This window comes from Akebia trifoliata, chromosome 8 (genome assembly GCF_017979445.1).
Source record: "Akebia trifoliata isolate Shusen 1 chromosome 8, ASM1797944v1, whole genome shotgun sequence".
Classification (NCBI taxonomy): Eukaryota; Viridiplantae; Streptophyta; class Magnoliopsida; order Ranunculales; family Lardizabalaceae; genus Akebia; species Akebia trifoliata.
Window position 1 is genome coordinate 1917667 of NC_141382.1, and position 72089 is coordinate 1989755.

A 72089-nucleotide genomic window follows, 5' to 3' on the forward strand; every position below is an offset into this window, starting at 1 on the left:
AATAGAAGAAAGGATACACCAGGAAAAAGGTGGTCGAGTTGACCAACCCGAAAGAAGAAAAAAAAAAAAAAGGAACAAAAGAAGAAACAGATCCACCAAACTACAAACCCCATCCTCAAAGAAAATCCCCCTAAACAGCTTAAAAGTTTTGCCCCAATAAAACAAAAAAGGAAAGACTAATATGACGATATCCAAAATCAAAAGCTCTACCCCTTTGAAAATTCTTCAATTACGCTCCTTCCAAATTTTGCCCAACAAATGGCTAAGGGGGTGATGCTCCACAACTTAGCCTCACTGAAAGAGTAGCCCCAATGCAGCCAAGATTTGAATAAAGATCTTACAGAATGAGGAACGCATCCCAAGACTCCAAAAAGAGAGAGAAAGTGATCCCAAATCTGTTTTGGGACCCAACAGTGAAGGAGAACATGACTAGTTGATTCACCATCTTCTTTGCAAAGACAATAGAAATTTGGTGCCAACAATCCTCTTCTGATTAACTGATCCACAGTAAGAAGTCTCTCCAAAGCCGCCACCCAGATAACAAAAGAGATTTTGGATGGAACTTTGGGCCCCCAAATAACCGAAGCAAGAAAGGCTTCCTCGTGTAAATGACATCTACAAAGACCAAACTGAGAAGGAGATGTCCTTTGATCCCACCCAAAGTCTTATATCCTCAGAAGCAGAACTAGGAAGAAACTTGTTCCATTTGCTTATTCAGGAGAAGAAACTCTTTCTATAGCCACATAACTTTACTGATCAAGTACACATCCACATTGTTGTGAAGGGTGGTACTTGGAGAAGAGTATGCTTCGCTCAGCAATAAAGGATATACGACAATACCTTCTATGTGAAAGTCTTTAAAGAGCGAGGAAGGCCCAAATCGGACAGAGACAATGAAAGCAAAACAATGAACTCACTCTCAATAACTCAAGACCTGGCTTTGGACAGAGTGGAATGAAGACACAAAATTCATTTAGCCAACCAGAACTCTTTTATTTATATAGATAGATAGATAGATAGATAGATAAATGGAAGAAAAAGCTACAACAAAGGGCGCAGTGGTGGTGGGGGTTCGAGATGAACAAACCCCAAAAAAAGCAAAACAGAAAAGTATACACTAAGGTCCGGTTAAACTACAAACAATGTCCCACTGGACTGGGAAATCCTCAAAAAACACCCCTTTGAACTCCTTGGAGTTCTTAATCCAAAATAATAATAGCCCGAGGACCGACAAGATGAGATCTTGGGAGGACTGAACTTTTCCTTCAACCGACCCCAAATCTTTGGGATAAGGCTTTGTTGTTATTGTTTTGCATTGCTGTGACGGATAGTCTGGAGATGAGAACGTCTTCTCAGCAATAAAGAATATATGACCAATTTCCCTACACTCTTGGATGATTCCTAGTACTTCCACAAAAAACTGTGCTAGCCAGCTAAACGGTAGACATATCCAGAATTCAAAATGATTTGACACAGATGAGCAATCCTAGTAGGAGCCAATCTGATGCATTGCTAGATGAGCATCAATGTCCAAGTTAATAAACCATAAAGGGTCCCAGGCCAACCAATGAAAATATGAAAGTTGGTCCCTCCCGCCTACAAAGGTTTAAAATATCCTATCAAGGCAATATTTCAGTTGGGAGAAAAACCTTTTGATGGCCTCAGACCAAAACATTTCTGAAAAAAATGTTTGGGGTCAATGTTTCATACCAGTTTTGGCCAAAACCAGGTTTTGAACCATCAAGTTGCTCCATTAATATCCGATCCCTAAAAGCAGGTCAACCCATGGCAGTGAGCTGTGGAAAAAAACGGACCAGAGGATTAGTTCAGAGTAAACTATTCAACCAGAACACAACTTCTTGACATTTAGCATAAATTATGCTAAGAATAAAAAACAATCTCCAATGACTCCGTAATAGTTGAACTTGCAACTTTTAACTCTTTGAGCCAAAACACTGCCCTTTAATTCCTATTAAATGCAAATCCCCGGCGTAGCCAACTCTTTTTACCTTTGGCTTACGCGTTGACTCCAAATACAAGATTTAGCTTTGTTATCTTTATTGATACCACTCTAGAGACAAGATCCTCCTCACTATTATAATTTTTACAAGATCAGTTACACCATATTCATAATCATTCAAACCAAACCTGGCTAGGACCTACAAAATGATGCAATTTTCGCCATGAATACTACAAGCAATAATAGCAGCAAAAAGAGACAAAAAAAACAATCAATACTAGCATGGTTCACCGTTAAGGGCTATATGTCCTCAGTGGGCGACTTTCACTATGTAAATTGAGCATTGTACAAGGGGATAACATTTGAAAACTTCTTAGTCCCCCGATTCCATCTTCGCTGAATATACGAAGGACCAAAAAACCCGAAGCTCCTCTTTGTGATGATAATGCCAAAATATCAAGTCAGCTCATTTTTCTTTATGTTGATCGTTACAGGCCTCTTGAATCTTCTCTTTTCCTATTTTATTTTTATTTGAATTTGTTGTTTGCTTCAAAACACTTCACTCAACTCATGAGCCTCTAATTGATCACCTCCATTTACCCTGAGATAACCACCAACAATAGGCGATAATCACAATATCACATACCCATAATCCGATTCCAATAGCTTATTAAACTTGGACCACTCTACCTTTGGATGCCTATACACTGCCTTGGGATGCTAATGACTCCTTTCTAACCCCTATTCATGGGAGAACCTCGTCCCTGGGTCCTCCCACTAGAATAAGGTTCTAGTTTGTAATAAGCATGAAAGCTGTGGGTTGGCAAGCCATTCAACAGCCAATCACACCCCCAACTCACGTTTATCTTATCTCGTGTTCCAAGAGTCTTACTAAGACTTTGATGCTTCATAATTTGAGATATCTCAATACAATCCTGCTTGATTCGAATTCACAAACATGTTTTACGAAGACTCGAACATATCTTCTAAAGCCGCAAATACCACATCGAACCCAATATGGCACCACCAATGGTACACGATACCAAAACCGTCCAATATGACACGGTCATGAAGGGCATAGCATAGGGAATACACTAATTATTCAATCTTACCGACCCTAAATATGAGGCATCATGAATCAAAACATTCTCATCGATGCTTTGCCTCCACATTGATCATAGTCCCATCTCTGAACCTTCTCTCCTCCTCCCTTCACAATAATGACCACCTGTACAATAGCACCTAACACCCTCATAGCTTTCTTGGTGTTTATCTTCTGCAAAGACCTTATCGACATAATACAGCTCCAAAAATAATCATTGCTAAACCAAAACGAACTATCATCACTAAACATTGATGTCAAATATGACCAATCCAAGATGAATAGATGCAACATAAAACCTTCATCAAGATGATATCCATCATTCAAGTAGAAAATATCCTAATCAACAAAACAAAACCTCTTCGTCTCCTTCAATTATGAAAATTAAGATAAACTAAAACAGAAAACGCCCTAGAATCAGGGAACAAGCTTGAAACCTTGAGATGCATTAGATAAAATAAACATCAATACAACAAATAAAACTTAATCATTCACAGATGGAACGTAAAACCTTCATCTAGATGTCATTCATCGTTCAAGCAGTAAAGATCCAAATCAATAAAATTAAGATGAACTAAAACAAAGAAAAAGAAAAAAAAAACAAAAAAAAAAAAACACTTAGAATCTACCACCTAGAATCACAGAAGAAGCTTGAAAGCAGTCCAAGGTGAATAATAACAAATAAAACTGAATTGATCGCAGACAGAACACATAACCTTCATGGAGATGACAACCATCATTCAGGCAGCAAAGATTCAAAACAACAAAACAAAATCTCTTTTCTTCTTAAACTAAAAACACAAAAAACCATAGAACCTACTATCTAGAATCACACAGGACAAGCTAGAAATCTTAAGAAGCTTCACATAAACTAAAAAAAATCGATGTGAAGAATGCAACAAATAAAACCGAATTGATCGCAGATGCAACATAAAACCTTCATCGAAAAGACAATTCAAGCAACAAAGATCCAAATCAATAAAACAAAATCGCTTCTTCTTAAACTAAAACATCAAAAATCCTAGAATCACATCAAAACAGGCTAGAAACCTTGAGAGAAGATTTACAGTGAGAAATCCGTGGTTTACGATCACCAATTAATAGGATCAAAGATTTGATTTCTTGAAAATCAAGCTCCGCCACCAGATTTGTAGCGGTACAGCTTACCGAAGACGTGAAGAGCGGTGACGAAGCCGATGAAGCAGAGACTCATAACGAGGACGACTGTGGGAGTGATCTTCAAGCCAGGCGCGTCGTCCGTGTAGAACCTCAACATGTTGCTTCCGTTCGATCCACCACCGAAGCTTCCGGATCCAGCCCCGCTTCCACCAGCGACTCTACGACGCCGCATCCCAGCCGTCGCAGCAGCCGAGCCGCGCGGAGCCGTCCCGACTGTGCCAGGACGAGATGTTACGGACGATGAAGCTTGAGATTGAGATGATCCTCTCACCATTTTCGGTTGTTGATTGAAGAACGCAGGATCGATCTGATAAACCAACACTGTATACAGAGCAACAAACGGAGAGAGAGAAAGAGAGAGAGATGGTATTAAAAGTCCACCACGGAGACCGAGTTATAGCGTCTCGGGCCACATGGACTGTTTAACGGATTAGGATTATTATTGAGAAATTATATCTCCACGCCAACTTTTACTTTCAACATACCAAACATAGAGTGTTTAACGGATTAGGATTATTATTGAGAAATTATATCTCCACGCCAACTTTTACTTACAACACACCAATCCTTTTGAAGTTAAAAAGTTCTTTACATCTAAATTGGTGGTGTGTTATAAGTAAAATTCGATTTGTTAATTACAGCTCTCTTAGTAATTATATACATTTAATTTGAAATAATTATATATTTTTATAAATTAAATTGAAGTGGATTAAAAAATGTTTAGTCATAAAATCATTTTTTAATTAGATTAAATTGTATATTATTCTATGAAAAAATATTCGATTGATTCAACAAAATTTTATTTACTAGTCTGTTATTTTCAAAATGGGTCCCATTCGCCACCCTTAGTTTTACCGCACACTTTAACAAACGCGTTTTGTCTTACATGGGTTAGAAGTTTCGGAATGAGCTGATTTTTGGTGAGGATGATCTCTATGGTGAGGAGATCATCCTCACCAAAAATCAGCTCATTCCAAAACTTCTAACCCCATCAAAATTGATTTATAAAAAATGGACGGTCCACGATTTTTCAACGTGTAAACATGGGGCTAAATATTTCGGAATGGGCTGATTTTTGGGGAGGATGATCTTCTAATCATAGAGATCATCCTCACCAAAAATCAGCTCATTCCAAAACTTCTAACCCATATAGGACAAAAAACGTTTGTTAAAATGTGTGGTAAAACTTAGGGTGCTGAACATTTCCCTTTCAAAATATCAAACAAGTCATATTCAATCTTTAAAGAACTCAATGTGAAGGATGATTGACAGTGAATATCACTCATTCAAGAATGATAATGAAATGATTTGGATGAATCATCTTAGTCTCGAACAATATTTAAAATTATGATGTGGTGTTGTTTATTAGATATAAAAATCATAGTGAGACCAACACTAATGTTATTGGAATGTCTAATGATTTTCTAACTCGATTATTTTCACTCACTTTAACGTAGTAAGGGGACAAAACTGTAGATCGATTTCATGTGTATCCCGAAAAAATTAGAAGAAATCGATCAATGATTATGTGCCCATGCCATGTCAGACCGAGTGAAAATACTCGAGTAAGAAAATCACCATTCTATTGGAATGGTTGGATAAGCATAATATTGGATATGTATATTCTTTATATTTATTCATATAAGATTTAATTTAAATATTTATTATTTAAAAAAATTCTGATTAAATATCTTCTAATCCACTGTATGTTTTAAAAAGAATAAAGATATATTTATAATTATTTATGGACATATAAAGATGGCTGCTATTGCCACACCAATTTTTACTGATGCCGTGCCAATTCTTAGGTAAATAATCAAAGAATTGTACACGGTCGGTGTGGTGTTAGTAAAAGTCGGTGTGACAATAAATGGTTGATTGTGAAACGAGATGGCTCGGATGAGTAAACTAGGTAGGGTGACACAAGACAAAATACCGAGTTTTAAAACCATTCGATTGTTCCGATATAACCGGCGCTTATGACGGAATCTGACACAATTTCGACCTCATGAACATAATGAACTAGGGACCAAATACCCTTAACATGATGACCTCATTATTATATTATATAAACTAATTTAAACATACGCCTCTCAGGTTTTGATAAATATTTGAAAAACCCCTGTATTTTAAAATGATGGCTTCAAAAAAAAAATTACTAAATAAAATTACCAGACTACCCTCATCTTCAATCTTTTGTCCAAATCCCTTCCCCAACTATTTTCCAAAAGTCATTTGTTTTCAACTAGGGTTGCCAATGGATTTGGTTTGGATTAGTATTGATCTTATAAGAGATTTATTGTGCTCAGACCTTTTTCAAATATATCGTTTTAAGCTAATCTGATCTTATTTTAAGAATCAGTACTTTTTAATTGATTCTAATCCAATTTAATTTGATAAAAGGTATCTCTATATATATAAGGTTGGGATTCGTTGACTCGCGAAGAATGACTCATGGAAAAACACATAATTCCAATCATGTAAACATAAAATCCAATGGTTGAGAGACTTGTCTTATCGAGATATGTGTAAATACATATCGTTGGATTTTGTGTTTACACGATTGAGCTCATGTGTTTTATCATAAGTCATTAGAAACTGGCCCAAATAGATATATACTACATATCTAAATAACATACAATATAAATACACATCATATTTATTTTTTTAACATTATTGGGGTCAAGTCAAGGCGGAGCTAATAAGGAGTTGGTGGGGACAATTGCCCCCACAGAACTTTGGGACACCCCTATATTTTCAACTAATTACATGCCCCATTTGTCCTCGACTCCCTCACCTCTCTCCCCATTTGCCCCCACATCCTCACCTCCCTCCAATTCTCACCCCTTTCAATTTTTTGTTGATGACATTGCCTTTTGATTGGGCATTCTCATATATTAATTGGAAATGACCTAAATATCCTTTTCTTCAATTTCTAACTAAAAATTTCTGATTTCTTTTTTTTTCTTAAAACCATTTATCTTCAAGTTCTTCAACTATGGAACTAACTATAATTTGCACCCACTACAAGAAAATCCTGGCTCCACCTCTACGTCAAGTCCTTTAAAATTAGGGGATGGTTGACAAAAAATTGATCTAGCATCATCAAATCGAGTCCTTATAAAATCCTCAATCCATATCCAAATTTATCAAAATCAAAATGGATCGATTTTAAGATTTGCAAGAGAATCAAGTGACAGTTTCTTACCAAAATCCAAGGTTAAAGGAGTGTTTCAAGAAATCCCGTGGTAATTTTTAAATTGTAGATAAGGGTATTTTGGTCATCCTTTACTAGTTTGTCCCAGTACACCAATCATGGAATATATCTTAAATTTATAAGACAGGGGTATCTCAAATATTTACCAAAATTCCTGGGTGCATGTTTAAATTATCCTTTTATTTAAGGCATATTAAATCTTATAAAAGTAATCGGATGGGTTGAAGGCAAGTTGTGTGTGGAATGTTGAAAACTTCATTTACATGTTTGAAATTAGGCCAACTACTTCATTTATGAGTGGTACCTACGCTTCTTACTTTATCTATTAATTATTTTTCAATAAATTTAGAGAGTTACTATTACCATACCAATTCTTATGTAAATCACCAAAGAATTACACACAATTGGTGTGGCATTACTAACCCTCTTAATATAAGTTGAGATATTGCCATATATATTTTTTGATTATCAAACACAAATTAAGGGCTTGTATCAAGCTGCCAAAATTGATGCGTAATTTTATAAAACTTTAGTCTATTATTTCTTTAATATAGTTGTCGATCTTATTGGCTTGGATCAAGGATTTGGGTTCAAATAAGGACCCGATTCAATAAGAATATGATTGGTAATTTATTGGATCAACTTTCGATCGAATATCTCCATGTCAATAGGGATCCAATGAGATACTTCATTCAAAATATATAAATGATGTATCTTTATATTTTACATTTTAAATGGATATATAATGTACATTATATTTTATATGTAATTTTAGTAAATCAAATAGAGTGATTGGATTAGGGCTGATCCGAAAATATTAAATTTTTGGATCAGGTTGAATCTGGAACAATGCACAACATATTATAACGGGTCCAAAATCGGATCTGAACCAGATCCTTTGACAGCCCTAATAATCAAGATATTTTATCATTTTTATGTGTTGGCAATATAAAGGATGCTTGAAAGCATCATCGTCGTGAGTTCGTGACCTTTAATATATATATATATATATATATATATATATATATATATATATATATATATATATATATATATATATATATATGAATTTATAAATTTTAGGTTCGTATCGAGAGAAAAAAAAAAAAGAGGACTCGGATTCAATTAGTATTAATTGACAAGCCCAGTAGAAAGTTCCACCCAACCTTTGAACCATGTTATGTTGGTCCTTGAGTCTAACTTGATATTGCTGCCATTCTTTCATAATATTAAGAGTGATTACATACTAAGAAAATTTAGAAATAAAACAAAAAAGTTTGATAATATGGTTAGTGATGAACAAGTTTTAAAATTTTGATTTAGAAGAATATTTCCTCAATGAAAATATTGAAACGGAACATATATAAACATTTCGTCAATGTTTCAGGTTATAAAATAATTTGCACAACTATTATTGATAAAAATATCACGCTTTCATGTTCACAGACGTATATAAATCTGACCTACGGGGAAGGGGGGGTGGTAAAAAAATCTCTTAAAATCCTACCTTATTCTTAATGTATGAATGTTGAGAATATTAGGATTAAAGATAAGAATAATGATTTTTTGATGACCCCTCTTATATGCACATCACAAAATTATAGAACATTTACTTTGGGATACATAAAATCATAAATATTTTCTTGTGTATCCCGCAACAAATGATCTAGGATTATGTGATGGGGGCATATGTCAGAGGGTGGGCGTCAAATTATCACGATTGTAAAGATGGTCAAAATATTACCAATAATATTGGATATGACAGTTTTTTTGGGGAGAAAAATCAAAGATTTTTCAATAGATAATTAAGACATTTTTATCATTTTTATTAGTATCTCAGAGAATATTAAGGTTAAGGGGGATATTGATATCAGTTTGAAACAAAGAGGTGTACTTAAATACTCACTAAAAAAAATTGAGGGAAACCATTATATGATTCTCTAGAAATAATTATTATTTTTAACTAGTCCTCTCTTTATTAATTTATTTTATTTTAATTAGATTTTAGTCTACATGGACATCTCTCGGATTGGAATCATTCAACAACACTACATATTGGCCGATACATTTCAAAATGGTGTGATATTTTAAGCCAGGGTGGTGAAACCAAAGCAAGCCAATGAATGAAAAGTCAAAAAAAAAAAAAAAAAAAATGTTTAGACTCAAATGGACTAAGATTGGGTCAAGGCATGAATGATAGATTTTAGAGTCCGGTGGCATATTCAATCGACTCTTTGACGCGATAAGTTTAGGAATAGTAAATCTATACGTCTCAGGATACATGATTGCACTTCCTTATTTAGAAAAAATGTTTTTCAAGAGAATCATGTCTCCCGAGACTTACAGATCTACGATTCTCAAAATTGTCCACGTCAAGAAGTCGATTGAGTATGCCACCTGGCAATCATATTATCGAGATTCTTCTTGGATATATAATATTTACAAGGGTTAATGTAATAAATTGGTCGGGATACACTTTTTTATGAGGAAGTCCAATCATGTTTTCGGAGGCGTTCAGATCTACAGTACCGAATTTGTCTCGTCATGGAGTCATTTGAGTATGCCACCTGGCGAGTCATTATCACGACTCATCCAAGAAGCTGTCCGTCCTATTGAAAGAATTGTCAAATGGGCGAAGTTGGACAGGGCCACATATGATAGTTTTTTAATAGGCCCAAAACTTAAAACAGATCTGGCCCATTTACTACCTGGATTAGCCCTTAGTATTATAAACCCAATCTGACCCACCGTTAATCTATTCCGATTGCATTCGGGCCAATTTGCAAGTTTGATCGAACCCATCTAGAGAGAGAAAGATGAGTTGGGTCTCTTGACAAGCATGAACCATAAATTCAAGCCCGGCACTAACTAAATGGGCCTAAAGAATCCAAACTATTTCGAGCCTGGCCCAACTATCCAGGTAACCACCTGAATATATCATTGATCAAACAATCCCAACCGTCCATTGCAACTGTCACTACCGCAGCAAAATCATGTGGGACTTATAATCTCTTTGAGGGGTGTTTGGATAGAACGTTAAGTCTAGCCTGCGAGATCTTACTACAGGCCGTTTAACTTACCTGGGGAGAGCAACACTAGCCCGGTGAGAACCCAAGTCAGACCTGTTAAGGTCCTGGTTCGGCATATTTGTGGATCTGTTACATATATAGATTGGGCTAGGCCTAACATAGGCCCAATTGACTTATACCCATAGCTTAAAAAAACAAGTATCTGGCAAAAGGACCTTGTGTGATTTGAACTGATTTTTTATTTTAACAAATAAATGAATAATGTTGCACTGGGAATAAGGCATGTGTTGGGCTCAAAGTGGATCTCAAAGCCCAATTGATAAATTTGAGGTCCAACTCAAAATCTATTGGCAATGAGTGGAGAGGCCCATGAGCTTCTAAGAGAGAGAGACACAACAATGAGTGTATGTGGGAATAAATTTAACACCCCCTTACACCTGTGGGCTGGACTGAGCCAAAGCACAAGGAGATATGAATTGGGTGACGTGGAGGAGAGAAAGGCTTGAAGTATGTTAAGATATGAATTGAATGACGTGGAGGAGAGGAGAGAAAGGCTTGAAGTATGTTAAGATATGAATTGAATGACGTGGAGGAGAGAAAGGCTTGAAGCACATCGAGATATGAACTAGGTGACATAGAGGAGAGAAAGGCTCGAAGCATGTTAAGATATGAATTGAGTGATGTGGAGGAGAGAAAAGCTTGATGCACGTCGAGAAAGGCTTGATGTATGTTGAGATATGAATTGAGTGATGTGGAGAAGAGAAAAGTTTGAAGCACGTCAAGATAAGTCTGGGGGGTCCAACTCAAAATCAATTGGCAATGAATGGAGAGGCTTAGAAACTTATTAGGAGAGAACCTCTAAATTGGATGTTTAAACTAATTGACCTAAATATTAACGAACATAAATATTTTATTAGAAAGAATATAATGATCTCAAGTATTTTGTTTTTAAAAAAAATGGGGAGAAGAAAAATCTTCTGAAAATGTGGGTATGAAAAATCTCAAAAAAATCGTAGATTCTCGACCATGAAAGAAACCCCACAAACACAATAGATCCAACCCTCGACGTAATTGGTTGACCAAAAGTATCATGGAAACTTTCATGGGAAAAGAAGCATTTCATAGAAAGATTTCGCACGCGATTGTGATGTATAAACGTTTTATTTTTGGACTAAATATCAAAACAAAAAGCATATAATAAATTTACATTTTCAGGAAAAATGATCGACATTTCCACCTAAACAACCTAGCAATTTTTTACGCCCAAATATTAGCTCACACGTATGGTTCTATTCTTATAAAAAAGACTGCTACGTGCGAAGGCACGTGCTACTGTGAAAGGAAACTTTTGACCATTCAAATTGGGCACATGCACATCGCTTTCGTGGTTCTCCAATTGTCGTTGGATATCGTCATTTAACGTTTTTATTGGATTTCTTTATAGTACAACGGCGTTGGACACGCGGAGTCTAGCGCTCAACACTCATTTCCTATAGATCAGTGGCTGAAGTTCTAGGAAATACTCCTCTGTCTTAAATGTTCATTCGACACTGTAATTTTCCGTGGAAGCATGGAAAGTACCGCTAAAGCTGCCCGTGAAAGTCGTGCCACGTCAGCCCTAATTTATGCGGTCGTTTGATTGAAAAAGATGTTTTGGAGTGAGAGTATCGGGTGCCGTTTTGGACATCGTACGTGTCTCCCGCACGTGTTAAAGATAACGTGGAGCCACTGTCTGGGTAGACTCTACTAGGGTCGAAGAATATTGAAACGAAAGAGGTGTTTGAATTTACGTAAAAGCCCTTATTTTATAATAAATTTACCCCTTGCAAGGAAAAAATCTTCAAATGACCAAAAGAGGACCTTTTATTTGGTGTAATACCGAAAATACCATTGATTGCTACCCAACGCAGCAAACAATTTTGTATAAAATGATGCAACACTCAAAAAGGGTAGATCAGAACCGTTGAGAAGTGAACTTTTCAATAATCACATCAACTTTGATATTTTCAGACCTACAAAACCGTAGATGCTTTTCATCGAGATACAAATGAAAGGCATCTATGGTTATGTGTACACCATCGTATCAGTGATGTGAGAATCAATCTACATTCCAATGTTACTCCCGCACGGCTCTTTATTTTAACATACCATACATCATCATAAAATATATATATTTTAAAACACCAACTTTTAATTATTATGCACCCAAAGAACTCTCTCTCTCTTGTTAGAGGTTGGTGGTCTAAAACACGATATCTATACTTAATATGTTTTCGTTTCTATCATAATATGTCAACTTTTAATTAATATATACCGAAGGATTACTTTCAAATAAATATTTGTTAAATTGTCAATCACAAATAATGGGAAACACGATAAATAGAATAGAAAATATATGACCTCAACTTGGATCTAGCCTTCTTTGTGTATGAGAAATGGAATGGGATGGAACACTGGATCAAAAACCTTAGGGCGTCTCCCTTTCTGTCATGATCTCTCCCCCACTCTTCTAAATTGAAGAAGAAAAAAGATGTGGAAGACGGGCATGACTGTGGAACAAGTAATGATTGCTTCTATGTAATACTATTGTTAGTATGTGTTATTATATAAAAAAATTGGTGTGTCACTATAAATTTTCTTTCATACAAACATAGGGGAAAAAAATTCTCTCTCTGTCTCTCTCCGTATTTAAATAATAATTTTATTTCACTTATAAAGAGAAGGCAATTAGAATAGCCTACATTGGGACTTGGGAGGTACCTCAAGAAAATAAACTATCTGATTTTGAGGGATAGACTGGGTGGATGATAGTGGTTAATATTGAGGGATGGGGTAGTAGTCAACTGGTAGGAGGTGATTGGAAGGGAGAGGGTGATCCTTCAAATGCACATTTGTGAGCAATTTTATCATTTTATATAAAATAAATGCATGTTGTCCACTTGAAAGAAGGATTTTGTAAACAACAATGCTACAACAATGGGAAGAGGTTTTGGATGTTAAAGTGAGGCTTTTGGGGTGGTGTAGAGGCATAACCCCTCCACTTTTCGAGAATATTTTAAATATAACGAATGTTTTCAAGTTGCCCTTTGAAATCTATATACAATTATAGAAAATGACTTAAATGCCTTCATCTTTGACATTTAGTTAAGGACCCAATTTTTCTTCTCGAAACCTAAAATCTTCAACTCCTTCGGTAAAAAAAAATTACCATCATCTTCAACATTAAGATTTTATCTACTTCAACCTTCAAACCTCAACTCAAGATAGGATTTTTGGGGAAGTGTAAAATAATTTAATTTCAAGTAGAAAAATCTAGGTTTTCTACCAAGGGTTAAGGGAGGCCAAAAATCAAAAAATCATAACGAACAAACCTAGGCTTAATCTCAATCTTTGCCATTTTGACATTTTGTACATGGTTTGTGATTATAAACTCATAATTAAAGATCATCCTAAAAGTTAGATTAGTATGCTAGTATCATTTTTTTCTTGGCCTATTGGCTTGATATTGTTGGATTATTTATTATATAAACTTGGTTGCAACTTGCCTTGAATTCAAATATTTGAATTGTGACTTGTCACCATTTGGGAAGTCTAGGTCTTTTACTCTAACATTTAGTAGATAATTTTTTTTTTTTTCTATCTAAAGACATTAGAAGACCCTACTTCAAAGCTTGAGCTACTTTGTATTTTTCTATATTATATTTTGAACAAATACATACAAAATATATTTAATACATTCAACATTGATATATGATTGTTACTCATAACAATTGCTACAACTTAAATATTACAGATTCAAAACTCCAAGTGTGGGCGTGTAGCGAAATAATAAAAATATTTAGGAGTCTGAGGTTGATCCACATGGATTAAAGTGTAACTAAAACTATGGATTATGGAATCTGAAAGGAAATAAAAATAATAAATTTATAAATCGAAAATTTCAATATTGGAAACTAAATTTAACCAGGTTAAAAAAATAAACTGAAATTAAATTTGGGAAAAACAATTAAAGATTCAAAATTCACCATAAATCATAAAATATATTTTTTTATTGATTTTTACCACTCGGTTAAATTAGAATAAATATTAGATTTAATCGAAAAATCTAAAATTGAAATTATAATTTTTTAACCAATTTTTACGCTTAAATTTACTATGAGAAATTCTAAGCATCTAATGTAATAGAATACACATCGGATCAATGAATTTTGTAAGTAAATTATTTAGATAAAAAAATCCAATAGAATAATAAAATAATAAATTCAATAATATTAAAATATTAATTTATCAATAAAAAATTAAATACAATATGTGGCTTCCCTTCTTACCTTAACAAAGCTTTTTGTCGATCATCTTAAAATATAATATATATATTTTATTAACTAAAATAAATAAGAATTTTTTTTTTTTTTAAGTTAAGAAGATGTGAGTATAACCCAATTTTTTTCTCACTTTGAGTTATTCTTCGGTTCTTCACCTTTCATTATTGATTATTGATTTCTTTGATAGATCTGGAAAAAATTGAAGAGTTTTGAAAGAAATTAATGAAAAATATTTTTGCATTATGATCGCAAAAGATAAATATTTACCAAGAAATTTTGAAGATAATGATTGGAGATTATAATGATTTTTTGATGTGAATAGATTAAATAGGAAAAATAAATAAAAATATAGAGAATAGGAGATTGGGTGAGAATATGGTACGCATGGGATATGAGAGAAAGTTAAATATGAACGAATAGAGAACTTGTAGAAAGACAAAATGAGAGAAAATAGAGGAGAGAAATTGGATGGGTTTTGAGTTGATACATAGCATATTAGGGAGAAATCTTTTATATATTTTTTTCTTCTTTCTTTGGCTCTTGTCCTTCTCGACAATTATTCTTTCACCCCTTTGACCATTATTTCATCCAAAAATCCATCTTTAACTTATTATCTTCACTTAAAACCTTTTAAACCTATAACCCTAAAATTAGTCAATTAATCATTTAATAATAAAATTATAACCATAAACTAAGGGAACCGCTCGTCATTATATACAATTATCAACAAGCTTGACCTTTCATAGGTATCTTGAGATTTTAGGAAGACAAATATAACTTAAAAATCATGAATTGTGGTGTTACGTCACAATGTTACACATTGTGACGTCTTCCATTGCTTGATTTATTTTCTTTCCTAGTAAGATTAATATTTGGTTTATAAAGTGAAAAATATAATACTTTATCCCTACACAATAAATAAGCATGTGAGAATATAAATGATACTGATATTTGATCGTGAAAAAATGGGTCACCCTCAATACCTAGCAACCACAATCACTTGTGAGCCCATAAATGCCTAGCTATGACGAAATGTCATGAACAACGATCATACAAATCATTTGTTTTACAATTGCAGAATTATTGTTACCCGAATTTGTTTTTTGAGAATATTGCATTTACCAAGATGATGAATATAACTCATTTTCATGAAATGGCACACAGTATGCTTTTCACTAGTTGAGTTTATATAAAGATTTGACAACTATTGGCTCTGGGTTCAATGGTGGTTATGTCGGACCAACTTTTTATCAACACAATTCACATGACCTTTCAACATTTTTTTTAATACCTAAGGTGCCCCCATAAATTGTCAATTTGTCATGTTTAATTATATTACTTACTACATGCCATTTTATTAATAAAATATTAGCGTATTATGATAATTATTGGAAATGTAATTTTAATAATATTATTGGGGAATCTTTGGTGTTGATTGACAACACATATTCCTTCTGCTTGTCATGCCAAATCTATGTAATAAACTACAACGGTGAGTCATAATCAAGCTACAGTTGTGGGGTATAAGTGTCATATTCCAACTACAATGGAGTAGAGTATACATTACCCACTTTATTGCCTTTCCTCATCACCGCTTTCAACATTATTATCTTTCCTTTCCTCCCCACGTCCTTTTCAATAATATCCCTTCAATTTTAGTATATTTCATTTTTTACTCGATTTTCAATTGTATCATTCTAACTTTGTTATCTTTCCTGTTTTATCCTTTTAAATCACTTTCAAGTTTATCATCTTTTTATTCCTCCCCACCCCTTTTTCAATAATATCCCTTCAATTTTACTATCTTTCCTTTTTTAGTCAATTTTCAATTGTATCTTTCTAACTTTGTTATTTTTCCTTTTTTACCATTTTAAACCTAAAGAAGATGTCTGTGCTGCCACTTTCAAGTTTATTATCTTTCCTTTCCTTCCCACCTCATTTTCAATAATATCCCTTCAATTTTAGTATCTTTCCTTTTTTACTCGATTTTCAATTATATTACTCTAACTTTGGTATCTTTCATTTTTTACCCTTTTAAACCTAAAGAAGATATATGTGTCGCCACTTCCAAGTTTATTATCTTTCCTTTTCTCCCCACCTCCTTTTCAATAATGTCCCTTCAATTTTAGTATATTTCCTTTTTACTCGATTTTCAATTGTATCACTTTAATTTTGCTATCTTTCTTTTTTTACCCTTTTAAACCTAAAGAGGAGGTATGTGCCGTAGGTAAAGGAAAATCCCAGTAGAGCTATATGACACACTTTTTTTTTAGGGAACATTGATTCATTAATGTTTGGAACCAACCTGATTGGACATGCGATATTGCTCGACAACATTGATGATTTCTTTTATTAGATGTTATTTTTCTTTATTTTTATAAATCTGTTGAGAATAGTTTAAAAATATATAGGTAAGTATGATTTAAACAAGTAAAATTTAACAAATTTGAAAAGGAACTGATTAGTTACAAAATATCTCATACTAGTTCTACTCCATCACTTTTAGAAAATAGTCGTGCTAGAGCGACATCAAGTTGAAACCTCATATCACACTTCTTGACTTAAAAGTGCATAGGAATCATAGATGTTTTTTCACATCAAGAAGTGTGATATGAGGTTCCAAATTGAGGTCACTTCAACATTATTGTTTAGAAAAACACTTGTAGTTCATTGTCATGGTTGTACTAAAAAAAAAAAAAAAATGGATTGCTTTTTTTTGTGTGTGTGTTGGTAACAAGAGAATAACCATGCTACCAAAAGTTCATAAACTATAGAATCAACTTTTTAAGTTTCATGATTTACAAGTTGGGTAAATGTTCGTAGGAGCTCATACTAATAATGGGTTCTTTATCTTCAGTACGGCATAAAATTCTTCCATGGGTTAAGTGTAACAAATAAAAATAAAAAAAAGGATGAGGAATTTTTTAAGGCAAAAATAAGTATTTTTGTTTAGGTTGTAGCACGATCTACATTAGGTGGTGTGCATCCAGTCCCTTTTGAAAAATACGAGAATTAACATGCATTTATTAGAAAACTCAATGGTAAAAATGATGGTTCTCCTATATTTAATTTGTATGTCGAATTCCATGTCTCATAGGGACAATAACCCTAGAGATGTAGACCATTAGAGGGTCGAATAATCAACGATGGCAATTAAAAAAAAAAGTTGACAATAAAGTCTAATTTTTTTTATTGTATTTTTATGCATTTATTTTTATTATTTAGGTATCCTTTGACTCATTTCCAAATCCTTTTTTTTTTTTTTTGTTGAATTTGTTTCCAATTTTCTATCAAACACAATGAAAGTAACAATGTTTGAAGTTGAAAAGACATTATTTCTGAATTTTAATAAAAATCTATTCAAACATGAATGATTAAGTCTTGTTTAACCACTTGATTAAAGTTCCTTGCTGCATATGTTGCTCCATCTAATAATTGACTATATATAGTTTGTAAGTACATCGGCGGTAACACCTTTTGAAACAACATTGAAGCTGCAAGGAACTTAGTTTTTCATTGAATAAGTATCTCTCTCATACAAGTTATTAGGTAAGCTCTAGTATTGAAAAATAATTATATTCGATTTCATGGGTTAGGGTTCTTATAGGGGAACGTATAGGCATCATATTGTGATAGCCACTATTGGTTTCAATTCGTGGTATACGAATTATCTTGCCTTTAGATTATAAAATCACAAACTTTGGATTTTGGTGTGTACTTGGGTCATGTAGCATCGACTGCGTTGTGAGGGTAAGACATTAGTTTCAATTAAGTGATGGAAAGCAAATCTATATTGGAAGTAAGAGGGTTAAAAAAATAGAAATTAAACAATATCACGGCATTATAGTACACCTGTGACTTAGAAAATCATTCCATGTACTCAAGACATGAGATGAATCACTTCATGAGCACCCATCTTTTCGAGAGGAATGGTTTTCGTTGTCAAGGGTCAATTGAAGGTTTGTGACGAATTGTTCCACGAACATCCAATCAAGACGATGACACTAGAAAGGAATAAGAGGTAAAAACTCGAAGACCACTTAGTTAAGTTGTAAAGGCTCTAGGGGAGTTGATCCCATAACCCAAGTTCAAATCTTGTAGAACTCACCTTCACCATTATTAACCACTAACCCCTTACACGACAAGTGATCCCTCTACATTTTGGTGAATATTTAAGACACATTTATGTTTTAAAATAGTGACATGTCCGTGACCTTGATTTTTCTTTTCAAAATCAATTATCTTCGAACTCTTGACTATGCTAATGATGACAATGATGATGATGGGTGATGGTGATGACAATAACAATGATGAGGATGATGATGTTGATGCAGGGCGGAGCTAGTAAGGAGTTGGTGGGGGCAATTGCCCCCACAGAACTTTGAGACACCCCTATATTTTCAACTACTTACATGCCCCATTTGTCCCCACTCCCTCACCTCTCTCCCCATTTGCCCCCACACCCTCACCTCCCTCCAATTTTTGTCTCCATAGAACTTTGAGACACTCCTATATTTTCAACTAATTACATGCCCCATTTATCCCCATTCCCTCACCTCCCCATTTTCCCTTGCAACCTCACCTCCATCCAATTTTTGCCCCCACAGAATTTTGAGACACCTCTGTATTTTCAACTAATTACATGTCCCATTTGTCCCCATTCCCTCATCTCTTCAATTTTTTGTTGATTCCTTTGCCTCTTGACGAGGATTTCTCAAATGTTAATTGGAAATGACTTAAATATCATTTTCTTCAACTTCTAACTAAAAACCTTTTAATTTCTCCCCAAAACCATTCATCTTCACTAAACAACTAACCATAGTTTGCTCCCACCATAGGAAAATCCGGGATCCACTACTGTGTTGATGTAATAATCACAACAATTACGATGATAAGACGATGTCGACAACAACAAGGGCATTGAGAAAGTTTTTCACTAGTCTACAAGAGAAAACTAAGGTCAAGGGGCATGTCACCAACTTAAAAATACAACTACACATCTTAAAATTTTCTTAAATTAAAAATTATAAGAAGACAAGTGCCATATTAATATAAGATTCCTCCAAAATTTTGAAGCGGTTAACCAAAGTAGAACTTTGAGAGGTGAGATGGTTAGAATTAGGATTAATAATCAAACCATAAATCTTCAACTTGCAAACCACTTTTGAGATCATCCTCACATCAAATTAGCCCGTTTTGAAACTTCTGACCCACATCAAAAGTTGTTTACAAATTAACATTAAAAATCGATAGTCCACAATTCTTCAACTTGCAAACCACTTTTGAGAATGGACTGATTCTTCAACAATGATCTCCTTCATAAAAATCATCCTCACAAAAAATCAGTCCAATCCAAAATTTTAAATCATATAGTACAACTTTTAGCTCTCTAACGTTGACTGTTAAAATATATTATTATATAAGAAAAAAGCTTTAATACTATTTTTTTGGGATGTTTAATAGGCTTAAGCTACCAAACAAAAATTGGCCCAAATATGAATTGGTCATAGCCCGATCCAACATATAAATGGGCCTAACAGACTATCCAAACCTAGCCTGCAATGGGTTGGAGGACCAAAAGCTGGCCCATTGACAGCTCTAGTTAGAAGCTTCCTGATAGCTATTGCTTGGGTATAGGACTAAACTGGTCACTGAACAAAAGAAATACATGATCCGTAAATACTTACAAACCACAAGGGTATATATGTAAGAATATTAACTCAAGAGAGGGTAAAGTCGTAAAGAAAAAAGTGAGACTAAAGAAGGAAAGAAAATCAAGCGGACGTGAGAGAAGATTAAATTCCAGTTAATAGCGCCGTGAGATACCTTTCTCTATTCAAATCCAGGCTGTTTTGTCTCTTATTCTCCACCCTAAACCAGAGTTCACAGAGAGAGAGAAAGAAAGATCGAGAGAGAAATTCTTCTTTCATGGCGGCTTGTTCTCATCTGCAAATCTAGGGCACACAAAGGTTTTATCTTTAAGGTCTGAAGATCTTGTTTTTCCTCTGATTCTTCTTGATTTTTAGATCTGGTTCCGGAAACTCTAGAATAATTTATGCTTAGTGTGTGGAGGTTGTAAATCGTTGTTTATCTGGTTTGGTTTCGCTTGAAACTCTTAGAGAGAGAGAGAGAAATCTATTTGTTCTGGTTGTCGATGCTCTTGATTGTTTTTTCATGCCGGCGGAACCTTTATCTTGCAATCGGAAGGATTTCTTCAAGGAGAAGAAGAACGAGAAGTCTGATAGCGTAGGTTCTTTTGGGAGATGGAAGGACACTCGTCAAGGTTCTCGCGAGTTTGGGCGATGGGGGCAGAACGAGTTTCGCAGGCCTTCAGGTGCATTTTCTGTTCCCTTGTTTTTATTATTTTGCAAGATTTAGGGTTTCAGAATCTCTTTTTTTTCTGCGTTTTATTTTACAAATCAGTTGATCTTTGCCTTTTTCCTCCGGTGATGCTGTGTGAAACTAGGTCAAAACAATGGGCTCGAAAGAACTGATTTTTTTTTCTTTTAAATTCCTTGAGATTTAGGGTTTCAAAATCTCTTGTTTGGCGTTTTATTTTTCAAATCGGCTGATCTTTCATTTTTTCTGCTGGTGATGCCTTGTGAAACTAGGTCAAAACAACGGATTCAACAGAAATGGTTTTTTCCCCTTTAAATTTTGTGTTTTTTCTCGAGAATTTGTCCTGGTTTCTTCTTCTTCTCTCTCTTTTAATTTTTTTGATCGGATCTAGTGTTCACACCCTTCAGCCATTTTCGATGATTGAATAGATCTGAGATTGTTCGTTCATGGATTCCTTTTTATCTTTAATTTTTTTTCCTGGGAAAATCAAGACAGCAGTCCGTTTTTTCTTTTCTTGATCTTTTGTGCTTTTTCTTTTTGTAAAAATATTTTCTGCTGAAGGTCATGGTAAGCAGGGTGGTTACCAGCTATTCTCCAAGGAATCTGGTCATGGATGTACGCCAGCTCGGGAAGGGACCAGCGATCGAACGGTTGGAGATGAGAGAGGCTTGCGATCATCTGCGACCCGAGGAGATGGAAAAAATGGCAAGAACAACAACAGAGCAATTAAAAGAACTTTTCAGGACTTGAAAGGGTACCCTTGTGAGACTGGTGACAAATTGGCAAGGCTGCGCCCCATAAGTTCACAGAGGTCAGTCAGTGATCTGCTCTCTCCAATATCTAACCCTAATTCTAATATCGAAAACTCATCATGGGATCAACTCCACTTTGAAGATCACAATAATAAGATGAGTAATATGGACGGACAATCCTTGGACCCGATGGCCTGGACGCCTTTGAAATGGGATCGATCCAGCAGTTTGTCATCACGTGGTTCTGGTCTCAGCCATTCGAGTAGCACAAAGAGCTCAGATGAAACTAAGCTCGACTTATTGTCTGGAAGACTTACTCCATTACAGTCTCCTTCTGGGGATGATGTTGGGGCTGCATCATCTTCTCTGCTGTTTGAAGAGACGTGTTCCAGGAAGAAACAACGCCTTGGATGGGGCCAAGGGCTGGCAAAGTATGAGAAAAGGAAGGTTGAAGGCTCCGACGAGACAGTTAGCAAGAATGGGATGGTTCCGATTGTGAAAACCATGAATACATGTCAAAGCATCATTCCAAGCTTGCCCGATAAAAGCCCTAGAGTGACAGGCCTATTGGAGTGTGCGTCACCTGTGACGACTTCTTCTTTTGCTTGCAGTTCATCACCAGGTACATTATAGGGGTTCTTTTGGGTTGATGTACGTTTTAAAATTTTCTTCCTTGTTTATTACTTCATATTTTAGTTAGTATGAAACTAGATCATGATGACTTGTTGTGCGGTTGGATTTATATCTGAGTTCTTAGTTGAACCCCCAAAGTGGTAATAGTACTATAGTTTACCATGCCTTCTCTTTTCAATAAATTAATTTTGACATAAAAAATTCATGCTATTGGATACTTATACCTTTGAATGTTTATCAATTTCCCTTGCTTTTCAGTGTTTGATGTGCCCATTAGGTTTGGTTTGTCATCTGATGGCCACGCCAAACACATGTTTTTGTATGGCTGGCCTTATCATTTATTTCTTTTTTTGGAAGTATAATTTTATTAAGAGAAGAAAAGGTACAGAGAAAGAAAACAAAGGCGGTTGAGATGACCAACCAACGACAAGCAAGCCCTATCTATCACACTACGTGTCCCATCTAAAATCAGAATCCTCAAGATCACGCCCGTGAAGTCTGGCCACAATTTACACCAAAAGAACAAAAGACTTGAGATATTTAGAATGAGCTCTTGAAGGGTGGTTTCCAAGCCTTCGAAGATTCTCCTGTTTCTCTCTAGCCATAATCCCTAAGTGGTAGGGAATGGAAGAGTTCCCCATAGATTTTATTTCTTAAGTTGTTTCCCATTCATCATGGAATGTAGATTCAATCAAATTTATTTCTTGTAGGTATATATATAGATGATTGATTTTTGAATCTTGGATTTCTTTTCCATTGGTTCTGACCTGTTTTTAGCTTCATTTTCCATGTATCATCATTTAGGATTGTTACCTACTTTTATATGTGGTACATGGATTTGTGTGCAACCTTTGTGCAGACCTTTTCTGAATCCTGTGTTCCGAGCGTATGATATATTCATTGGCTTAGAAGTAATGACTAATGTGCTTTGTTGGAAATGTCTTGAATCTGTTCTTCGTTTAAGTGTTCTAATACGAACGGTGAATGCATGAATGTATACATCTCTGTTACCTTCTTTATACAGAGACTTTTGTACAAATATACTTGCATTATTCATTTCTGAATCTTATTTGTGGCATTTTTATTTATTCCGATTATTGGTCTGTTGCAACAGGTATGGAGGACAACATTCATTTCAAGGGGGTAAATAGTGATACTGGTACAAGTAATTTAAGTGCTTCACCAGGTCACAGCATTCGGAGTTTACTTGAGGGATTCTCTGTCAATCTAGAGAATTTGGAATTAAATTCTGCCACTAAGGTAAGATCACTGCTTATTGATTTGCTGCAACTAGAGGATGCTAGCTCTGGGGACTCTAATTTTGTGAACACTGCGACGGATAAATTGTTGCTATTGAAGAGTGAATTTTTAAACGCAATAGAAAAGATTGAAGGTGAGATTGATTTGCTTGAAAATGAACACAAGCTGCTCAATTCTGAACCTGAAATCAATGGTTCTTGTCCGACGTCATCTGATTCTTTGCAAGTGGAATGTACATCAAAATCTCAAGAAGTGGGATCTGCCTCCAAGGTCCTCCAAAAACCTGTTCCCTTGCAACTAGTTTCATCTGATAATGCCTTGGAGGAAGTTCGTGGTGAAGTTAAGGACGAGGATATTGATAGTCCAGGAACTGCAACCTCAAAATTTATCGAACCTCTAACTATAGAGAAACACAATGTATGTTCTGCAGACATTGAGGCAGGTAGTTCTACATCCTCTGAGAGACAGCCCTCTATGGGTGAGGAAAACACAGGAAGTGTACCAAGTAGTGGGGATGGGAATCACCAAAATGAAAACAGTAATAGTGCTCATGTTTCTAGTGATCTGGGCAAACCTAGAAATGCAGAATGTAAATTAAATGATTTAATCTTGGCTTCCAATAGGGATTGTGCAAGAGGAGCATCCGAGGTATTTAATAAGCTATTGCCAACTAATCAATCTCAGAATGATATTTGGGGAACCTTCTCACGCCCTCAAACCAATGTGCTTGTGAAAGAAAAGCTTGCGATGCGAAAACGTTCTCTAAGATTCAAGGAACGGGTTCTTACTCTCAAGTTTAGGGCATTTCAACACTTGTGGAAGGAAGATATGCGTCTACTTTCTGTAAGGAAGCACCGGGCAAAGTCACAGAAGCGGTTTGAATTAAGTTCAAGAACATCACTCAACACATCTCAGAAAAATAGGTCATCTATCCGCTCTCGTTTTACCTCGCCTGGTACGTTATATCCTTTCTTTCTTTTCTTTTTAATTTAAAAGCTTATTGTTATTGGTCTTTTGCAATTCCTTTTTTTTTTAATTATACAACTAGTTGATGGATAAGTAGGGTAGGCCTAGAAGACCTATGCAAAACACAAAATAAAAATGGAAGGTACCTTTTTTTGGGGGTGGATTTCATTTTCCCATGGGTATAGGTGGGAAACTGAAATCCAATAAAAATTGAAGTTTTGGAGGAGGTTGGAAAATCATTTTCCATGGCAAAAACAATCAAACATGTAGAAAATGTGATTTTTCATGGAAAGTGGTTTTCCCACCTACTTTTCATGTGCAATCAAACACACCCTTAAAAAAAATTCTTAAAATCTTCAGGAAGGGGGGTCCCACTAGAAAATGAGGCCCAAAATGCTGATAATTTCTTAGATGGAGAAGTCCTTTCTCAAGACGTCATAATTGTTTATTTCCTTTTAGATGCACTGAGAAACAACAAAAGGGGTCAAACTCCAAGGAATTCTTTCAAGGGTGTTGGTTTCATTTTACTGTGGGTAATGAACCTACAAATCCCTTTTCACTCTGTGATTTATTGTTTTGTTTTGGGTCACAACTTCATTTTAACATAATTTTGTCTTCTTTAGTTTGAATTATTGTCATTATAAATTTTCATTTTTTATTCATAAATAAATATTAAAAAACTGTTTTGTCAGTGTTGAAAGTGAAAGTTAAAATTAATTATACATTTTTTTTTAATACATTGATGTGCTTTGGAAACATTCCAAAACAAACATAAGAACCTCATAAAGATGCATAGTTTCTGTGGTAAGTCTTTTATTTTATCAACTGCATCTTAAAAGTTATAAATGCAGTTGAAACATTTGAATTCGTAAAAGATTCTTATACATCTTGATATGATTCGTGAGACATTCCTAAACATAGCAATACCTTCAGAATTCTGCAATATTTCGTATAAAATGGAATGCTCCAACAATCTGATACGAAACAAAACTTTGGACCATGGTTGTGCATGCAATTTGTAGTTGGTGAAGCATTTCATAATTGTTATATTCCCACTTGCACGATGGAAATGAGTTGCCCTTAATGTTGAGTGCAGTAATTTTTTGTGGCGTTAGTGGCGATTGTTTATTGATTTGGAAATCTTTCTCCCATTTCGTCACTTGTTTGATCTGGAGCAGTTGCAAGTCCTTTTTCTTAATCCCTTTGATTCAATCAAATCTTACATCACATGGTTTGTGTCTTATCTACGAAATCCTATGATATATAAAAATCCTACAATTTTTCGTTCTGAATCTTATGGTCTGGGTAAGGTATTTTGGTTTGAATCTTACTAGTTGAATTAAAACACAAGACATATTTTAGGTGAAATCGATGCCTTCTATGTTTTTATTTTACTCAAATCTAAAACAGTACAGAAACATAGTTGGTATTTATACCAATTACTTGACATAGCCTTCTACTCGTATATGGACAAGAAATGATTGTCCATTCTTGCAGTTAGATAAGATTTGAGAATTGAGACGAGTGGTGAGAGATGCGAACTCTTTTAATTTAATAACGATTCAATTATACATGATGTTGATTTTCCCCCTTTATAAAGCAATTATTCTGGTTGGTTTGGTTTTGTCCCAGGTGTCGATGCTTCTCCTTTAGAAGGAAATCTAAAGAACCATAGTTTCAGGAGTTTGAATATCAACTTCTCACCATTTAGATGCATCATATGCTAATTCCCTTGCTGAAAACTAATTTTTATTACTTACTGCTTTGTTATATAAGTCTCATTGAAGTTTGACTATGTTCTTAATATACGACATCTCTGAGTCTATTATAGTTATGCTACTTCTTTCCTCTTTCGTCTCATCTTTGCTTGTCTTCATCTTCTACTGCAGCAGGTAATTTGACCCTGGTCCCGACCACTGAAATAGTAGACTTCAACAGCAAGCTGCTCTCAGATTCTCGGATTAAGCCATACAGGAATTGTCTGAAAATGCCAGCTTTGATATTACATGAGGAAAGGAATCCATCAAGGTTCGTTACAAGTAATGGCTTAGTTGAAGATCCTTACGCTGTTGAGAAGGAAAGAACGATCATCAATCCATGGACTCCTGAGGAGAAAGAAGTTTTCTTGGAGATGCTAGCGACATATGGAAAGGACTTCAAAATAATTGCTTCTTTTCTTGAACACAAGACGACGGCTGATTGCATCGAGTTCTATTACAAGAACCATAAGTCAGAAAGTTTCAAGAAAATAAAGAAAAAGTCGGAACTGACAAAGCAAGAGAGAGGTGCCTCTACCAATACCTATCTGATGACATCAGGAAAGAAGTGGAATCGTGAGGTGAATGCCGTCTCTCTTGATATTCTGCAGGCAGCTTCAGTGATTGCAGCTCATGCTGATGACAACAGCATGAAGACTCGTTATAATTGTGTGAGAAATTCGATTTTAGGAGGAGATTCTGAGTATAAAACATGCTTTTGGGGTGAGGATGGCTTACATGAAAAGTCGGACAATGTGGATATTCTTGCGAGTGAGAGAGAAGCCATGGCTGCAGATGCTTTGACAAGTATTTGTGGTGCTCTCTCTTCTGAGGCAGTGAGCTCTTGTGTCACGAGTTCTGTTGAACCTGGGGAAAGTTGTCACGAGTGGAAGCTCCAGAAGAGGAACTCTATAATGGAACGATCAATGACACCTGAAGTTATGCAGAGCATTGCTGACGAGGAAACTTGTTCAGATGAAAGCTGTGGGGAAGAGGATTCTGTGGATTGGACAGATGATGATAAGTCCATTTTTATTGGGGCACTGAGATCTTATGGCAAGGATTTTGCGAAGATTTCTCGGTGTGTCAGGACAAAATCTAGGGCTCAATGCAAGATCTTCTTCAGTAAAGCACGGAAGTTTCTAGGTTTGGATGTGCTCTATTCTGGGTTAGGCAATGAAGGTATGCTGTTGAGTGATGGTGATGGAGAAAATAGTGATACAGAAGATGCTTGTGTTTTGGAGATGGAATCAGCTTTCTGTAGTAATCAATCCTGCTCCAAGATGGATGTAGATTTTAAGTTGTCCGCAACAGACATGAATTGTGAAGCAGTGGGACATTCAGGGACCAGTCCACCGTCATTATCCTTGATACACACAAGTTGCAAAGCATCAGGTCATTTGGGTGCCTCTCACTCGCAGACCGCACCCGGCAGATTAGAGGGAATAGATGTGATGAAGCTGTTGAATCATGAAGATGCTGAGACTAAGATAGTTGCTTCAATAGATGACTGTCCACAGGTGGTGCCGTCCAATGATGCTGTAAAAACAAATGCTGTGGTCTGTGATCTGTCCGTGCCACTCAATGAAAATGCAGATTTGATTCCTGAAATTGATGTTGCTAAAAAAGGAGCTTGTCCAACACTCACCCTGATTGGGGAATCTGTACATGATAGAGAGCCAGCTGGACTTGCCCAATGTATATCGAATACTGTAGACGAAATCAATGCCTTGCCCGGTTCTGCTGCTGAGGGGCCTAAGACTGAATCACAGCAACAGCAAATTTCAGTGCATGGAAGTGGGAATGCTGATGGTCGGGGTATAAAGACAGTTTCGGACACCAATAACAGTAGAAGTACTTCAATTACAAACAGAAATGCTTCCCACCTGACCTCTGAGACAAGGGTTCGCCCACGTTTTCGTATGGGCCCCAGTAACCAGTCTCAGATTTCCCTCACCCCATGGCAGCAGGAGAATTGTCCTGGGCCCACAGATTTAGTGTCACGGGATTTTTCAGCAATCCATAATGAGGGGGGCCATCTTAAGCAGATTACATCATCCACAACAGCTGCTCTTGGGGAACCAAAGAATATCCAGCATCATAAACTTGCAAGTGCAGATGTTTATAAGCAGCATCTCTTGCATTTCTCGAACCAGGCTGAATCTTCACAGATCCTCAGAGGTTACCCACTCCATGAGTTGAACAAGAAAGAGATGAATGGGCATGCAGACTTGATTGGTTGCGAAAAGCATGGAACTTTACCACCAAATCAGTTTCTTCTGCCTGACTTATATCAAGAAATTTACAATGGTTCGAAACCACCCCATACAGTGGCCTCCTCGCTTCCAGTTCTGTCCACGTGTCAAGAACAATCATCCATGGGTCATTCGAAATCACATTCACAGTGTAGCTCTGATACAGAAAACTCTTGCCCGACTGGTGATTTCAAACTTTTTGGTAAAAAGATTATTAGTCAACCATTGCAAAAGAACATTACCACCACTCAGGAAACCAATGATACAGTATCATCATCTCGTCCTGAATCAAGCAGCAAGTCATTTAAGTTAACCAACGATGTCAATTATTCAAGCTTAAAGGAATTACCGACAAGGAGTTACGGTTTCTGGGATGGAAACAGAATACAGACTGGATTTTCATCAGTACCAGATTCTGCTATTTTAATGTCAAAGTACCCCACAGCTTTCGGCAATCTCCCTGCTTCTTCACTTGGGCTTCCTGCAGTCATCAAGAGGAATGACCGGAACATGGGTTGTGTATCTGTTTTTCCATCGACAGATCTTAGTGGCAATGGGCATTTGTCAGATTATCAGGTATACAGCAGGAGCTACGACAGGATGAATGTGCAACCTTTAACAGAAGCAGAAGTGAAGAGACATGAAGCATTGTGCAAGCAGCAGAAGCGAAATGGGTTTGAGGCTTCAAGTTTTCAACAGCAAGCAAGAGGAGGGCTGATGGATGTGAATGTGTTGGGTGCAGCAGGCATTTCAGACCCCGTGGCTGCCATTAAGATGCATTATGCTGCCACCGAGTGGTATAGAGGGCAGATTGGAAGTGTCAGGGAAGAGGAGACATGGAGAGGAGGAGACATAGGAAGGTAGTTGAACATCGGCCCTTCTGTACAATAGCCGTTTTTTTGGTAGCCTTGAATGTAATGGAAATTAAATTAAGTAGGTAGAGCTTTTCTTCCATTCTTCTGTTAAATTTAGGTGGTGTAACTTTATATTTCTTTGTGTTTGCTCAAGTTTGGCTGGCGAAAATCTTTACCATGCTTTCTCCATTATTCTTCAAATTTTGTCTGTAGGCATCATGCCTTGTTTCCAAAGTTAATGTTTACAGTCGAGTGCAGAAAGCGAGGTGGAATCCCAAACCCAACACTTGCATATTATCTTTGCTATGCTAGGTTTTTTAATCTGTTCTTTCCAAGTGAAGCAAATCATATTATCTTGACCAGTACCAATAAATAAATAAATAAAATCTTGGCTAGTGTTTCTATTCTGCTCTTTCTAAGTGAAGCAAACCATGCTCATCAAATGGCTTTTTGCGAAGAGATTGTGGATTGTCACTAGAGGAGAATTTTATGAGGAAGGAAGATATATATATATATGAACAGGTTTCCATTTGCTTTTTGTGTGTATGTGAATCCAAATGTTGCAGGGATAAGCCAAACTTATCCCACAAACTTTTGGCTCATCTTTTCACTCACAATGAACAAGCAGAACCATTGGCACAAGTGACTGTATTAAGCACATAACATGAAATGATGGTGTAATAGGATTTGAATAGTATCACCTAGGCACTTGTTTTGTTAGATCAAACTACATGGAACAAATTATAAAAGAAAGAAAAAAAAAATACTAGGGCTTACTGTAAATTGATAGATATGAAGGCACTTCCTCGTCTTTGTGCCATGGCCCTCCGGTGTTCCACATGAGCTGATGTCACTCCTAACAAGAGCAGGTTACCTAAAGGAACAGTAAAAGGAAAAATAAAATAAAAATGCACCTTTATTATCCATTGACATTGGACCAATCAGTAACATTGAAAGCTTCCACATCAATACTTTGGAAGAAAAAAACACCTTCATTATCACAAGTATGCCTAGTGAGTCACAGGACCAAGAAAAGAGTAGTCAAACCCTATGTTTAAATCTCATTTGCAGGCAATGTTTTTGGTCAGGACAAAAACTGAAATGGTCTTGGTCGAAATCACGATCATTGTTTCATTATGATCCTGGCCGAAATCAGAACGTTATTTCCAAAACATTCTGAAACAGCACAAAACTTTGAACGATGGTCCACACAGCCAGAATGTCAAAATGGTTCTCTGGTCTGGGCAGTTGGACTTCTTTCACTGAAACTTAAAAGAAACTTTGAATCATGATCACACAGCCCAAGTGTCAAAAAGATTCTTCGTGGTCCATGCAGTGTGACTTTTTTGTGAGGTTAAGAGTTATACCTAAATAATCCATTATTTGTGGAGATATCTTCCACTCGTGTCAGTTCACGATACCTGTTGATTACACTGTCTGAGAGTATCTTCAATTGTGAGCAGAGTTAATATTTCCACATAAATATTATTTCTGAAGATAAAATTCAAGAAACAAACATTTAGTTACAGCTACTTAAGGGTGCAACTTGGTTCGGTTTGAGGTCAAATTGGAACCGAACTAAAGTCGGTTTGGTTCGGTTCGGTTCTATGGGTTGCCGATATTCTATAAATTGTAACTAACATTTTTAATGAAAAAATAAATATATAATAAATATAAATTTTCATAGAATAAATCACTAATCTATCCATAAAAAAGTCATTAGTTTATCCATAAAAGATCATTAATCTATGTCCTAACTCCTAAAATAATTCATAATAATTACTATATACATATATATTTATTTATTACATAAGGGCTCGGTTCTATACAAGCTTGATCCGAGAACCGAGCCAAATTTGATCAGTTCTCCATTTTTGTAACCTAGAACCAAACCACCCTGAAGCTATCGGTTTGGTTCGGTTATCGGATTGAACCGGACCAAGTTGCATCCCTACAGCTAATTGATAGATTTATCTCAGGTATAAATCTGAATGGTACGCCATTTTTTTTTTATATTAAAAGAAAAAGAAAAAGGAAAGGAAAGAAAATGAAACCTAAATGATAGTACAGGAATAAGGAAAACCCAGATCAAGGGAATCAGAGAAAAAAGATAAAACAATTACAAGCCCTCACATGAGCGTTTCCGTATTGAGACTAATTATCATTATCCAACACACAGGAGCTTGAGCATGAAGAAAACCATTGAAACCAACCTCCTAAAACATCTAGACCAATGTTTTCAGACGCTGAAGCATGAGGCAAGGCTCTCGGCTATCTAGTGCCTCACAGCATAAAGCGTAAGCCTCATGCATGATATTTTTAAATAAATAATATAATATTAAAAAACTAAAAGATAATCATTGCATATTTCTCAATTTCAAATCCGCACAATCAAATTTCAAGTTTTAATCCATTATAATAAATAATGGCATTAAATATTATTATTCTATATTTTAGCAAAATCAAAATAATTTGTATTTGAATAGTTGAAAGTCTCTACGATAAACAATTATTCTATATTTATTGCACAAAACTACAACTAAATATTTTTCTTTACAATAACTTCATTTGTATAGAACTTTTATGAAAAAATTAACAGTGGCTAGAAAAACCGGTCGCTATTGCCCCCACAATTTTTTTTCCACTCTTAGTTGCCCCACAAAAGAATTTATACTCTTAGTTGCCCCCACATGGGCAAAATCCTGGCTCCAACCTGCTCACACACCTCTAAAAACATTGGTCTAGACCTCGAGCAATGGGTTCCAGAAAATATTGCCATCCATTCAAGATATTTTAGAAGATGGGAGTTCAAATCATCACTCTAACTTTTCCATGCAATACTGTTACTAGCTCTTATTCTCGACAGAACAAAATGTTCACAGGAAGTGTGGCCTAAGAATACAACTATAATGGAAAAGGTTTCCAAAACAATTTTCAAGATATTTTATGCAAGTTGGTGGTGTTGAAGTAACCGATCATACTGTCATTTGTATCAATCAGATTTCAAGTTTTATTGCTTACCAAAAGAAAAAGATTTGAAGTTTTACTTGTGAAGCAGGAAAGGCCACTTCTTTATGGTTTCGGCTGTAAACTCAAGAGACTAATTAGAAATTAATCTCATGGAAGTAAACAGAAGAATAGCAGGAGTAAATGAGCTAGTTGGCATCAAAGTAACTGATGACACTGTCATTTTTATTAATCAGATTCAAGTTTATTGCTTATTTAAAAAAAAAAAAAAAAGTTTTATTTCTGAAGCATTCAGGCAAGGCCAGTTCTTTATGGTTTCGGCTATAAACTCAAGAGACTTATTATAAATTAATCTCATGGGAAAATAGAAGCAAACAGAAGAAAATCAGGAGTAGAGGAACAAGTTCAGTAACAAGGTTATTATGGGAAGCAAGCACTTTGCTAAGAAATTCCTTAGATTGGTGAAGTTCAAACGACTGAAAAGTGCTTTATGAAAGTTGTAGAAACACAACATGATTATGCAAAGAAATACAATTATTTGTTGGACTTGTTATGAATTTATGATTATAAAAAAACCCATATTTTTCAATTACTCTAGAGGTTCTCCTTGAGTGTCAGAACACTAGATCATATTTCCAAGTCAAAAATCTATCCATCTTCAAAGGAGTCCAATAATTCATTACTTAAAACAGAATTCTTGTCTCAACAATTATAATCCCAGGAAAAAAATTACAATATAAAAAAAAACAAACATAAGGAAGAAGTAAAGATAAGTGCACTATGAGGGTTGAATCAGCAATTACTGACCTTTAATCACGAACCCAAAAGGGCCCCAGAGATGAGGATTTCTCATTTCTTGTTTGACCAGCCTGAGTTCGTGGAGGCGGTGCATGCACTTTTATTGGAAGAATCCACTCCCCTTTCTCTCTTCCCTCTATAAGAAGTGGATGGTCATATCTGGTAATGAAATAAGAAATAAGAAAATAGAAAAAAGAAGCAGAAGTTGTTAGAAGGCAATATGAATGCTCAATTCAAGATAATAAATTGACAATTTTATGAGATGAGACTATGACTAGATCCTGGTAGGATATAGATACAATTAAGACCATAACTCACAAGTTCAAAACATGGTCATTCCACTGAGAAGAGGAATTTATATCTTAGTTACTGGAAACACCAGGAAGCAGCTCTCTGTCGGGAGTGAAAGCGTCATAAACTAGAAATTGAACTATAGTATGACACTAAGGTGCAAGCGGGAATTGAAGTGGACAAAAGTTTCAGTAGTTGGGGTTTTAAATAGTTGATAGATTTACTTATCAAAATAATAATAATAATAAGTTGATAGATTAGTAAGTTAGTAGCATTTGGAGTTTTACTTGTGCTGCAAGCTGGATGTTTAGGTTTGTTCGGGTTTAGATTGGACCGAAAGTAGCCTGGCCCATGAACCTGAGAATTTTCAAAATTTTGTATGCAATTTGGGCCTATCTAGGAGGTCCAAGAAAACCCAAGATAAAAATAAGTTTTCCAAACTTAGATTTGCACCTTTCTTGAGCTCTTCGGTATATGTATTATGATGCAGAGGATTGGGGATCTATGCTTTCTCTTCTAGAGGTTTGAGTTATTTGTTCCAGGCTTAATTTTTGTGATTTATTGCGGCACATAGAAGAAAGAATCAAAGGAACAATCAGATTTTTGAAGGGAAGGAGAATGTTGAGACCAAAAAACGTGCATTGAGTAGTGAGATTGGATATGAAGGCATTTGAATTGGTAGAAGACGTGATCCTAGAAAGATCTGAATGGAGAAACATTATTTGTTGGGCCAACCGCAGATTTTTAGGTAAGGCTTTGATGATGATGATGATGACGATGGTACATACATGAAGAACAAACCAAAGGTGTTGGCACAAATATCTGTCCCTCAGTATTGATGACTCAAATTATCACCATGTGGCACACTCATTTGGCCCACCTGACCCAATCAACTTTCGCTCTTGGTGGACCTTCACACAAAAAGATCAGCTTAACCGATGATTTCTAGCCATTGGATATGAGCATTTTTCACCATGAAAGTAAAGCGTTAGGATTTAAAGCCTGGGGAATGTTGCTCAAATCCAAAGGGGCTATAAATCATCAATCAGGCTGATTTTTGGTGTGAAGGTTTACCAAGGGGTGGGCTGAAATAGCTTGCCGTGCAGGAATATTTGGCATGACCAACATGGGGATCATCCTCGCCAAAAATCACCCCTTGATTCATCTCCATGTGGACCCTATTAGAGAGTTTTTTTTATGTCAAGGTTGGGAATTTCACACCGAAGCAATGTTAAGGTCAGGAGAATAACTGAAACGGTCTCGGCTGAACCATTCCAATACATTTCGAAACAATCCGAAGCATTCAATGTTGCATGCATGTGGGTGCACGCTCATGCATTTGTTTCTTTTTTACAAGTCATTACATTAAAAAAGAAACAAGTACAAATAGAGATTTGAGTTAAATATACACTTGTTGGCCCACAAGGATATCATGTCAAACAACCAACACACAAGAATCAACTAAAAAGTCAACCTGAAGTAACAGTATAATTGGATGCTCCGGATTTCTCAATATCAAGTCATCTTTTCATAAGATTAGGAATACTATCATCTTGTGACACTGATCTCCATAGTACAACAACCCATTCTAGGGTTTGGATGCCCAACATGACCTCCATGTGAGACCTAGCACTAGGAGTAAAAAACAGCTGTAGATTAACCTAATTCGTAAAAATAATTAATAACTATAAGGTTGCAGCCATACCTAGTCCAGTCCACATTTTTTGGAGTGGTAAAAAATTCAAATCGAAGAGCCCATTGCACAGAAATATGGGGGGTTGAAAAAGACATGGGTCCATCCGTGGGAATGGAAAAAAGAAAGCTTGTCTGCACCAAATCTGCAACAACTTCGTGATGATCACTCTGAACCTAAATGTGATTACAAAGAAACATAAACTGTCAATTGCTAAAATTGAAACCCAATGTGAGCAGCAAAGCAAGATTAAGAGTAAACTAATGAACATAAATATGACGAAGTAATAAAACATATACAGTCATGCCAGTTTTCAAGACGGACATAGTATACATCATGATATCCCATGAAGCCAACTTAGCTAAGTTGGTAAGAAGTGTGGAGTGTTGTTTCCACGTCCTAGGTTCAAATCCCCTCGAACCCATCTTCACATTGCTAACCACTAACCCTTTACCTATCAAAAATAAAAAATAAAAAAATCCCCATAAAGCCCAGACAATAACACACCTTTATAGATATAATATAATAAATTAAAAAAAAAAGCATATGTTTTATGCAAATGATACAATTATTATATTTTTTTTCTAAAATTACAAATATTGTAGGACAGCACCAAAAAACCAACACAAGAAAAAATATATATATATATAGGATGGCGTTCGGAGGCCCTAAAGAGAGCCAAACATTGTGCCAAACATTTTTTCAATGTATAGGTTAGAAGTCTTAGAATGGACTGATTTTTTATGAGGATGATCTCTATGACGAGGAGATCGTCCTCACCAAAAATCAGCCCATTCCGAAACTTCTAACCACATCAAAAGTGGTTTACAAAAAAATTGACGGCCCACGATTCTTCAACTTGTAAATTGGGGTTAGAAGTTTCAGAATGGGCTGATTTTTTGTGAGGATGATCTCCTCACCATGTGGATCATCCTCACCAAAAATCAGCCCATTCCGAAACTTCTAACCCCATCAAAATTGGTTTACAAAAAGCCATTGTCATAGATTTTGTCACAATAATTGTCCCATGAACCTCTCCCGTGTGTATATATATATATACAGAACAGATATCAGGTGTTACCTATATGTACCAAACATGCCATGTCAAATATGTAAGTTCCATTCTAGTGTCAACTCATGCAGATTCTTAGTTTTTTATCAAATTCGGCAAAGATTTATGAAGTGCAATCATGATATCTTTGAAAGCCTCTTAAAAGTTATCAAATTTTATTGTTGTTGGTTGGCATAATTATATTTCACCACCCAAGTGGTGGAACAATGGTTCAGCAACTTGGCTGTGCTCCCAGGGTCATGAGATTGAGTCTCCCCACCCACGACTTTACCTGATATATCTGTTTGTGGTGGCAGGGCATATCCACGGGGATTAGTCCCACTTCCAAAGGGGGTGAGGACACCTTGTCACATAAATAAAAAAGTCTCTCAAAAGATTCATTGTCTTATCAAATTCAAAAATGGTTTATGAAGTAAAACTGTGATACCTCTCAAAATCCTCCGTCCCCACCTACTTTTTTTTTATTGATATAAAATTAAGAAGAAAAAGAGAAAGATCGAACCGACCAGCCTACAACAAGCAAGGAAATAAGAAAGAGAAAACATTAGATAAGAAAAGAGCAAACAGCAAAAAACAACCCCTACTTTCTCAAGTTACACAACATATCCCATCTAAGCATAAAATCCTCAAAGAAGACCCTTAACTCCTTAAAGATTTGACACCAAAGGAAGATAAAAGTCAAGATGACAGTGATGATCTCCTGCACAGAATGCTACTGCCCCTTGAAAACCAACTATTCCACTCCTTCCAAATTCCCAAACAAACAAACAACAAATGGGGTCAAAACCCATAGAATACTATTAATGTCAAAAAATGGCCGAGAATGCCAACTTTCAAACTAAGACGAAACCAACTTGGGAAAGCACCACGTCATATGGAGGAGAGGATAAATGAGAGCAAATTTCGCAAGATAAAACACAATGGATGAATAGATGGTTGACAAACTCACCGTCAAATTGACAAAGCGAACATAAAATGTTGAAGTATAACTCTAAGCAATAACTTGGGAACTTTCCTCAATGTAGAAGACCAAATAAAGAATACCATCTTGGATGGCACTCTAGGGCCCCCAACCGCCAAAGTTAGGAAACAGGAACCAATGAGTGATAAAAGGATTTGACATGAATACCTCATCCCGGCTATCATCCCACACCTGACTACCCTTCATTCCGGGAAAATAGGCACGTGGGAAATACAGCTAGTGAGGCTAGAAATGGGCTCAACCTCCCAATCATGATCTTGCTGGTCTGTAAATCCTTCTTACAAAAAAACAACAATCAGGTTTGGAAAGAGCCCTTTGAGGGGAAATGAACCACACCAGCACTCCTTCCAGACCAGTTGCTACATCCCCAGGCCCTAGAGAGAGCATATTCTCTATCTTTGAAATGGTGTTTGCAAATCTTGAGCTGTCTTACATCATATTCTTATTTTCAATGAGCACACACAAAACAAAGTAAGCTTACCTTTGTAATTGTTGGAGAATTCCTTCGTGAAGGATGAACAAAACGTTGACCTATAGTTTCAGAAGTCTCTAACATTATTGAGACCTGGAAGATACGCCAGTAATTATATAATCAAGAAAAGAGTCAGTGGAACTAGAAAACTTCATATTGCTGTTAAAGATTGTCTTATTGACTACATAATTACCTCAAGGCATCTCCTAGCTCCTTCATGAAAGAAAGTGAGAGTACCACCAATCGGTTGCCAAAATATAAGAGAAGGTATTAAAAAAAAAGCTTTGGACTGAAGAAATACAAAACATACATTTAACAGGAGTAAAGATTGTATTTACCATATCCCCGAAGTAATAAGTCGAGTCAGAGTTCTTTGGGGAGAACCGGAGCAAAACTTGATCATCCAACCTGATATTGTAAGATCTTCCTCTAATAAAGCCTTCTGCTGCAACAACAAAAAAAAAAAAAATGTTGCAAATAAGCTTAGCAACATGAAGATAGTAAACAAGAATCAAGGGATTATACAGATCAGATAATAATTTTTTAAGTACAATGATTTACATGCTACAGGTTCAATAGTTCCAGGTGCAGAGGGAACTCCCGTATCATCATCCGCAGAAAAGGGATTTGTATACTTTCTTTGCTGACTAGGAGAGAGAACTGCTGGAGACTTCTTCTCTGTTGATGGTACATCTGTTTACAAGTATAGGCTATTATTCTGGAAGTTGGTTTTCATAATGCTTTCATGAACATAAAAGATTAGATGTTTTACAATACTATAATTTCCATGCCAAAGATATGGCAACAAGAAGATACGTAGTGAGCACAAGGAATAAAGGCAATCATACCTATTAAAAAAGAAGGAATAAAGGCAATCATAATTAGTAAGATAACCATGGTGGAAGTGAATAATACATGAAAAAAAGGGTAAACTTGACATGTTTTACAATACTACAATTTCCATGCTAAAGATATTGCAACAAGAAGTGATATAGTGAACACAGGGAATAAAGGCAATCATAATTAGTAAGATTACCATGGTGAAAGTCAACAATAATACATGGCGGAAAAAAACATAAACTTGACATCACTTGGGCTTCTGTTTTGCAGAAAAAAAACGCATTCCAGAATGTGAATATTCCATGATACATAGCTTACATGTTTGTCTAATAGGAAATAACTAAATTTATGGAAAATTTGTCCTCCTCTTTCTTTGAACCCCCCCTCTCCCCACCAACACCACTGCAGACACGGCCATTACCGCCCCCACAACCACCACCACTGCACCATTACAGCCGTTAGTACCATCAACAACACTGCAGCCACCAGCACCAGCAGCCTCGCCAGTGCCATGACTATATCCATGACCATTGCCATAAACAGCGCCGCCACCACTATCATTGCTGCCAACAGTCCCCCATGACCATTGTTGCACCACCGCCACAACCACAATCATCGTCACTACCATGACCACCACCACTCACACCACAAATGCAATCATTGTTGCCACCAACACCAAGTCGCAAGCACCACCACCACCAAATCAAATATAGTGTAGAATAGCTATCATAATAGATGTTAATTTTAATTTTTTTTTTTTATAACGAAGGGTATCTGCATCCGCATCCGCATCATAATAGATGTTAATCAGATGGCTTGGTATACAAAATCTATTTTTTAAAATGGTTTTTCTACAGTCAGCCAAACACCAAATTTTTGGGACAAGGCTTCGGTATTGATGATGATGAGTTTCTCTACAGGCTTTTCATGTGAAACAAATAACAGAAATTAATTAGTAATGAATGTAACACAACACAACCAAATGACAAGACCAAATGATAAGACAAAAATTTACTGGAAATAAACACAACTAGAAAAGAATTTTCTGCATTAAGGAACCTAAATGAGTCCTCCTTTAACAACAATAGTTCACTTACCTCCAGTTGAATCATATGAGACGGCTACGGACAGCTGAGGAAGTGCCATATATGAAGATAAACTGGAGCGTTCTCCTTGGAGATACGAGGCACCCTTATTTGAAGACCTTGCTGCAGATAATTGCAAGGACAAAGAACTTCCGAAGGCCAGATCTACATTTCCCTTTGTGGGATTGTAGGAAGAAATAGATGAAACCTCATCCCTTGAACTTTCATATCCTTCCTCAACCACATCAGATGCTTCATTGGCTCTAACCTGATTAGACAATAAATGTAATTTAACAGAAGAATCAGGCAGCCATATTTGATATTCAAAGTTGTTGGGTAAATTAATTGTGGACGGTTTATCCATGCCCAAAAAGGAGATCAACTGCTAACAGTGTTTCCAACTTAACCACATGAAATCAAATACTCAGTATTTTTCTACTTATAATTGCTTACCCATCCAGAGTCTGCATCCTTCTCTTTCCAATATATATCCATTTGGGTGGTTGAAGAAGGCAAGATCCCTGTAAACATTGATAAAGAAGACTAAATTTATCTCATGCCACCCTTGTTAATGTTGATGGGAAGAAAGACAGATCCATGTGCCAAATTTGGAATCGTGAATCATATGTATTATGATACCCAGAAGTCTAGTTTGTAGCTTGGGATTCACTAAACAAGATACATGAATACCTGAGACGACTTACATAATTATATTAGATTATATATAGATGACTGACACAACTGTTACTTTCGAGATAGATACACGGAAGTCATGGATCACTCTTAAGCTTCACTTATTACCATTCAGGGAAGCTTTTTCCCAATGATGAACAAAAATTTGAACTTTTATTTTAAGCTGCATTTTTTTTCCTCTCATTTCATTGGTAATGTAAGTAGTATAAAAAGTTCATAATTCAAGTCAAGAAGGTCAGCGAAAATAAAATTTCAACAGCTCAACTGGGAACCTGCTCTCAACCCAATTTCAATTGTAAAAGAAATGAAATTTCCGAGGACACAAATTATAAGTTCATTCCCAAAATAAGTAAATCTGAATGAAGAACACACCATCACTTTGACTTTCTTCAGTTAGCAGCCCACTGGTTTTTTGTGTTACCCATATTGGCAATGGAGAACGAGCTTCCTGCAAGGAATAAAGTTCAAATAATACTCATTAATGGCCCAGAGACAACAACTAAATGAGCTATACAACCATAATCCACGGAATGCAAAAGGAATTAGTCTAAAGATATCCCCTCAAGTAAAAGAGGCTATCTAACGATCATCACAAAGTATTTCTTAAGTCATGCTTCTGGGAGAGATGAAGCCATTTTTTTCTAGCATGCACCATTTAGTGAACCTTTTCAGCCTTACTAGTTAATTATGAGAAATCTCAATACACATAACTTAGATCCCACCCACCTTGTTTGAATGAAGGGGATGGTATCCATCCAAGAGATGTGAAAAGTAGTTGGAGAAGTCAATGAGGCTTTTGGATGAAGAAATGGTACTAGGGTTTAGGGTTGACATGTTTGTTTTTCCAGCATGAAATGGGAAAGTCTAGCACGATAGTAACCATCGTGGAAGAAGTTGAATTCCAAAAGCCTTGTTTGAATGAAGGGGATGGTATCCATCCAAGAGATGTGAAAAGTAGTTGGAGAAGTCAATGAGGCTTTTGGATGAAGAAATGGTACTAGGGTTTAGGTTGACATGTTTGTTTTTCCAGCATGAAATGGGAAAGTCTAGCACGATAGTAACCATCGTGGAAGAAGTTGAATTCCAAAAGCCTTGTTTGAATGAAGGGGATGGTATCCATCCAAGAGATGTGAAAAGTAGTTGGAGAAGTCAATGAGGCTTTTGGATGAAGAAATGGTATTAGGGTTTAGGGTTGACGTGTTTGTTTTTCCAGCATGAAATGGGAAAGTCTAGCACGATAGTAACCATCGTGGAAGAAGTTGAATTCCTTAACTGTTAAGACAAATTTGAAGTTAGAAATGACAGTTTATCTGTTGTAGTGAGGAAGTGGGGTTAAATGTTTAGATTTTCCAACAATAAGGACGGACATCTTTCCTCATTAACACAAGTTGTCAACGATTGGCAGTACAATAGTACAAGTCAACAAAAGCGCAAGCTGAACACAGAGGCATTCCTAATTATATATACATTTGTCATTTCACAAAGGCTTATTACAACCCCAATTAGAATAAATATTCAAGTTGAACTAAAAAAGAGAGATGAAGACCCAAAAGAAAGTGGATGGAAATAGTGAAAGTAGATTCACTTTCAATAATAGAAGACATGACCCTGAAGAAAGTGGAATGGAGGAACATGACTTGTTTAGTATAAAAAAAAAAAATTATTTGGGATTAAGATACGTAATGCAAGTCATGTTCCAACTTCAGTCGATATGAAGGACTAGTTCAGGGTGGGGGGGTAGATTATTTGAAATGTAGTTGAATTTTAGTAATTAAAAGTTGAACGTGGGGGAATATCTAGTTGAGGCAAAACTAAAAAATTTGATAAATTATTCATTAAAAAATGTAATAAATTATATTTGAGAAGAACATGTCATATAGAATGTACAACTGATACAATGAGAAATGAAGCTATTCGGCTTTTCCATTCTCCATAATCATGTAGATATTAAAAAACAAATAATAACATACATTTGATATAATTCTGATGTTAAAAAAATAAAATAAGAAATACAGAAGTCAAAGGTAAAAAAGTTAATTAATTATTTATTAAAAAAGAGAGCTGCTATTGGCACCCCAAATGTTACTTATTACACCCCAATTTTTTAAACTATTTAACACACCCCAATTAAAGATTAAAACACACTCTTTACACATTAGAAAGGTTTGGCTCAAATTATAATCTCAGCATTACAAACAATATAACATTCGTTCGAACAAATTCAGTAGTTATTTACAATTACGATTAGGCTCAAATAAAATCCTAAACCCAAAAAATAGAAGAAAGAAAGAAAAAAAAAATGAGAGAGCTTCCATTGGCACCCCAACTTTTACTTATTCTCAACCATTCACTTATTTTCTTAAGTTTTAACTGGGGTGTAATAAGTAAAAGTTGGGGTGCCAATAGCAGCTCTCTTCGAAAAAAGCGCTGGTATAATGGCAAGAAAGAAGAATAAATGAAAGAGGGATCAAATAAAATATAATAACTCTTACTACTTATCAAAACAAAGAATTATAGGCCATGAAAATAATCAACAAACTTTTGGAGCTACTAAAGAAACCGACCAGTTGAATTAGATTCTTTGCGGGTTCTCGACGAGAATGAACATTCTCCAACACCAGCCACCGTCCAGATAATGTACATCGAACATAGTAATGATAACGAATGGTTGTACCCCTGTAAGTCGGTGGTATAATATCAGGCAGCACTGTTCGTACAATATCTGTGGATGAAAAGTGTCATCAATAAAAAAAAGGTAACAGATTAGAATAAGATAAACTGCTTTTGGGATTTAGAAACACTTGACAGCCTAAACTAAAATTAATAAGTTGCTAAATACATATAAAAAACCCTCAATCAAAATGCTCAACCAGTAGTTGACACAAGCAGTCAACCTCAATGACCCTAAAGCTTCAATATGTCATCAAGAATTTCTTGTTAAGGGTATCATACAGATTACAATGGATAAAAATGCAAGAACCTGTTAGACGTTATTCCTGCCCACTCTAAGTTGAGCATCTACTACCATGTTAGTCTCTAATCCACGTGATTGAATTTTGTGGGTATAACCCCCTTATTCAAGTTGAACACTGTTGCCTTTTTTTTGTAACACTTGCAGAAAACCCAGCCCTGACACGAAACTCACTGATGATATTAGGAAGAAGAAATAGCAACAACAATATTTTCATGCCAGAATATAAGGAAACCATCAATCCCTCAGAACTATTCTTTCTATCATACACCCATGAAAGTTGTGGAGTGGTGGAATAAAGTAAGCTCAAGATAACAATAATACATGGCATACAGCTAATGCTCAAGAGGACACTACGTTTCATGACTAGAAGAGCAAAAGAATCCAGGATATGATATAAAACTCACGTAATTAGGCACCTTAACATGGTTGTTACTTTAAAGAAATATCAAAATAATAACATTCTAGTGAACACATGCACTGTGTCGTCCCATAACTGATGCAAGAAAAAGAGTTCTCTAGCCAACAGATGAGACACCAAGTAACGTGAATCAACTCTAACCCATCCAGTGCTTAAAACCAATCACCTTCAACATACGCCACACAACTAAAATTTCCCAAAGGACTTGCATGATTGAACTTGAAATTCAACATTCAAGTATATATGAAAACAACCTAAAAGGAAAGCATGAAAAAGGTGTGTGCAAATTGTGTGATTCATGACTTGAGTGTAGGAGTGCAAATGGCAGATAAGACACCAGTACGAGGCACAAGGAGAGCTTTGAAGACCTATCTCAACCGTTCATATCACAAATCTAAAGGTGTGTGCAGTTTTTTTCCCCTCATTTCTAGATCATAAAAGATACTAAGATGACTGTAGCATTACATTTGGGTGTAATATGAAGTTATGAACAAAGATAGTTCTTTTATGGCATCAACATGCACTAAATTTACCAACTTAGCAAGATAGCAATAGGGTATGAACGAATGAAATAGTTTGCTTACATATTTTGGTGCCTCTAGAGGAAATAATTTTATTTGAAACAATGGAGGGTATTGCACAGTCCAGGAAAACCTGCTCACCTGCCCAAGTAAAACAACCAAACATAAGCTACCAATAAATAGGAACTAAAGGAGTTTAGCAATAAGAACCAACATTGATTCTGAATAAATTAACTGAAGTGCAAAAAAACAAAACCTCTCTTCTGTTTCAATCCCAGTAAAGGTTTTTGTGTGGAAAACCATTGAGTGTCCAACTTTTCAACTCCTTTAATCTCAAAAGTAAGTCTTTCAACCAGAAACGAACATATGTCATCAGCTCCATTCTCGGTTTCAAAGGTCTCAGAAGCGGAGCCCGGATTATGAATCTCGACAATCACATCAACCGAATCACCAGGCCTATAAAATTCCTTGTCTGTTTGTAGTTTCAAAGACGGAACAAACTCATTTTTCAGACAATTGACAGATCCATCCACCCGTTTTTCCTCAGATGCAAAAGAACCCCCAGCTCCAAAAAAGAAGAAACTCCCAAAAACCTTTGGTGGCATTTCTTTAATGCAAAAATGCATCCAAGTGGGTTAAGTATGTACCACCAAAGAATCACTAATTTTCAGAATTTTCAAGTTTGCAAATGGAGCAAAAGACCATCCCAAGAGATATAAACAAAAGTCTCTGTAATATCTGGCGTAATGAAAGAATTACCTTAAACAGTGACACAGTTTTGATGCAATTAAGAAAGATAATAAACAGAATGTACAAAAATAATATGTAAATTTTGAAACATTGCAATCTTGATGCTTATCATCCAAAAACTTTATATCTATTACACAAAACAGAGTTTTATTAACCCCCCCCCCCCCCCCCCCCGCCCCACCCCACCCCACCCCACCCCATAAACATAATCCATGTGTTGGAAAGATCAAACAGTGGAGAACACTCCCCACATAATATACTCAATTGTTTGAAACCACGACTCTCCCATCTTTCTCTAGGCAATAAATCAAGAAGAATCCAATGGTGGACTCTCCCATCTCTCTCTGGGCAATAAATCAAGGAAGATCCAACGGTGGAGAGCACTACCCGCTATAACCAACTCAATTGTTTGAAACCACCCACTCTCTCATCTCTCTCTAGGCACTAAGTCAAGAACAAAGCACGACCCAAAAATCAAAAGAAGATAATAATGAAATAGATGAGAAGATATTCATCAAAAAAATAATAGACAAGAAGAAGAAGATAAAGCGATGGGGTTTACATGGAGGAAGAAGAAATCTGAAAATATCCAAAACATACCACGAAGCACCAACTATTATTTATCCTTTATGCCTCAGAGGAAAAATTGAGCCTCCACCATTATAATTTATATATGTTTTTTCCAAATTTACCTCTCTAATTTGATTTGATTCTTGAGAAGTTGAACGGATCCATTTTGGTATCTCAATAGACCTTAAAAGAATCAGATTAAGGTGTGTTTTTCATTATTATTCTTCAACACATGCACGTGAGTGGATGACCCATTCCATAGGCACGGACATCGGCTACTTATATACATCTTTGTCAGTATAGGACGTCAACCCCACAATTAAGACTAAAACACAACTCTCAAAAGTAAAATCCTAGGACTTACAAGCATGGTTGTAAATCTCGGACGAAAACGAGATAACTTGGGTGACTCATCTTGGTCTCTGACGATCCCAAGCGAGATTTCCACTGCGACCCGAGCACCTGGCCATCTGTAATGATTCGTCCAAGACCTGAGTCATCTTGTCTGGGATTTTCTCCACCAATTTGATCAGAGTAGATTGCTTTTGGTGTTTTCATTCACATATGTATAGTTGATTTTTAAGAATTTAATTATCCGTAATCTATATAAAATGAGAATTTATGATTGAACATCTGTGAATCCAGTTTATAACAGAAATAAACATATTATTTAAATACATAAGTATATATTTGACTCTTCCCTAAGGCATTATATTTTCACGAAATTTTTATACCGAATTGTAAGGGTTGTGTTGGAGAGAGAGATACAAGAAAACAGATTTTCGAGAAACACAAACACAATGGAATCAGATTCAAGCAACTATAGAAATACGTAAAATAGGTCAAATCAACTGAATTACGCACAGATTCGAACGAAATTGCATCAAATCAAACCCTAAAACAAAGCATTCTTCTCGGGTATAAAATCTGGACCAAATCGAATAAAACATACCTCGATCGAACGACCGATCAAACGAATTTTCGGCTTTTGAACCAGATATATGCTATCTTCTGCAGCAATGATAGACATAAAAGCTACATCTGGAGATTTTTCAAATGTTTTTGATCACGAAGAACATACCGAAGATGCACAATGTTGGAGAATCTTACTTGGGGTGGTTAGTTGGAAAATATTTTACCACGGATATTAAAAAAAATATAATTTTATACTTAAAACACCCTACCAATTCCTGGTTTATTTTCCCAATAATAATGGAGAGTTACTATTGCCACACCAACTGTGTGCAATTCTCCTGTGATTTGCATAGAATTTGGTGTGGGGCTGGTAAAAGTTGGTGTGACAATAGCAGTTCTTTACTAATAATCTGACTCACTTTTTTTTTATCCTTTGATCCGCAAAGGATCTACAATTCTACCAAGGGAGTGTAACAAAAAAAAAAAAAACAAAGTGAGTCCGACTATCACAACTTATAATAATATTATAAGTTTTTTTTTTTTTCCCTTTGTGAAGGCAGCTTTGAAATCGAGGTCAAGGTATCAACATTCCTCTATGATTAATGTTGGAGTGACCTCAATGAGGGATGGAGTGACCTCAATGAGGGACACATAGGGGAGATCTTGACATGGTGGCGTCTACATGTTCGTAGATGTGTTTCTTTGAGATATGAGTCAAACACATCTACGAACATGCACGCTATCACGTCAAAGTGTCCCTCACTGAGATCACTCCAGCACCACTCTTCCACTATGACCAAATTACCAAGCTTTAACACCTTCGGCAATAATAGTGAAAATTGGATTACATATTGGTAGGATTAGTAGATAAGGATTGTAATTAATACTTAATTTTGGATTAATATTATGAATGGTTTGAATTTTGGATAAAATTTTATTGTATTGTGATAGAAGTTTGAATGTCTTTAGATTTTAGAGATTGATTGTCTTGAATTGATTAAGTGGAATTAGATCATTCAACCATTGCCTTCTTTATATTTTTTTTCTTTCTATTCTACTTATTTTGTAACAATTATATGATAACGTTACATGCAATTTTCCTTATAATTGTTGTTCACTTAGAGAACGGAATTGTGGTAACTCTCCAACAAATGTAATATTAGGTCTTCATCCCTTAACACGCATTTACATTATTTGATCTCGATCAAATGTGTAAACCTCATCTTTTGCATCTACACTTTTTATTTATTTATTATTATCTTGGGTATCCCCACCCTTCAAGTGAGACTAATCCCACGGTCACATGCACCGCCCCCTCGAAAAGTCCTACGTGCAACTGGTTGAGTCGAAGGTCAACCGAACTCTAGAGGGTAGCCCCGAAGAATTCATAGCTACATGGGGCTTTAAACACTTGACCTACCCTTCCTGAGGAGCTTATCAAGGCTTGCCTAGCCACTAAGTCAACCCCTTGGGGTTATCTTCTTCATCTAAACTTGAATCTCCCGAGTTAATATCATTTGATTAAATTTCAAACCATCTTGATTTTCTTGGAGATTCATCCCATCACTTGTCTCATCATACTTCGAACATTTTTTGTTTATTCTTTGTTTCCTTCATCAACGATTTGCATAATACTAATTTAAATGATCATTTTGAATTGTGCTTAAAACCCTCCACCTTGCTTAATTGGTGGAGACAAATGCTCTAAAGTGAATTTTTTAGGTTGTTTTGCACACACACACAACTATTTCACTTACCTAATGTCTAACAACATGTAACATGTAACATTTACAATAGGAGGATACAAACCTTTTTGTGTGTGTGTGTGTGTGTGTGTGTGCATGTGTTTGTTCAGAGGGGGAGGGGGGGGGGTGGTTTTCTTTTTGGCTATTTGGATGTTTTGCCTGTAGTCATCCTGCGGGTTAGAGAAAACTCATGGTTTGATCTATTTTGAAGGAATTCTTCTTGTCTAGTTATACAAAACTATGTATCAAAACAATCGCACAACATTAGGCATAAGTGTTTTTTTTTTTTTTTCTTTTCTTGATGACAGGATGTCCAGATTTGTAGAACCAACTACAAGGTGCAAGGCAACTAACCTCTTAGAACACCATATCTCGCCTAGTGTCTTAAAGCATCATATCTCGCCCTAATCCCCTAAGTACACGCGATACCACGCATATCAAGTAAGTCATATCTCACTCTAATCCCCTAAGTACACACGATATCACACATATCAAGTAAGTCAGGATAAATCTCTACGGGTGGCCAATGAAGGGACTTGAACCCAAGACCTTGTCCTTTTTTTAGGGAGGCACTGGCCACTACGCCCAACACTCGTTGATTAGTATAAATAGTTATTCATGTTTACCTATCATTGAAAAATGAAAGTAGCCATCGAGATCAATTTAGATCAAATTTGTTTGAATCATTTATGATTTTGCAATAAATAACAAATTTCGTTAATTCTTCTTATATAGGTCAATCCATATCAGATGAACTCCAACTGTATCCAGGTCTTTATAAGACAAACCTATGTTATGTTATCCATTCCTACCAGATCAAACCGTGAGCAGGTACGAAGTTAATTAGCTTGTGGCATGGTTCGTAATGGGTTCATGAAATTCAACAAACGCACACTAACCAATTTGTAAACCCAACCACTATGCTTATTTGAATTTTCTCATTGGTTCGACGAACCAAATAGCGAAGATCCAACGAATTAGAAATAATAAAATACTCCTCGATCCTCAAATTTTTTTTTTTCTGTTTACTATATTTTGCTTTCTCCTATTTAGTTATTAGAAATTGTTTAATAATATAGTTGTATTTGTAGCTTACATGTTTAAATTATAGACATCCACGAACGAAACAAGAAAAACGAATTATCTCCACCCATCCCCACAAATCAGGTTCATTCTATAGAGGCAAGTCACGAAACCCTAACCCAAACTAAACCCAAATGAGCTGAGAACAAACAATAAATCCAATAGTGTACGGGTCTATATTAAGCAAATTCATCATAAATTTTTTTTGTCAATCGGGATGGATAGACAAAATCAATTATTATTTTTGAGATTAATCATTATCCCCATCATCCAATATGCACTAATATAACGTATTCGAGAGAAAATAACCAATGGATATGCATGTCGGTATCGAGAAATATTGTTTATACATTTTTTCTTTATTATTTGTAACTATAAATGATTATATTTAAATGTCGTATGCAATCTAGAGATACACCTCGAAGTTTTGGGTGTATATTTGAGACATCCTAGAAGTCAATTTGATGACCCCCATCGACCATATTATTTCATGAAAAACATGACACGATGTTCAAAATATCGAAATATCCACTTGTCAATCGTCAACAAAAATACAATATTTTATTTTTAAGAATACTAGATTAAATCTCATCTCAACATAATGTTCAAGTAAACCTATAAATTTTGTATTTTATACGTACAAAGGAAAATAATTCCACCTAATTGACCCATTTCCCGAGTTATAGACTCAAAATTATGTCATGTAAACATAGTTAAGTATATACCACAAGAACATGATCTTTGGCAAGATATCCGAGACTAGGGCATTTTGATATTTTGGAAAGCCAAATATGCTATTGTACTTCTTCAATAATTTATCAAAATTTTCAGAATCCCAACTTTGTCTATAGTTTGTTTATTACAAATCGTTGAAACTAATTGAACAATACATCCAAAATGTTCAAAATTAAGAGTATGTCATTTTTCATACCTCATCACAGTAAAATATCATCGGAAATGATTGTAAAGGTAGCTTGGGTACTTCAAAATTATTTTAAGGGGAAATGAGGTTTAGTGGAAAAGTTTATTGAATGGTCTATCAAATCGCAGTTGAAAAGTTAGGGACTATTTAGAAAGAAAGTCCTCCTATGTAATTTTTCCTAGATATAGACCAAAACATCTTTCTAAATTATCAAAATCCTTCAAGAAAAAATATTGGGTGGTTTAGAGTTACCTATGTTTTGGTGAATATGTGAGATACCATGTGTTTTCAAACTATTGAAAATACCCATTGGACTTCAATCTATTTAGCAAGACTATTCACAATTACCCAAATACCACCATCTTCAGCTTGTAGCATAGTTTCAAAATTCAACAAATTTTGGAGAAAGTCACAATAATTAATTTACCATTCTTTCAATTAGAGATTTAATCTCAACTTATTCGCAGAACTTTGAAAAAAATATATACATTTTTATATTATACTTAATATGAAATTTTGTAATTTTGTTTGTTACATAAAATACACAAATTTATATTATTCATAAGTAATGTTTTATTTATATTTATCCCCAATTCCCCCCTTGACCACTATCTGACTTTTGCCTTTTTTTTTTCCTGAACTTTCATAAATCTTGACTTTTTCATTATGATTGTAGCATAAAATTCTTTATTTGTTTTTCCTTAAAAAATATTCATCATCTTCATGTTTTTTAACCTATTTAACCTCCTCATCAATTCATCAACTTCAATCTATTGATGAAAAACCCTTAGGGTATATTTGATTGCACATGGGAAATATGATGGAAAATCAATTTTCATGAAAATTATATTTTGCATATGTTTGATTATATTTTTTCATGAAAATTCATTTTTCATCCCTATCAAAAAGTCAATAAAAAGTTAGATTTCACCTTCCCACCTATATAAATGGAAAAGTGAAATCTATATACATTTTTTATCTCCAAAATAAATCATAAGTCATCTCTTCTTCATCGACATTACTACCATATCCACCATCACACTCAATTTCACCATCGTCGTTGCCATAACCGGTCACCTTCTCTCTCTCTTTCTACTTATTTTCTTCTTCTTCTGACCTCACCTTTGCCGCTACCACCACGTCCTCCTGTATTTTTCCTACCTTACCACCATCGACGTTGCCACCACCGCCACTACCACCACACACCCCCCCCCCCCCCCCAGCTTCCTATATTTCTCTTCGTCTTCTTTTTCTTCCTCTTCCTTTTTATTTTTATTTTTATTTTTTTTCAAATTAGCATCAAACAACAGATTTTAATTTTTTGTCTCAATCATTTTTCCACCACCATTTTTCTATGGATTTTGAAATCAATGAATTTTAATTTTCCATGCAATTGAACACACCCTAAATATTTTCACCCAAAAGCCCCTTTTACATCCTAAAAAATCCTATGTCATTAGTTAGGTATGATGTTGAAGAGAGTTTAGAAAAAAAATCAATAGATATTTGGTTAAAAGTAAATGATGAGGGTATTTTAGGTCATTTTCATGTTGTCTTTAAGCAAGGCCAAAGGCTGTGGCGGCAGGGGTGCACAATAGGGTAAATCTGATAACCAAACCAATCTAAAGTCTTTTGGATTGGATTGGTTCGGATTGGGCATGGTTTGGTTCAAGTGTAGATTGTAAAAAAAATGGTTCAGTTCCGGATTAGGGGTATAATAGAATCGAACTAATTTATATTATATATATATATATATATATATATATTAAAAATAAATATATAATCTTAAAAGAAAAAAGGTAAAAAAATTTAAATAATACTCAAAATCTCAAACCCCTTTCTTACTTTCTTTCATCTACGTAGTTAAGTATTTATTCACTTATTCATTTTCTATTGTTTATTTACTTGATTTTTATATTTTTCGTACTATATTTGTTTTTGTTATGCATTTTGACTAAAATCATTAATGGTTATAAATTTATTTATTCAATATTTTTTTTACTTTCTAATATTTAATATTAATTAGCATAAACGCATAATTGTTATCTTTATGTTATTGTAGATTGATATATTTTATTGATTGATAATGAATTTGATGAACAAGCAACATTTTGATTCAGATTCTTGATATTGATTTTAAGAATGACTTTGATATTCAATCATCCCTTATAAGGTAAGTGTTAAAATTGACTTTCTTACTTTATGTTCTAATTTTTTTATGATTTTTATTTTTAATATGTTATGCGTTATGCTTTGTTTATATAGAAATAATAAGTATGTTGATGATTTGTTTATGCATATTATGTATTATGTGTGATACTTTATTTAATATTTATTTTGCTTAGTTTTAAATTTTAACTATTTTAATTTTACTACTAAAAATAATAAGTATGAGAATCGAGAACCGAGAATCGATCCGAATCAATCCGAACTAAGATTGGTTTGGATTAATTCGGTTCTATAGGGTAATTGAATTGGTTCGATTCCAAATTTGTAAAATCGATCATGTTTGGTTCGATTTTTATTTTGCCACAAATCCGAACCATGTGCATGCGGGGGTTTATCATGAGTTTGAAAATACATGGAGGTATTTAAATTATTTACCAAAATGTGAGGGTATCTTTAAATTAACCGAACAGAAAATAGTCGGAAATAGACACGTATTGTTTGATTCCCAATCCGCCCCTAGTTTCATCACCTAACAGGCGAGTTCGTTTCGTTCACGAACATGATTAGGGTATTTTATGCCATTAAGGAAAGACATAAGGGTATTTATGTCATAGCACAAAATACCTGAATGGAAACCCTAGGCCACTACGAATCTCTATTTAAAAGGTGATGATGCTGTTTCGCAAACCCTACTTTTGTTTCTCTACATCGTTTTGCTTTCGCCTCTCTCGTTTAGGTTGGTTTTTTGAGGCGATCTTCAGAGCTTCTCTGCTCGCGTAGGTGAGATCTCTCTCATAATCAATCTCTCCTCGTCTAGATTTATGGATCTATTTGTTTCATCATCTCTGCCGTTGTTTGTTTATTAATATTTTGGATTCCTTATTGAGTTGATTTGCTGGATGTTGTTGAACATGCACCGTTTAGATTTAATGTTTATTGATTTAGTTTCGTGTTGATTTGTTCTGGTTTTAGTCCATCAATCCAGATTTGATCATCTTTCAATCAAAATCTGTGATTTTTTTCCAAAGATCTTGTTGTTTTATCTCGTGCTCTGTATTGTTTTTAGTTTATTCATCTGTTTCTAATAATAATTCTGTTGAATCCTATAGTAGATCCCGATATGGTCCATTGTCCACGTACTGTTTCTATAATTGCTGGATTTGATATTTGATTAGTTTTTTCAACTCTGTTAGCCCAACAAAGTTATGAAACTTTTTTTCCTTTTTAAGATTTAATTTCATCTTTTTCTGTTGTTTATTTCTGAATATTTTGGATGCCTTGTGGAGTTGATTTGCTCGATTTTTTCAACATGCCCTGTATAGATTTAGTGCGCATTGATTTTGTTTTTTTTTTTGTTGATTGATTCTAGTTTGGCTATCTATCCGGATCTGCTAAAATTTTGATCGGAATCAGCGCTTTCTTTTTTCCCTGAGGATCTCGTTGTTTTATCACTCGTCTTGAAGTTTTATTTGTAGGTTATTCATGACTATTATTAATTCAGTTGCATCTGATGGAATTTCTCCATATGGTCAACTGTTCATGTATTGTTTCTATAACTGCTGGATTTTGATATTTTGTTCATTTTTTTAAAATGTTGTGAGCCTTATCTGGAGAGCAATTTACCTAGTCTATGTTACAATCCCTACCTTGCCCCCCTATTTTTTAGTAGATTTTTTTTTTCTCAAGTTTAGTAATCATCTTTTCTCGTCATTGTAGTTCTATAGGGAATAACCATTGATATCTTTATGGTTAGAGTTTAATATTTTAATTAGAATATGGTTGTCAGATTCCTATTATAATTTTTTTTTCCTCATAAATAGCAGGGTTGTAGCAAAAGGTTGGTAAGTTTGATGATAATGAAATTGGCTCAGTCAATTTTGTAGACTTGACCATTTAGAATTTGTCATGTTCTTCCCTTAATCCATTTAAAAAAAAATTATATTATAATATTTTCTTTGCCCAACTTTGTTATCAGAGAAATATCTAATAGGGTTGTCTTTGGGAACTAGCCTTTAGATGTTAGCAGCTTTGCAGTTGTTTGTTCTGATTCTATTCAATACTGTTGTATATCTGTTTCCACTTATGTGCTTGCTTGGGCAAAAGAATGTTAGTGTTCTTATTTTTTCACAAAGATCTATTACTTCCCTCCCCCCAACTAGTTAACTATATGCTTTGGTTGCTTACACTACTGTTCCTCTTCTCAACATCTTTTTCCAATTTCTAGTTTCATATTTTGTGTGCTACTTCTGTTCCTTATTGGGAATTTTCTCTGCATGATTAGATCCTCCCTAGAGTTGAAGGTATTTTAGTTTTCCCTTCTGTGCTTGTATGACATATGATAAACCTTGTTCTTGATTTCATTCAACTGTATGGGTTCATTTTTCTTATAATCTTTATTTATTATCGTAGCTTGTGTTTTGCTTTCTGGATAATAGTTTTTTAATTGTGTAATATATTTGGAGTTCTGAGTTTTTAGTTTTACTTGTTTCGTTCATGAATTTAGGGTCTGATAAGTGATCATTCTTTTGTTTCCTATTTACCCCAAAATAGGGGTTTTGGTAAGAGATTACTGATTGCTCTTGTTTGTCTCGAGCAGTTTCTTATTATCACTTTTCAAAGAAATTCATAATGGGTAAGGAGAAGATTCATATCAGCATTGTTGTGATTGGACATGTCGACTCTGGCAAGTCGACCACCACTGGTCATCTGATCTACAAGCTTGGAGGCATTGACAAGCGTGTGATCGAGAGGTTTGAGAAGGAGGCGGCTGAGATGAACAAGAGGTCCTTCAAGTACGCATGGGTTTTGGACAAGCTTAAGGCTGAACGTGAACGTGGTATCACCATTGACATTGCCTTGTGGAAATTCGAGACAACCAAGTACTACTGCACCGTCATTGATGCTCCCGGGCATCGTGACTTCATCAAGAACATGATCACGGGTACATCCCAGGCTGATTGTGCTGTCCTGATCATTGACTCCACCACTGGTGGTTTTGAAGCTGGTATCTCCAAGGATGGTCAGACCCGTGAGCATGCTCTGCTTGCCTTCACCCTTGGTGTCAAGCAGATGATCTGTTGCTGCAACAAGGTAAATTATTTTTTCTACAATGCTTTTAATCTGTAAATATATTTTGGCATTTAATGTAATTGTTATCTGATATTGATTTGCTTGTGTTTTCCTTTTTTGGTTACTGTAGATGGATGCCACCACCCCAAAGTACTCCAAGGCCAGATACGATGAAATTGTGAAGGAAGTCTCATCATACCTGAAGAAGGTTGGTTACAATCCTGACAAGATCCCCTTCGTCCCCATCTCTGGGTTTGAGGGTGACAACATGATTGAGAGGTCTACCAACCTCGATTGGTACAAGGGCCCAACCCTCCTTGATGCTCTTGACATGATCAATGAGCCCAAGAGGCCCACGGACAAACCTCTCCGTCTCCCTCTTCAGGATGTTTACAAGATCGGTGGTATTGGAACTGTGCCAGTGGGTCGTGTTGAGACTGGTGTCATCAAGCCTGGTATGGTTGTCACCTTTGGTCCCACTGGTTTGACCACTGAAGTTAAGTCTGTTGAGATGCACCACGAGGCCCTCCAAGAGGCTCTTCCTGGTGACAATGTTGGCTTCAATGTCAAGAATGTTGCCGTGAAGGATCTCAAGCGTGGGTTCGTTGCCTCCAACTCCAAGGATGATCCAGCCAAGGAGGCTGCTAACTTCACATCCCAAGTCATCATCATGAACCACCCTGGTCAGATTGGAAATGGATATGCCCCAGTGCTCGACTGTCACACCTGCCACATTGCGGTCAAGTTTTCTGAAATCTTGACCAAGATTGATAGGCGATCTGGCAAGGAGATTGAGAAGGAGCCCAAGTTCCTGAAGAACGGTGACGCTGGATTCGTGAAGATGATTCCAACCAAGCCCATGGTGGTGGAGACCTTCTCTGAGTACCCACCACTTGGTCGATTCGCTGTGAGGGACATGCGTCAGACTGTTGCTGTTGGAGTCATCAAGAGTGTGGAGAAGAAGGATCCCAGTGGAGCCAAGGTGACCAAGTCCGCAGCCAAGAAGAAGTGAACCGTGCAGGTTAGCAGCATTGTTGCTGCTGTTGAAGACTATTATTATCATAAGTATCTGGTATTTATCCGTAGGTGTGTTGGTCCAAGTCTGCTAAGTAATAGTTTTGCTGGTTATGGTTTTTTGTCATCTCCTTCGTTGGGTAGCTTGTCTCAGAACTGGGTGCTCGACAGGCGGTGGCAATGCTATAACTTTGTGGTGTCTTAAAAGTTCAGTCTCATATGTCTGTTTTTGTGTCCTTTTGTGGTTGAGTAACTAAACTTGAGATTTAAGTACTTGGTTTTCTATAATCTGGAGTTTTTATGATTTGCTATACTCCTGAGTCACAGGTTTGGATAATGTCTCTCTATTATATTTTATACATCTTGTCATACATGTATGATGTCTCCACTTTCCTTGTTCGATTGCTTTATTGAGTTGCAGGTGTAGAGCAGACGGATGAGGTTCAACCCTTATCTTACTGTGAAATGCAGAGATGAATCTTTAGACAGAAGATGATGAGCTCTTGCCTATGTTATTATGGTAAAGGGTCAACTTTCTTCAATCCATCAAGAGAACTATTTGTAAGGGAACGTAAGTCACACCAACCTTTTCTTTTAACACTGATTATGATTATTATATTATATAAAGTTAAAAGAGTTGAATTGGTAGGTCTAATGATTCAGTTAAGTAGATTGCAGGTTGATTTGTCCATGCCATTAATGCAGAGATGAATTATAAGGCCCTTAACTTGGTTTAGGTAGCGTTTCTACAATTCAACAGTAGAATTTCTATTTAAGAAAACTACTATTGATACTCTCTTTATTTTTCGTAGTGATTATATTATATGTATATATATATATATATTATGTAGTTAAATGTGGATGCTCTCACATTTCATTAGCTCCCATTTTGATTCAAAACCTCCAAAACTCCTAATTTCCAAACAATGAATTAGGATGAAAAGATTTTTACCCATGGCTTATTTGAGTAAAATAGACGTACCTTGGTCAATATTGTAGATGTATCTGTGTTTCTCCACCCAGGTTTTGTGGTGAGACCAACAGAAAATTACTTGTCTTCGATCTCTAAGCAACTGATTAGTTCCGCATGATCAGTCATTTTCAATGAATTAGGATGAAATGATTTTTACCCATGAATTTTTTATAACTTATTTGAGTAAATTAGATGTACCTTGGTCAATATTACAGATGCATCTGTGTTTCTCCACCCAGGTTTTGTGGAGAGACCAACAGAAAATTACTTGTCTTTCGACCTCTAGCAACTGATTAGCTCCGCAAAATCAGTCATTTTCAATCTGTAAATCTCTGGGTTGTTTCAACCTCATTTTTGGTCCATTGCCTTCAATGTGTAGTGTTATTTTTCTACCAAAAATTAGTCCATCCTTGCAAAATATATTATTTTTCTAAAAATTGCTGGTCAATGTGAAAATTTGGTAATAATAACTCCAATTCTAAAATGCGACTCTACTGATCAACATGAAAATTTGGCCAAAGTTTATCTCCACTAGTCAATATGAAAATTGGAATGGAAGTCAATAACTTACCTCCCACGCTCAAATGAGATGGTAATGCATTGAGATGACCACTCATTTACATAAGCTTCTAGATTTTTTAAAAGGGAAGGAAGCTAGTAGATAGTCGACGTTCCCTACAAAAGAAAAGAATCCCTCTCAAGGGAAAAACCTGAAAAACCTTATTTGCGAAAATATTTACAATCTGGAAAAATCTATCAACTCTTAGAAACAAAATGATGATGATATGATGTTGATGATAATGATCGTGGTGCTAGTGATAATGTTGATGGCCAAGAAGACCATGACTGCACTGCCCGTAATGCAGCTGCTATTGATGAGTAAGATGAATATGATCATGATGATGACAGTGATATGGTTATGCAGTGGTTACTACTATTAAAGATAAAGACCATGATTATAATGATAATGATAAGGTAAATGATGTTGATGACCATGATGCCATGATTTTGTTTGTAAATTATGGTAGCACAGGTCAATTTTATGACATAAAGAGTGGATTTATTTATTTTTTGAAGATTAAGGAGGTGTGTGTGTGTGTGTGTGTGTGTTAGACCCCCAACCAGAGAAGAAGAAATTACACCGTGTCGTAGGCATGCACACTCGCATGCTTACAAATAACATTCCTTAACTCACTAGGGAGATCCATATCCATAGGATTCAAAATCAAACCACCTAGAGAAGTCCTATGAGAGGCTAAGAAGTCTATTGCTTTGTTGGTTTTCCTATAGCAGAAACTGAATTCAATCCTTCGGAAGTTGGTTGCTCTAGTCTTGATAGCTTTAACCAGCCTTTCTTCTTGCTGTGGCACTTTACTCTTCTCATTGATGCACTCAATTGTGAATTTGGAATCAACTCTAACCTTTAGAGACGTAATATTTAGGCTGGCTTCCATGGTCATACCCATCAAGATGGCATGTAACTCATGGAAGAGGACAGACCTCCCTTGGGTTTTCTCGGCAAAGGCTCCTACTGTTGTTCCATTTTGATCTCTAATGATTCCACCCACTCCTCCTGCATCGCCTCTAAATGATCCATCTGTGTTGAGCATATGGACCCTTCAGGACGAGGTTCCCCCAAAACATTAAGTGTCCAAACGTTGATTGATTATTTTTCATTAATTAATTATGGTAAGCCATGCTCAAGAGGGGCATGTCTTCAATTTTAAAACCTTAATGGGATAAAATAATCTTTGATTATTTTTTGTTAGCCAAGTATTATTTCATCATTTTTCTTCAAGACAATTGTAGTGGGTCATGTCTTTAAGAAAGAAATTATAAGTGGCATAAGTACAGTTTCGTCAATTCTAATACTTTTTTTTAATCAGTTCATTAATTTAAATAGTTAATTATAGTAAACCGTGGTCAAGGATCAGTTTAAAAACACAAAAATAATTTTTATAATTTCTCTTAAGAATTACGATTATATAACATTTTTACTTATTTGATAAAATATGTTAATTCTGAAAATGAGAAATTGAAAATTGAAATGAACTATATTTTTAGCCATAAAATAGTGACTTTCTACGACATGGGTTGTGTGCAAGGAATCATAGCTGATTTTTACTCTTATCTCAACAAAATCGTCTATGGTTATGTACACACCATGTTGGTGTATTGTCGAAGTCACTTTAGCATTTTTCTATATTTTTAACACCTTTATTTACCATTTTGAGTAACTTTTGCTATTTTTAGACACAAGTTATATCATATAGGAAGAACTTGAGTGCAACTTTTTTGTTTTTTAGGAGTGTAATCATACCAATGGAGCATAGGGGAGATTTTTTAAGTGATGGGTGGTGTGCAACTAGTCACTCCTATAATGTTTTGTGGTAGTTAATCCTGACCTATCTTACTCTTTTTTTCATTTTTTTCATGGGTATCCCCACCCTTCTGGTGAGACTAATCTCACAGTCACACACACACCGGCCCCTTGGAAAGTCCGATGCGCAATTGGTTGAGTCAAAGTCAACTAGACCCAGAAGAGTGTTCCCAAGGAATTCATTGTTTTGTGGGGTTTCGACCACTAGACCTACTCTTCTTGAGGAACTTATCAAGACTTGCCACTAGGCCATCCCCTTGGGGTTTTCAGACCTACTTACTCATTTTTCAAAATCATGGAAAAATGTCATTATCAATTTTTTTTTTCTTTTAATCTCTATCTAGTCCTCAGGGCGTGTGTAGTCCCCTCCCTGCACGGACTAGATAATTTTTGGGATAAACCCCTAAGAGTGCCGCCTAAAGGGAGATTCAAACTCTAGACCTCCGCTTCATGAGTGAGGTGTGGTCTTGGCCATCTCTCCAACCCTTAGATGGTTTATAATCTCTACTTTCATGGAACAACATTAGAAGAACACCAATTTTTGAATAAATAAGTACTTCTTAAAGGATGATGACTACAACAGTTAGCATAACACTATCAACAAATCACACAAGCCAATCCACATTACGATGACTATATCGACAAATCACAAAGATATATATTTGCAGGAATTGTCCCACAAACATTCCAAATTTTCATTTTTCTAATCTACAAAACATATTTCACTTCAAGTCTTCAACTGATTTTTTGTTTTACAAAGAAAACTCCTTTGGAATCTTCAAAAATTTTACCCAAAAAATATCAAACTTGATGATATCAAAATTTCTCATAAAATTCTTTTTCTATCGACGAATGCATGTCCCATATGGAGCCGCTTTAATTTTGGTGGGTCGCTTCACCTTCAGCAGAGGATCTCAATTTTTAGCCCAAAATCCCTCTTAATCTTTTGTGAGAAGTTTCAATAATTTCCATTTTCCATCCTAAATAACATTTAGAGGAGAAAATCTCTAGTAATATAATTTGGATTATATTTAAGATATGCTCTTCTCCATTTTGTGAATTTTTTTTTAAATACACCCATATTTGTTGTGATCTTCAACGAGAAACTAAAGAAAATTACCTGAAAACACTTATTTTCGTCGCCTAGATTTTTATCCCCATGTCCATTTTTTTTTAAGAACTCTTCTACCTCTACCATAAAAATAAAAATAAAATTATATTCATAATCAATCTCTATTCAATCACGTCTTGTCAAAACCCCTCGATTTCTCTTCGTAAAAATCATTTTCTTTTCCAGAAATTTCTATCTTATTTGTGAGGTTTGAAACGTACTTAATGAAATCACCCCCACAGGTTAAGTTTTTGAAGAACATTTCCTTAGTCTCTTAGACATGACTGAGGCCAAGGGGTATACCATCAATTAAAAAATACCAACAAAATATGGATGAGTATATCTTGATCACCCACATCTGACATCGTTATAGATGTTAGGCCATCAATGGATTGGATTGAACTTGAAATCAGATTCGATCTATTCCAATAAATTTGGATCGAAGATTTGGGTTTCAATAAGGATCCAATTTAATAATCTATCAGATATGGATCAACCAAACCTTTTCCCATATAAAAATCCAATCTTAGGATCCAATCCAATTATTATCAAATGGGTTCCAGGTCTGATCTGATCTTTAGTGGTCCAAGATCGACCCTATCCGGACCAGATCCGTTTACTTTAAATTTTTTTTTTTTAAATATATCTCAAAACCTCGATCACATCAGGTAGTGGACCCACAAACATTTAAGGAATCTGCTTTCTCAGTGCTGAGGGCCCACAAGCCCCACCGACAAAAAAGTAGTTAGTTATCTACCACACCCTAGTGCTTGGCAGTCTCATTGAGCTATTTTCATTAATTGAAAAGGCCATAATTAATGATTCAGTCATAAATGTTAGATTATGACTCGTTAACGAATCCAGCACCACAGCGCCCTAAGTTTCATGGGAAATCTCAGATTTAAAGAAAATAAATAAATAAAATATTTTCCTTACTAGCTAAGGAAAGATTTTAAATCTTAAAAAGCAGATTACAAAAAATCTGCTCCAGAAAAATTGAGATCCAGAAAAAAAAAATACAAAAAAATAATTTATTTTAAGTTTATCTAAGATTAAAAAAATGGATGGCTACTAAACTTCCACATAACTTCGAAACTTAAAATTGCAATTCAACAATGAAAAATATTATATTTTTAAAATTCATAGAATTTTATCCTCTACAACCGTGATGAATTGAAACATATTTTTGGATGCCACAAGACGAGTCGAAGGACTCTTAGTAAGGCTTAGTAAGGGTGAAATTCTTACTAACATAGTAAGGTTAGTTGAGAAAAAAAAAACTTTTGAATGGACGCCTATCGAATTCTCAAATTTTAAATTAAAATTTCACAATAAAAATTTACTTTCTTTTTAAAAAAATCAAAATTCTTTGAAATTTTGTCATTTATATCTCATTAGATCATATTTTTGAATGATACAAGGTGATGCAGTTAAAAAACTTCCCTTACTAATTAAGGAAAGTGTTTTCTTTAAAAAAAAATTAAGTATAATTATTTATCCAATTTTATAATGATTGCATTTATATATATATATATATATATATATAAATGATTATCTAATGTATAATTGTCATAATAATAATTTTTATAAATAATAAATAGAACCACCATGGGGGTGGCTGAATGGTAGTAACTTGGGGCCAAGGAATCTGCTCTTTCTATGGTCTCAAGTTCAAATCCCACTACCCATAAAAAACCTTGGTGGCCACGCACCACTCCACGTAGTGGGGTATAGCCTGAGTGCGGGGCGTAGGGACTAGTCTGGTGCGTGCAAACTGGCCCGGATACCCTTCGTTATAAAAAAAAAAAAAAAAATAATAATAATAATAATAATAAATAGAATCCCATAATTATTTTAATAAAAAGAAAATAATTATAATTTGACAATGTGACCAATTTTGTAAATATATATTTTCATAATAAAAAAAATCTCACAAAAATCCGGGATCCACCAATCACATTAACCCAAGTGTATTGAATGGCATCCCTAATTTACAAAATTGCCTTTATTTGTTGCAAAACTACCCTTGCTTGCTTGATGTGGCACACACTAAGGAGTCCGAGCAAAAATTCTATGAGCAAAAAATCACTCGTCATGTCCCATATTAATCCTTTCTACTTTTTAGGATGTATTCTCTTAAGTTTTTCTATGAAATTTTAAAAGATGACTTTAGTGTCCCTTTAATATTATTGAGAATAATGAATTTAATTCACTGGTGTGTTGTAAGTAAAATTTGGTGTGCCATCAAAACGTACTTGATATATTTTAATGATTAAACATAAGTTCTTAATGTTGTGCCATAGCAGATTTTATAGATAACTTTTTAAAAGATTTGCATTTTATATAAAAATAAAAATAAAATCATCATAATTTTGTTAATAAAAGACAAAATAGAATTATTTTTTAAGAACTATTCATCTAATGCGCTTGACTTGGATCATCTATAAAAATCCAAACTAATCCACTCATACAAAATTGACTCTATTGTCAGCCGAGTCAATGATGGGACATTGGGACCAAATCATTGCGGAAAACTCACCAGTTTGTCTGTAAATCCGTTTTGACTCGCCCGAGTTTCAAAACCATGAAACTATCTAAAAGAATAAAACAAGAAGAACAACACAAGCACTAACATCATGAATTAATTGAGAAAATAGCCAAACTAACATTACCCATCACACATAAAAATCCAATACTCGAAAAAAAAAAAAAAAAAATTACAAATGAAGGTTGGTAGTATTGGCAAATACAAATAGTAGTAGGTTTTGTTACAGTAGTTCCCTAAGCGGCTTTTGCGGCGCAGCACCTATAACTGTAAGACAAATCATCCAAATCTCCTTCTTTAATCTCCTTCAAGTCTCTCATCACCAATCTTCTCCTATGATCTCTGTTTTCAAGAACTCTTTGTCTTGATTCAGATCTTTGCCTTCTCATTGTTTCCCTTCTTCGATCATGATCTGCCATCCTGCACAAACACAACATCATTTGAGAGAGAGAGAGTGAGAGAGTGAGAGTGAGAGTGAGAGAGAGAGAGAGAGACCATACTCTAGATAAAAAGCTAAATGATGTGTGATCCCTGAAACAGAGAGTGGAAGACCATAGCTGCCATGAAGGTTTAAGGTGGATTGCATCTCTCTCTCTCCTCCTTTTTTCTGCTTTTGTGTAGGATTGGAATGTGAGATGGGATAAGTGTTGGGTTTGGGACTTTGGGTTCTCTTTGGAGAAGAATGAAAGAGAGAGGAGTGGATTTAAAGCAAAAGGCTTTGAAATAAATGAAACCTTTTTTCTCTTATTTGGGTAATTTTGAGGTTACCCCTTTGATTTTTTGTGTGAATATTAGAGGGGCCCCCTTAATTTTCAAACTGATGACACACCCACTTGACATTGGTCTTTCATGGGAGACTAATAAAAATTGATCGAAACTCCTTTGTGTTCTTATTAGTCTAGGGTAAAATAGTCAACTTCAAAATTCTACCTTCTTCAAGCTTCAAGCCTTGAGAACATTATATAATTTGTTGATAGATACAAATTAATTGAATAAGATCATCCTCACATGTGACAAGGAATCAATTTAGAATAATTCAATTTACATCTAAATCAAGTTCAGAGTCGTTTGGTCATTGTTGCATGAAAACAAGCAAAGACAAAGACGTAGAGTTGAAGATTGAGTGATGCCTTCTATGCAGGCCAAGAATAGTATTTCTTATTGGTAGGTGCTTCTTGTCTTCTAAGCAACTATGAGCAGAGTATCTTTTAGTCATCAATTTGAAACCACTGGACTATCTCTAATTTTGATATACGACAATTTTAATTAGAGAGTCTTACGTAGTTTCTTAATTCTATTATGATTTATTTCTATTTTATAATTTTAATAAGATTTCTATTTCAATTTTAGGAAGTTTATATTTTCTTTAATTTTTAATTTGTTTTTAAGTTTCTATTCTTTTTTTAATTCTTATTTTTTAAGCTATAATCTGAACTGTACAAATTGAATTATAATAAGTTTAGAAAATTGTTATTATGTAATTATGTTATAGATAGATTAAGAAAGTTACTCTTTAATATTTTAGGGATTTCTAAGTTGTTATGATGAAGTTATCTACGTAAGGAACTTCAAATATAAATTTGAAAATAATAATTCATTCAATAAATTTTGATTTTTTTTTTTTGCTTCAATTTTTCCTTTTTGCTTTTCCTTCTTTTTCAAGTTTGAATTTATTTATTCAAACTAGGGGTGCAACTTGGACCAGTTCAAACCGAGAACCAAACCAAACCGAAAACTTTGGGGTGGTTTGATTTGGTTCTCAGATTAAGCTTGTATAGAACCGAACCCCTATGCAATAAATAAATATATATGTATATAATAATTATTAAGTATTATTTTAAGAGTTAGTACATTGATTAGTGATCTTTTAAGAATAAACTAATGATTTTTTATGAATAGATTTGTGATTTATTATATGAAATTTTATGTTTATTTTTTCTTTAAAAAATGTTACTTATAATTTATAAAATATTTGTAATCAGTGGAACCAAACCAAACCGACTTTAATTCGGTTTGGGTTGGTTTGGTTCCAGTGGAATTTGATTCGGTTCAGATTCTTATTTAGTGGAACCGACCTATGTCTGTTCGATTCTAATTTGACCTCAAATCAAATACAAGTTGCACCCCTAATTCAAATTGGTTTTGTATATTCTATTAAACACAATCTTTCAATTCCTTTCAAATCTATTGATTCTCAGACTTCTACTATGTCAAATTTTCACAAAAAATTGATTTGGATGCCTCAAAGTTACCTTAATTATTTAGTAGTCTTAAGGTTTGTCCTTTTTGTCAAAAAAAATTGGTTATTGGCGTGATCCACCCATTTATTATTATTCGTTTGGGTTAATTTGTTAGATGAAGGTCCCCAAAGTTGGCCAACTTCTTTAACACCCCTTATCCACATTAAAGAGAAAAGTAACGGATGATAAGAGTTGGTCAGAATTGTCTTTATAATTAACTAGAAGGTGCCGTGTGCAAGCGCACAGGTATAAAAGGGCTTATTTATAATTTAAAATATTAACGAAAATGTTTTAAAGATTAAATAGATACCCAAAATTGCATTACTGCAGAGTCTGAGATCCTTGGGGATAGAGCAAAAAAAAAATTTAAATTTTAAATCAATATCAATTTGGGTGGCCATTCACACCCAGTTAACTCAATGAATGATGGTGACTCTGTAATTACATGGCAATTGATTTTATCTCAAGAATTCAATTACTATATACATAATAAAAAATGATGCTTTTGTAATTTTAAAAATTAAGCAACTACACGATAGTAGATTGCAATTTTTTTATTTTTATTTTTTGGTTTTTTAACAAAATGACCTTGATTACATTGAGGGCCATGATGGAGTGACCTCAAGATTGTACCTCATATCTCACTTTCTTGATGTGGAAGTGTGTAGGAACCATAAATGCTTTTCACTCGTACCTCGATAAAAAAGCATTTATGGTTCTTATATACTTTCACGTCAGAAAGTGAGATATGAGGTACAATCTTGCAGTCACTTCAGTATTATTCTTATATTATATTATTATATTAAACTTAAATGTAAAAGTGGGAGAAGCTACGCCCACTCAAACTTTAGGGTCGGACCACTTCTACTCCGCCTTGTCTCATTATATTAGTAAAGATTTAAAATTTTCAAATAAATAATGTGTAAACACTAAATATAAGAGTCATGATAATCCGACGCCCCTTTCTGACATATGCCCCCATCACAAAATTGTAGATAATTTGCATTGGGAAACAGAAGAAAAAGATTTATGATTTTGTGTATCCCGAGACAAATGATCTATGATTTTGTGATGGTGGTGTATGTCAGAAAGAGGCATCAGAACAAAACTCACTCTTATCTCGTTATGATAGTATAGATTGTTGTAAAATTCATAGTTTTACTCATATATTTATTGGGGTAAGTTTTGAACTCAAGATCTTTTGAGTGTCATTTGTAAAGTTTAAAGATTTCCTTAATTAGTAAAATCTAAGCTAAATGAGTTTTTTTTTTTTTCTTTTTTTGTATAAGTTGAAAGTCAATGATTCTCTAAACTTTCTTATTTGTGAGAGTTGTAATGACAATTCTTCAAATCTATGATCTTACATCAAATAATTATAAGAGTGATGTTCACCTAATAAATGATCTCACTCTCTCACTTGCTTGAATGTGAGTGAAAAGGAGAGTGGGTTTCGCGCACACATGAGGCCCAAAGTACTATTGTACTTCAACACATTGTGTTTGGGGTTAACCTGTTAAAAACCTTAGTGCGATGCACTCGCAGGGGGGGGGGTGCAAATCTTGAATTTAAGCCTCACATGGCTCACTTTTGCTAAAATTTGTTTGGTCATTTTTATTCAAAAATCCATTACTTCTTTTTATCTCAACCATTGATCTAACTAACCATTAGAGTTAATGTGTTGACTATTTGGATCCTCCAATGTTCAAAAATGGGTCAATTAAGGCCTAAACATATTTATCTTTACTATAGTGCACCGTTGGGCCTACTGTTTATAAAACGGATCGTGCCCTAGTGTTTGAGATACACATAAAAACTTTTTGATCTCTCTCTTCTCTACCGTTCTCTCTAAAACAATATCTTGCTGCTTGTACAACTTTTAATTGAGTTCGACGTATGTTATTTTCATGTGCACAGTTAACTGATACAGTGACTGTTGAATTTTGAAAATCAGATGCCTGAGACCAATGGCTCTGTGGATTCATTCCTAGGGGGGTGAAATTGATTTTAAGGACAACGGCTTCTTTGTACCTCAATCTTTGATAAGTTCTTCCAATTTCTTTCTATTTGTTCATTCTACCGTTGTTTAGAATCTTTTTGTTTCAAGGACACAAAACCAAAATGCATAATCAGAATTACAACATAGATAGTGGTGAGATCAAGGATTGCGTCCGTGGATTTCTTTAGCAGGACACAAGGATATAACCTTATTCAAATCCCAAGTTTAAGATATCCCATTTTGGGATTGGATCATAAGTGCACTTACAAAATTTGATAATTACCAACTTAAAGCATAAACCAACCTAAGGGTGGCAATGGGTTGGAACGTGTTCGTGTCGTGTCGAGTCGAGGAAAGGGTATTCTTAAAATTTACCTGACCCATTTAATAATCATATAAAAAACATAAAATTGTATATGACACATTTATTAAATAGGTAATCTAACCCGACCTATATGCACCGTTTAATAAAATTCTAATCAAGTAGAAAAATAAGTTCTATTTTATTTTTTTTTATCGATAAAATAAGTTCTATTTTCACCACTAAGAAGAAAAAATCCAACGTTCTTAGAATTTCTTCCTCTGCATCCTTAAGGCACCAGATCATATTTTTGGGTGCAACGAGATAACGTAAAAAAAAAAATTTCATAAGTATTTTTCCTTTTTAATTAAAAACTTAATTCTTAATTATTTAAAAATTCTCTTAAAACACCTTCTATATTTCATAAAATTTGAAGAAGAAAAAATGTATTATGAAAAAACTATACAAATTTCTAGTAAAAAAAAAAGGGTAATTTTTAAATCCCTTAAATAATTATTGATATTTGAGGTACCTCCTATGTATCATGACTTAAAATGACACATATGGGACTTTGGTGGTGCTATCAGCGGTCAGATTTTTGACCCAGTTGCCCATCATGGATCAGGTTTGGCCAGCGTTACTAGCCCTATTTAATTATTATGTTGGATCGGACTTGGAAGTTAGACCCGTTCAGTTGCCTAACCCCATATAATATAGGTTTTTTATTTCGCCCAACCAATCTATTGGGCTAGGATTCTGAGACCCCATTAGCATTGGACCTGTTATGGTCCAACCATTGACAGTCCAAGATTTTGGACTTGTCAATGGCCTATCTAAAGTTGGATATGGCAATCTGAATCGAAAATCGGCCGATCCATTGACCCATAGTTCGCATAATTTTTTATAAAAAATTGGATCAAACAATGGTCAGATTCAATTTTCAAAACAAAAATTGGTCAAATGCGATAAGTTGAACTGATTTGGCCAATGAAACTTATAAGACGTTGACCCAAACCTCTAATACTGGTACAAATACAGCGAGCAATCATTGCAAATAGCTTCTGCATCCAAGAACAATATTTCGTAGAAGTCTTAAATGCATTCAATTAAAAAGTCAACATCAAATCGAAGCAATTTATCATCTAAACAAACAACAAGATGCACCGAAATTTTCAAGTAAATAATGTTTAGTGTTGTTCATGCATATCTGGCAATCGAAAATGTCAAGAACCAATCAAGCTAGTTAACTACCATGATCCTTCAGCACCCTTACTAGGATTTTGGAAAGCAGAGAAACCCCAGAAAGTCTTCAAGGAGTAAGGTTGAGAGATCGTTACCCCGTCTTCAGTGATCTTTGCAATCTGCAATTTTCAATAGGTGTGTTAGATTAACAAAGGTCACCTTACTAGGATTCTACAAAACAAACTGCCAAATTCGGCTCAACCATTTCTAGCCAAACAATTGACCAACAAAAACCAATAAACCATTACAAGGTAATTTGACGGGAAACATGAATAAGCTTGACTAATGTGAGCATGGATATGAACACTTATTTACATCATCATCAAAGCTATTACAATAACCCAGAGTCAACTGAATGAATCTTGTTACTCCAATCAATAGCCAAACATTTTTTTTTTCTCGATGTTGTTGATGTTGCACATGACCAAACCATCTCAATCGACTTTACCTCATTTTATTGTCTGTCAGGGTAACTACAACAGTTTCACTACTTTAAATATAGAGAGCTGCTATTGCCACAGTAACTTTTACTAAGAGCACTCCAAGATGTGTGCTAATTCTTTCGTGATTTCGTATGGATTGGGGTGCTCTAAGCAAAAGTTGGTGTTTCAAGAAAATCTCTCTTGATATATTATATTTTTAGGAGTGTATGGGAGTCATCCACAATGAGTTGATCAAAACTCCAGTGTGCAACCAAATTCACAGTTAGCATTCATAGAAGGTAAGTATATCACAGTTAGCATGACGAAAGCCCATTCCAGAGCAACACAACACAACTAACCAAGTACAACCTCAATTTACCCAGGAATTAACTTAAGAACTAGTTTGCAAGATTTTCTCCAATGTTTGGCTTAATTATGGAAACTTGACACCAAAGAAGATTCAAATAAAAGCAATATATGGACCAATTTTTTTGAGCAGCAAAAGAAGGCTAGATTGACATTGACCTAAATAATACTTCCTCTGCATGTAGCGAATCCACATTGAACTCCATAGATCTTACCGAAACATAAGAGATTAATTGGGTAAAAATTCAATTAAATGTTAAATGTTAAACAACAGCCCATAGAACTTAGTTTCTGATAAAGCGTGGATGACGAATCATAGTCTTAGCCCAGCATCCTCAATCAGCTGGAAATACAGAATCAGAGATGGTTGAAAATCTTCACCATCCACCAACATTTCTTTCCTTCATTGGATTGCACATACTGAGTCCAACATTTTCACTCTTGAAATTGGTTGCAACACCTACCTCTATGGCTCTAACGAAAATGAGAGGTCAAGAACTCAGGATCAAACATCTTGCTCAGAAAGCATATATTTGACCTCACCCTCCATATGATAGAAGTTAAAAAAACAAAATAGCATTTTATTCACTAAAAATAAAACTAGATACCAATAAAAATAAAAATAATTGATCAAAGAAATAAAACTAGAAAAATGACACACGGATGCGTGCATGCATACTCACACACACACACAAGGACTTAATATACATCCATCATGTGTCGATGTTTCATGTCTACTAACGTCCATGATGCAAATAAACTCTGTACACAAGTTCGAGACTCGCCTACGAGACTCACCCGGCACCATAAAACTAACATAAGTACCAAATTTCCTTTCCACGTTCTCAAAACATGGCTGTGTGTGTTAATGCCTTAAGGAGGTCTTTTTTGAGGATCTTCTGATTAAATGGGATTCTATTTGTAATCATTAGCTTGAGGATTTTGGTAACTTTTTCTTTTCTTTTCTTTTCCTTTATCCTTGTATGAAGGTAGGTCTCCCGACGAAAGAATAATCAATATCGTTTTTTCTCCTTAATAAAAAGGAAAAATCAATGTAGAATTTCATGGAGCACGTACCTTTACTTTATTTACAAGGTATGTACCATTAACAATTCAAAACTTAGAAGAGAGAGAGATTGCATGGGGTGGATTTCAATTTCCCATCTGGTTGGGTAGGAAATTGAAATCCGGCCAAGAGTGGATTTTTAGGTGAGGGTGGAAAATCATTTTTCATGAAAAATGCATTCCCCGCCTATTTCCACACCTAATCAAACATACCCTTACAATTTATCATTTCAAGGTCTAAAGTCAAAAAAATGAGATCATCTAGTGAAAAACATTGTGAAAACTAACATACCTGAAGCTTGTTGATAGCAGACCTATCACGATACAGAACTACAAGCATGCATTTCTCTAGCAGTTTAACAGCTTCTTCAAAGCTCAAGTCCTCCTTCCATTCATCGCGGAGGATAGGCCGTGCAAAGTGATTTCCAAATCCAGTTGCTACATGATTATCCTCGAAATGTACTCCAATCATACTGACCTGTACAACATTTACGACAATCAGGACTCTGTGCAGGTCACATCCATGAGAAATGTATCAGATATTAATCAAAGGAGAATGAAAGTTTGAAAAATTGTAATAAAAAATACAAGTATATACAAGGAATCAATTTGTACAGTATATGATATTACCATGCCAAGATACTTCTGTCCATTTTTCACTCCGCCGAGAACAAGTGAGTTCCAAAGAGGATTAAATTTGTTACGCCTATTGTACATCACCCGATTTAAATAGTTGTGAACCTCTTTAGGACCCAAAGAGTTGCCATCATCCCACATATT

The 72089-nt window shown here is 35.1% G+C and overlaps 6 protein-coding genes and 1 long non-coding RNA gene across 18 annotated transcripts in view; 2 read left to right on the top strand and 5 right to left on the bottom strand.

The window, feature by feature from the left end:
• Positions 1–3963: 3963 nt before the first annotated feature.
• LOC147395368 (Preprotein translocase Sec, Sec61-beta subunit protein) lies at positions 3964–4639 on the bottom strand. Its single transcript, XM_086449811.1, has one exon. It carries the CDS (start codon positions 4513–4515, stop codon positions 4192–4194), a length of 324 nt encoding a protein of 107 aa, XP_086305937.1. The 5' UTR covers positions 4516–4639; the 3' UTR covers positions 3964–4191.
• Positions 4640–20635: 15996 nt separating this feature from the next.
• Positions 20636–29778, top strand: LOC147395369 (uncharacterized). Of its 3 annotated transcripts, XM_086449933.1 has the most exons (5): positions 21003–21143; positions 21724–21959; positions 22043–22522; positions 23648–24748; positions 26649–29778. In XM_086449933.1, the coding sequence occupies exons 3-5, from the start codon at positions 22057–22059 to the stop codon at positions 29633–29635; spliced, it is 4554 nt and encodes a 1517-aa protein (XP_086306059.1). In that variant the 5' UTR covers positions 21003–21143; positions 21724–21959; positions 22043–22056; the 3' UTR covers positions 29636–29778. The 3 variants fall into 3 exon arrangements, with proteins under 3 accessions (XP_086306057.1, XP_086306058.1, XP_086306059.1); XM_086449931.1 differs by having other exon boundaries at positions 20636–21143; positions 21710–22522; XM_086449932.1 differs by having other exon boundaries at positions 20636–21143; positions 21710–22522; positions 26652–29778.
• On the bottom strand, positions 29643–46897 carry LOC147395370 (uncharacterized). Of its 10 annotated transcripts, none has more exons than XR_015180413.1 (15): positions 46704–46896; positions 44688–45169; positions 44495–44572; positions 43083–43240; positions 40891–40966; positions 40279–40346; positions 39838–40093; positions 38462–38593; positions 38239–38354; positions 38094–38144; positions 37910–37993; positions 35387–35550; positions 33400–33549; positions 30993–31046; positions 29643–30499 (listed from the first exon to the last, which is right to left on the bottom strand). XR_015180413.1 is itself a non-coding variant. In XM_086449936.1 (14 exons), the coding sequence occupies exons 2-13, from the start codon at positions 45055–45057 to the stop codon at positions 33402–33404; spliced, it is 1692 nt and encodes a 563-aa protein (XP_086306062.1). In that variant the 5' UTR covers positions 45058–45169; positions 46704–46896; the 3' UTR covers positions 29643–30499; positions 33400–33401. The 10 variants fall into 10 exon arrangements, 4 of the variants coding, with proteins under 4 accessions (XP_086306062.1, XP_086306060.1, XP_086306063.1 ...); XR_015180414.1 differs by having other exon boundaries at positions 30993–31058; XR_015180415.1 differs by having other exon boundaries at positions 30993–31062.
• Positions 46898–53207: 6310 nt separating this feature from the next.
• Positions 53208–56979, top strand: LOC147395371 (GTP binding Elongation factor Tu family protein). Its single transcript, XM_086449965.1, has 3 exons — positions 53208–53365; positions 55182–55675; positions 55785–56979. Exons 2-3 carry the CDS (start codon positions 55214–55216, stop codon positions 56664–56666), a joined length of 1344 nt encoding a protein of 447 aa, XP_086306091.1. The 5' UTR covers positions 53208–53365; positions 55182–55213; the 3' UTR covers positions 56667–56979.
• A 1798-nt stretch (positions 56980–58777) lies between these two features.
• On the bottom strand, positions 58778–59251 carry LOC147395372 (uncharacterized). The gene has a single exon (XM_086452410.1). It carries the CDS (start codon positions 59249–59251, stop codon positions 58778–58780), a length of 474 nt encoding a protein of 157 aa, XP_086308536.1.
• A 4518-nt stretch (positions 59252–63769) lies between these two features.
• LOC147395373 (uncharacterized) lies at positions 63770–64464 on the bottom strand. The gene is made up of 2 exons (XR_015180700.1): positions 64178–64464; positions 63770–64097 (listed from the first exon to the last, which is right to left on the bottom strand). It is a non-coding gene; the product is annotated as an uncharacterized LOC147395373 (long non-coding RNA).
• Positions 64465–69293: 4829 nt separating this feature from the next.
• Positions 69294–72089, bottom strand: part of LOC147395374 (proteasome subunit beta type-4-like) — a 5837-nt gene continuing 3041 nt past the window's right edge. Inside the window, exons 5-7 of the mRNA XM_086451163.1 lie at positions 71940–72089; positions 71602–71787; positions 69294–69575 (exon numbers count right to left, since the gene is read on the bottom strand). The exon at positions 71940–72089 is cut by the window's right edge and continues 10 nt beyond it. Of these exons, the coding sequence (XP_086307289.1) occupies positions 69462–69575; positions 71602–71787; positions 71940–72089 (450 nt within the window). The 3' untranslated portion in view covers positions 69294–69461. The remainder of the gene's footprint in view (positions 69576–71601; positions 71788–71939) is intronic.

What these genes read in the sequence shown, in the direction of transcription:
- LOC147395368 (XM_086449811.1), bottom strand. Translation starts at nt 4,515, where the DNA reads ATGGTGAGAGGATCATCTCAATCTCAAGCTTCATCGTCCGTAACATCT.
- LOC147395369 (XM_086449931.1), top strand. Translation starts at nt 20,984, where the DNA reads ATGCCGGCGGAACCTTTATCTTGCAATCGGAAGGATTTCTTCAAGGAG. An exon ending in CGAGTTTCGCAGGCCTTCAG is followed by an intron (nt 21,144 to 21,709) that starts GTGCATTTTCTG and finishes TTTCTGCTGAAG; the next exon opens with GTCATGGTAAGCAGGGTGGT. An exon ending in TGCTTGCAGTTCATCACCAG is followed by an intron (nt 22,523 to 23,647) that starts GTACATTATAGG and finishes CTGTTGCAACAG; the next exon opens with GTATGGAGGACAACATTCAT.
- LOC147395370 (XM_086449934.1), bottom strand. Translation starts at nt 45,057, where the DNA reads ATGCATTTTTGCATTAAAGAAATGCCACCAAAGGTTTTTGGGAGTTTC. An exon ending in GGGATTGAAACAGAAGAGAG is followed by an intron (nt 44,573 to 44,687) that starts GTTTTGTTTTTT and finishes TTACTTGGGCAG; the next exon opens with GTGAGCAGGTTTTCCTGGAC. An exon ending in CTCATATGATTCAACTGGAG is followed by an intron (nt 38,594 to 39,837) that starts GTAAGTGAACTA and finishes ACTTGTAAACAG; the next exon opens with ATGTACCATCAACAGAGAAG.
- LOC147395371 (XM_086449965.1), top strand. Translation starts at nt 55,214, where the DNA reads ATGGGTAAGGAGAAGATTCATATCAGCATTGTTGTGATTGGACATGTC. An exon ending in TGATCTGTTGCTGCAACAAG is followed by an intron (nt 55,676 to 55,784) that starts GTAAATTATTTT and finishes TGGTTACTGTAG; the next exon opens with ATGGATGCCACCACCCCAAA.
- LOC147395372 (XM_086452410.1), bottom strand. Translation starts at nt 59,251, where the DNA reads ATGCTCAACACAGATGGATCATTTAGAGGCGATGCAGGAGGAGTGGGT.